At 38.2% G+C, this 72,089-nt stretch overlaps 2 protein-coding genes across 2 annotated transcripts; one reads left to right on the forward strand and one right to left on the reverse strand.

Annotated features, from left to right (window-relative positions):
- Window positions 1-37,768: 37,768 nt before the first annotated feature.
- LOC145823947 (uncharacterized) lies at window positions 37,769-38,248 on the reverse strand. Its single transcript, XM_082923522.1, has one exon. It carries the CDS (start codon window positions 38,246-38,248, stop codon window positions 37,769-37,771), a length of 480 nt encoding a protein of 159 aa, XP_082779648.1.
- Window positions 38,249-43,939: 5,691 nt separating this feature from the next.
- On the forward strand, window positions 43,940-59,974 carry LOC114282563 (early nodulin-like protein 9). The gene is made up of 4 exons (XM_082923523.1): window positions 43,940-44,057; window positions 48,121-48,158; window positions 48,350-48,422; window positions 59,436-59,974. Exons 1-4 carry the CDS (start codon window positions 43,940-43,942, stop codon window positions 59,792-59,794), a joined length of 588 nt encoding a protein of 195 aa, XP_082779649.1. The 3' UTR covers window positions 59,795-59,974.
- The last annotated feature ends 12,115 nt before the right edge of the window (window positions 59,975-72,089 follow it).

Raw genomic sequence — 72,089 nt, forward strand, 5'->3', positions numbered from 1 at the left:
AATCAATAGAGAACTTGATCTCTCGGTGAGGTGGCAAACTAGTAAGATTCTCGGGAAAAATATCTGAGTATTCACAAACTACTTTTGGCAACTCAACTCGAACTTCATCACACTCACTACTCAAGAAGTTGGCAAGAAGGTAACTAAGTTCACTCCATCCATGCGGATCATACACAGTTGATAAGACTCTATCAACCTGGTCTCCCAAGAAATAAAAGCAATCATCGCTCAAGATACATGCAGTAACCCTTTGACGGTAGCAATCTATAACAGCCCGATATGATGATAACCAGTCCATACCCAAAATAACATCAAAACTAGACATGTCAATCAACACAAATGCAAAAGGAAGTCGGTGACCTACAACCTCTATGTCACAAACCCGACACCCCTGCTTTAAAATAACCTCACCACCAATAGGTGGCTCTACACAGATAGGAGATGCTAACTGAGCCAACTCTAATCCCAAAACCGATACAAATGCAGATGAGATAAATGAATGGGATGCACCCATATCAATCAACACATTAGTAACTGAATTGCAAAACAAGAAGGTACCTTTCACTACTGAAGGTGTTGGTACAAGATCTGGCACGGTAACAACATACACACACCCTGTAGGTCTCTGCTCAACCTGCTCACCCCTCGGAGCACAAGCCTAATGCACTGACTGAGTCAAAAAGGCTCCCTAATTGGCCCTCGAGGCCTGTGTTGACTATGTAGGCTGGTGGCTTTGTGTCTGTCTCGAACCAGATGCACCGGGCGTACCACCCCATTGAGGGCAAAATTTCTTCATGTGCCCTGCCTGCCCACACTGATAACAAGTGAGCGGTTGGCCTCTCTTCTGACTTTGGCTCTGAGAACGAGCCTAAGACGATGCAGACCACTGCCCTCCTCCCCTCTGCGGGTAAGTTGGAGACTTGTGGCCCAACTGGTTACACTTGTAACATGTGAAATCTCCCTGACCACCTCTCCCAGAACCCAAACTTGACACTAGAAAGGTAGACCTCGACTGTGCTCCCTGGGACTGCTATGGGGTACGACCCCTCTGCCTCTTACTGTCCCTCTGAATATACTGACTTCTTCTTGAAGCCCTTCATCATCTCCTTCTCCATCTGTATTATGGTCTCAAGATGAGCCGCAGCCTCCATAAGATGTCCATAATCTCTAATCATCGACCCAGCCACCTTGAACATGAGTCCGATCCTCAACCTCTTCTCGAACTCTAGACAACAATGCTCCTTTGTCGCCACTAACTCTGGTGCAAACTTAGAGAGGCTAGTAAATATAGCCTCAAACTCAGCCACATGAGTGTTCAACTACACCAGCTTGGAGAACTGGTTTCTCAACTTTTTCCTAACCGTGGAAGCTAGAAACTTATCCTGGAAGGCACTAACAAAAGCCTCCCAAGTCATCCTAATGCGCTCATGCGCATACTTCCACCACTGACCTATATCTCTCTTTAACTGGAATGATGCCAAGGTCACTCTCAGCTGATTGTCCTCAATGTCGAGCATCTCGAACGTTTTCATTATTTGCTCCGGCCATTCATCTGCCTTCAGTAGTTCTTTGGCATCACCCACAAACTCATTCGGATTCAACTGGAAAAACTCTCTTTTCAAGAAAGACGATCCTGCCTCAGCTACTTACGCTTGGACTTGATTCTTAGCCCTGAGAATGTCCGTAGGCTCTCACAATGCTCCGATCATTTCATGGGTTAAGGCGTCCATGGCCTGTTGACCAGCTGGTTCAGCCACATTGGCTTGACCAACCCCTTTTTCTTGTGCCAAAATTCCATCCGATAAAGGCAATTCATGCCTCCTAGGCCTACCACGTCTACCACTACCACGTCCACGTCCACGTCCACGTCCACGTCCTGACATCCTAATGAAGGTAACAGAATAGATAAACACATTTACAAATGTGCCAAAGCTAACTCACTCATGTCCTAAAGCAGTGGACAAGAACAATTCACTCCACGTAAGCACGTTATCACATAAACACATACGAATTTCATTTCCAGATAATGCCTGTTCTACGGCGTTGCCAGAGTTCCAATTAGAAATAGTAGTGATCAAGTGCTCTTGTAATAGGAATTCTAGAAACCTGTAGACTCAATCAACATCCTAGAAATTAAATCCCATATCCATGTAATCACATAAGCATGTTATCACATAGGATACCATACATATTAGTGTCTCTAAAAAGTGAGGCAAACCCATTGTGGTAATAACCACTTCCCACATACCCAAAGTATTCAAATCTGGTATGCTTTGATACCAATTTGTCACGTCCCCAAAATAATTACAATAATTTAACTCCAATCATCAGTTCAAAGTGGTATAGATGCAATGAGAAGCTTTCATTAATCAGAGTTAATTACAAAAAGTGACGCCTGCGATATAAATTCATAAATCGTTCATCCTAAATCTACAGTATGTGTTACAAGATGGTAATCAGAAATGAAAGCTAAACAGATACGTATAGGCCCTAATGGCTTACATCTTTCCAAGACTGTGCTTGGTTATAGTGTGACAAGCCTCACCTCTGATTAGTGCTAATCTGTGATTGAGCATGATAAGCAATTGATAAGAACGAAATTCTGAACTGATTATATGAGTGTATTGTTTTGAATACATTTCTATCTGTTTGATTTCTGAATGAATCTGTTCATGTTCTAACTTTGAACTGCGGATTGAAAGTCTTATCGGCGATCGAACTAGAAATTGATTAGTGTTTTTATGCTAGTTAGAATTTATGTGATTTTATGGTAGGTTTAATTAAAATTCAATTTGAAATGATTAAATTAGACTAATTAAAGTTAAATTACATTAGTTTGCAATAACTACATCTTTGCCATTGAGTGGGCCACGCTTAGAGTCATAGTTTGGAGCTTGGTTTTATATTATTTCTTTAGCCACTTTGGAGACCATAATCGAGAGAGAGAAGGAGAGTAGGAGAATTTTGGTTTCATTGAGATTTTGGCTTGGAGAATTAGGAGAAATTGAAGAGGACTTGCAAAATTGGGCTTCCATACCTTGAAATTCAAGACCTAGGTAGGATATTCATCCTTTGGGTTATATATTTAAGTTGTTACTTGCATGGTCCATGGTAAAATTGGTGATTAGAGTCTAGAATTGGCTCAAAGTGTTGAATTATGAGGCATTGTGTGCATGCATGTCCATATCATAGTGTTTTGAAGTCATTTTCATGAAATTCTCACATGCATGTTTCTATTTTGGTTTTGATCCATGAATTGATCATATTCTTGAGCTCAATCTTGCATTTTATCATGCCTTAGAGCATTAGAGTTCATGGGAACTCATGTATGTATGATTTTGAATTGTTCTTTATATTTACATTTGAATTTGTGTTCAAATTGGCTTACCTTTGGGCTTGATTTTACAAATTTATCTTTGAAACATGTTGTACTATGAGTCTTCAAATGTTTTCCAGAAAATTAGCCCAAAAGAATCGAGTTTGAAGCTTTAAAAGTTGAATTTTGTGCTTGAGGATCAATCTGGAAATTTCAGATTTTGGATCCACACTTGAGCAAAGGACTGCACGCTCGAGCGTACACTCTGAGTACATGCACTTCCGCTCGAGCGTAGGAAGTCGCGCTTGAGCGTGAAATGCATATGCCCAGAAGTTCATGTGTTTTGTAGTCTGCTCGAGCGAGAGAATTCACACTCGAGCGAGGACTTGAGTCTCACGCTCGAGCGGCGGTTGAGCGTCCATCGAGCGTGAAAATCGTGCATCCAGTACTTTTTTCATGAGTTTACAGTCCGCTCGGGCGAGGGAAGTCACGCTCGAGCGGAGCTCCTTTGTCTGCGTGTCCGCTCGAGTGTAGAAAGCCACGCTCGAGCGAGACCCCTGTTTCCTGAAATTTTTTGAAAAGTATTTTAAAGTGCATTTTTGCATCCTCATTCCATCCTAGTCATTCCTAGGCCTAGTTTAAGGCATCTTAATGAGGATAATGTTATAGAACCACACCAAGTATAATTAGGGGCTAAGTTATTAATCCCGAGTGTGTGTTCGTTCTGCAACTATAGGGTTGGCATCCGAGGACGCTCGTTAGCTTGTCTCTAGCCCAGTGCTCTGTGAGTAACAATGTTGTAAAGATATGTTCAATTATGATTACTTTCTGAATGATCAACTGTACTGCTTACTGAAATGCTATTGTTCAATGAATGAATGTTTGTCCTATTTGTAAACTGTACTCGTGGCATCCATAGCAACCTACTGTTACTGTTACTGCTACTATTACAGAGATCTTTATCGGTTCCCATGTTTGGAACCACTACTGTTTACTGTTATGATGGCCATCAACTGACTGTTTGGTCTATTACGACCTACTGTACTGTTTTGCTAATGGATGTACCACATATGACTATTATGGTTCTAAATGACTGATTCACTGATGCAATTGACTGTTCTAATTACTGAAAGGACATTCATTCTTAACCCCCTTACGCATATGTTATTCACTGGGCTTTAGCTCAATGTTTACATATATATATGTTGGTGTCCAGGCACCGGACCGGAGCTAGAAGCGTCAGATTAGCTCTTGTTTTGTCAAGCCAACCACCGTGCCTCACCTCGAGGTTCCAAGTTCGTTCAAGCTCCAGCTATTTTGGGGTGTTCAGATTCACCCTTCTGTTTTTGTTTTGTAATAGATGTTATAGACTCCTACTGTACAGTTATAGTCAAGGATTCGATGCCTGACATGGATGTTTGTGCATATGTTGCATATATATATGTTTTGGTTGTCAATGTGGCATGTTTATAAAAAGTCTTTTTGCATTCAGACTGTCACAGCTCATTGGACATCTTTTATTTACTGTTTTGGCTTCTGCCAGTCCATTTACTCTGTATTGCTGGCATTACTGTTAAGCAGGCCTTCGGTAATCATGGATTACTGGCCGGTTACAGTGCTAAACCTATAGGGGCGGGTTTGGGTCGTGACAGAGTGGTATCAGAGCGATGCTAAACGACGAGTTATACCGCACACACGTGTCCAAATGAGCTATAGGATATCCTAGAAAAGTGATTAGGGCATTACATAAGCATTGATAAAAGTGTGTGTGGCTATGATATGAATATATGTGCTAATGTGCTAATATACTTAAGTTAACAACTTCCTATGTTTATTATTACCATATTGCCTATAGTAAAATGGACAACGCAAGAAATGCCGATGAATCTGAATCATCTGAGGCGAGAATGGCAAGGTTAGAAAGAACAGTTGAACTGTTGACTGAAGCCCTAAGGCAACAACAGAACCAACAGCCCCCACCTCCTCTAATACAGCCAGAACAAAATATTAATGATGATATAATTGCCCTGACACAGAAGTTCAGCAAAATGAAACCACCATCATTCCAAGGAGGCCTTGAACCATTAAAGGCCGAAGCATGGGTTCTTGAAACTGAGAAATTATTTGAAGTGTTTCCGTGTTCTGAAGCATATAAGGTATTACTAGCTACCTTTACTCTACAAGAAGAGGCTAGACGGTGGTGGATGCTCGTTCGTGACACCAACAATGCTACGACTTGGGCTCAGTTTAAGGAGTCCTTCTTTGAAAACTACTTTCCCCAGTGTGTTCGAGACCGCAAAGTGACTGAGTTTGAACAGTTGAAGTAAGGTACCGTGTCAGTAGCTGAATATGAATCAAAATTCACCGAACTCGCCAGGTATGCACCACACATGGTGGACACTGATTATAAAAAGGCCCGGAAGTTTGAAGGCGGGCTCAATGTCGAGATACTTGATCGAATTAATGTTCTGAAGTTACTGAAATATGTGGATGTTCTTGATCTAGCAATAATAGCTGAGTCGAACATCGAGGCATTGAAACAGACTAAAACACCAGCGTCTAAGTGGCGCGGTAGGAGACGGGGCTTCAAGTTTAAGAAAGGCCGAAATAACTCATCAAACAAGAAGCAAAATACAGTGTCAACGACCAGCTCTAGTCAAGGAAACAACTCCATACCACCCTGCTCCGAATGTGGAAAAAGGCATAAAGGAGTTTGTTATAAATTTTTGGTGCTTGTTACAGCTGTGGCAAGGTGGGCCACATGGTGAAAGATTGCCCTTCCACTTCTCAAGGCACTGGTAAAGCTGCAGCTAGCGTCGCAGCATCAATTGCTCCACCAAAACCCAACCCCAAAGCTACTGGAAAGGAGCCTATAAGGCAAGGCCGGGTGTTTGCACTCGTGCCGGGAGATGTACAGAATACCGAGATAGTTGTGTCAGGTATACTCTCAATTTGTACTCAAAATGCTTATGTTCTGATTGATTCGGGGTCTACGCATTCATATGTCTCGCATGGTTTCTCACGAAAATTGAATAGACCACTGGAACCCATGAACTATTTGTTAGTTGTATCTTCACCTGTTGGGGGATCCATGACTTGTGCTTATATGTATCCTGCATGTGAGATTGTTGTCGAGGATATGCATTTGTATATTGATTTACTGCCTTTGAACATTGATCATTTCAATATAATTTTGGGAATGGACTGGTTAACAAAATATCATGCTACCATAAACTGTGTAACGAAACAAGTTGTTTTCCGTTCACCTGGATTGCCTGAATTTGTGTTTAACGGAGTTGGTGTAATACCTCCCCCATATCTAAGTTCGTCCATGAAAGCTTTTAAATTGATTCAAAAGGGGTGTAAGGGGTATCTATGTTGCATATTGACTGTACCTATTGATACTAAAGCCAATGTGGACAGTATTCCTATAGTCAGAGAATTCTCAGATGTTTTTCCAGATGATTTGCCAGGGGATTTGATTGATAGGGAGATTGAGTTCACCATTGAAGTATTACCAGGTACACAGCTAGTTTCTAAAGCTCCTTACAGAATGGCACCTACTGAATTGAAGGAATTGAAAGTTCAACTGCAGGAATTGCTGGATAAGAAGTTCATCAGGCCCAGTACTTCACCGTGGGGCGCACCAGTTTTATTTGTGAACAAGAAAGATGGCTCACTGAGACTCTGCATTGACTACCGTGAACTGAACAAGGTAACAGTGAAAAACAGATACCCATTACCTTGTATTGATAATCTATTTGACCAGTTACAGGGTGCCCAGGTTTTCTCTAAAATTGATCTTAGATCTGGATATCACCAGCTGAAAGTCAAACCTGAGGACATTGAAAAGACTACCTTCCGAACGAGGTACGGACATTACGAATTCCTTGTTATGCGTTTCGGAGTTACTAATGCACCTGCTGCATTTATGGACCTTATGAACATAATTTTTAAACCATTCCTCGATGAATTTGTAGTTGTTTTCATTGATGACATTCTGGTTTATTCCAAGAGTAAGGAAGAACATGAACGTCTTTTGAATATTGCCTTACAGATCTTAAGGGAACAGAAACTGTATGCTAAACTGACAAAGTGTGAATTTTGGCTTGACAATGTTATGTTTTTGGGACATGTAATTAGTAAGGATGGTATCTCAGTTGACCCACAGAAGATTGAAGCAGTAGTGAATTGGCCTAGACCGACTAATGTTACTGAAGTCCGAAGTTTCTTAGGCTTAGCCAGGTATTACAGAAGATTTGTGAAAGATTTCTCCAAAATAGCTCTACCATTGACTCAGTTGACTCAAAAGGGTATATCATTTGACTGGACCGATCAAAGGGAATCAGCTTTTCAAGAATTAAAGACTCAACTTGTGACTGAACTGATTCTTACCCTACCCTCAGGTACGGATGGATTTACTATTTTTAGTGATGCTTCTTATAAGGGTTTGGGATGTGTATTAATGCAGCATGGAAAAGTTATCGCGTATGCTTCCCGACAACTGAGGCCACATGAAAAGAACTACCTTACTCATGATTTGGAACTTGCCGTAGTGGTATTTGCATTGAAAATTTGGCGCCACTACCTATATAGGGCAACATGTGAAGTGTACACCGACCACAAGAGTTTAAAATATTTCTTTACATAGAAAGAGTTGAAGATGAGATAGCGGAGATGGTTAGAACTGATAAAAGACTATGACTTGCAAATTTTGTACCATCCAGGGAAAGCTAACACCGTTGCCGATGCACTGAGTCGGAAATCAATTGCAAATTTAGCCTGTTTACTCATCGGACAGAAAGAACTGTTATATGATCTTGAAAAGTTTGGAGTTGAAATTGTTTTACGTGAACAAGGTAGAACATTGGCTGCTATTTCTGCTCAATCGGCACTTATTGAGGAGATTAAAGAGAAACAACAGCAGGATGACCTTTTAAAGAAAATCATTGATGAACAGGAATCCAAACCGAGGTCGGACTTTAAATTTGAGAACAATGTGTTGAAATTCCAAGGAAGGTTGTGTGTACCGAATGATTTCGAACTGAAAAGATGAATTTTGCAAGAAGGCCACAACTCAAAACTTTCCATCCATCCAGGAAATACAAAAATGTATCAAGACTTGAAACTGAATTTCTGGTGGCCGGGAATGAAGAAAGAAATTGTCGAGTTTGTATCGAAATGTCTACATTGCCAACAAGTCAAAGCCGAACATCAACGACCCGCAGGCTTACTTCAGCCCTTACCAGTACCGGAGTGGAAATGGGAACATATTACTATGGATTTCATTGTCGGTTTACCTCGCTCCAGTAAAGGTATGGACTCAATTTGGGTTATTGTTGATAGATTGACTAAATCTGCTCACTTCTTACCTGTCAAAATAATCTATAATGCAGACAAATTGGCTACAATTTATATTGACAAGATTGTTAGATTGCATGGAGTGCCTGTATCTATTATTTTTGACAGGGATTCAAAGTTCACATTGAGATTTTGGCAAAGTCTGCAAACTGCATTGGGTACTGAACTGAGACTGAGTAGTGCATACCATCCCCAGACAGATGGCCAGTTAGAAAGGACCATCCAGACTCTGGAAGATCTACTGCGTATGTGTGCTCTTGATTTCCAAGGAAATTGGGAAAGCCATTTACCTTTAGCTGAATTTGCTTACAACAACAGCTTTCACACGAGCATTGGTATGGCGCCTTTCGAGGCTTTATATGGCAGAAAATGTCGATCTCCTATCTACTGGGCAGAAGTTGGAGATGGGCCGTTACTTGGGCCCGAGATTGTACAAGAAACCACTGAAAAAGTGAAACTGATTCAACAAAGATTGAAAACCGCACAAAGCCGACAGAAAAGTTATGTCGATGTCCGAAGGCGGGACAGGGAATATGAAGTGGGTGAGCACGTTTTTGTTAAAGTGACACCAATGAATGGTCAGACTCGTTTTAGAGTCAAGGGTAAACTAGCACCGAGGTATGTTGTACCGTATGAAATCATTGAAAAGATTAATCCGTTGGCGTATCAAGTAGCGCTTCCTCCTGAAATGGGGCATATGCATAATGTCTTCCATATTTCAATGTTGAGGGATTATCTTCGGGATCCCTTCCATGTTATTGAGCCTACCCGTGTAGTGCTAAGTGATGACTACACTAATAAAGAACGGCCTATTCAGATTGTGAACCGACGATCAAGAAGTTGAGAAACAAAGAAATCCCGCTAGTGAAAGTTGATTGGCAAAACCATGGTGGCATTTATGCCACTTGGGAAAGGGAAGATGATATGTTGAAGAGATATCCTGAACTGTTCCCTCTGGATCCAGTGTTCTTCCAGAATGAAGGTAATCCGAGTTTGGAGGACCAAACTCTTTTAAGGAGGGAAGACTGTGACAACCCTCACCTCTGATTAGTGCTAATCTGTGATTGAGCATGATAAGTAACTGATAAGAAAGAAATTCTGAACTGATTATATAAGCGTATTGTTTTGAATGCATTTCTATCTGTTTGATTTCTGAATGAATCTGTTCATGTTTTAACTTTGAACTGCGGATTGAAGGTCTTATCGGCAACCGAACCAGAAATTGATTAGTGTTTTTATGCTAATTAGAATTTATGTGATTTTATGGTAGGTTTAATTAAAATTCAATTTGAAATGATTAAATTAGACTAATTAAAGTTAAATTACATTAGTTTGCAATAACTACATCTTTGCCATTGAGTGGGCCACTCTTAGAGTCATTGTTTGGAGCTTGGTTTTATATCATTTCTTTAGCCACTTTGGAGACCATAACCGAGAAAGAGAGGGAGAGTAGAAGAATTTTGGTTTCATTGAGATTTTGGCTTGGAGAATTAGGAGAAATTGAAGAGGGCTTGCAAAATTGGGCTTCTATACCTTGAAATTCAAGACCTAGGTAGGATACTCATCCTTTGGGTTACATATTTAAGTTGTTACTTGCATGGTCCATGGTAAAATTGGTGATTAGAGTCTAGAATTGGCTCAAAGTGTTGAATTATGAGGCATTGTGTGCATGCATGTCCATATCATAGTGTTTTGAAGTCATTTTCATGAAATTCTCACATGCATGTTTCAATTTTGGTTTTGATCCATGAATTGATCATATTCTTGAGCTCAATCTTGCATTTTACCATGCCTTAGAGCATTAGAGTTCATGGGAACTCATGCATGTATGATTTTGAATTGTTCTTTATATTAACATTTGAATTTGTGTTCAAATTGGCTTACCTTTGGGCTTGATTTTACAAATTTATCTTTGAAACATGTTGTACTATGAGTCTTCAAATGTTTTCCAAAAAATTAGCCCAAAAGAATCGAGTTTGAAGCTTTAAAAGTTGAATTTTGTGCTTAAGGATCAATCTGGAAATTTCAGATTTTGGATCCACGCTTGAGCGTAGGACTGCACGCTCGAGCGTACACTCTGAGTACATGCACTTTCACTTGAGCGTAGGAAGTCGCACTCGAGCATGAAATGCATATGCCCAGAAGTTCATGTGTTTTGCAGTCCGCTCGAGCAAGAGAATTCACGCTGGAGCGAGAACCTGAGTCTCACGCTCGAGTGGCGGTCGAGCGTCCATCGAGTGTGAAAATCGTGCATCCAGTACTTTTTTCATGAGTTTACGGTCCGCTCGAGCAAGGGAAGTCACGCTCGAGCGGAGCTCCTTTGTCTGCATGTCCACTCGAGCGTAGAAAGCCACGCTCGAGCGAGACCCCTATTTTCTAAAAAATTCTGAAATGTATTTTAAAGTGCATCTTTGTATCCTCATTCCATCCTAGGCATTCATAGGCCTAGTTTAAGGCATCTTAATGAGGATAATGTTATAGAACCACACCAAGTATAATTAGGGGCTAAGTTATTAATCCCGAGTGTGTGTTCGTTCTGCAATTATAGGGTTGGCATCCGAGGACGCTCGTTAGCTTGTCTCTAGCCCAGTGCTCTATGAGTAACAATGTTGTAAAGATACATTCAATTATGATTACTTTCTGAATGATCAACTGTACTGCTTATTGAAATGCTATTGTTCAATGAATGCATGTTTGTCCTATTTGTAAACTGTACTCGTGGCATCTATGGCAACCTACTATTACTGTTACTGCTACTGTTACAGAGATCTCTGTCGGTTCCCATGTTTGGAACCACTACTGTTTACTGTTATGATGGCCATCAACTGACTGTTTGGTCTATTAAGACTTACTGTACTGTTTTGCTAATGGATGTACTACATATGACTATTATGGTTCTAAATGACTAATTCACTGATGCAATTGACTGTTCTAATTACTGAAAGGACATTCATTCTTAACCCCCTTACGCATATGTTATTCACTGGGCTTTAGCTCACTGTTTATATATATATATATATATATATATGTTGGTGTCCAGGCACCGGACCGGAGCTAGGAGCGTCGAATTAGCTCTTGTTTTGTCAAGCCAACCACCGTGCCTCACCTCGAGGTTCCAAGTCCATTCAAGCTACGACTGTTTTGGAGTGTTCGAATTCACCCTTTTGTTTATGTTTTGTAATAGATGTTATAGACTCCTACTGTACAGTTATAGTCAAGGATTCGATCCCTGACATGGATGTTTGTGTATATGTTGCATATATATATGTTTTTGTTGTCAATGTGGCATGTTTATAAAAAGTCTTTTTGCATTCAGACTGTCACAGCTCATTGGACATCTTTTATTTACTGTTTTGGCTTCCGCCAACCCCTTTACTCTGTATTACTGGCATTACTGTTAAGCAGGCCTTCGGTAATCATGGATTACTGGCCGGTTACGATGCTAAATCCATAGGGGCGGGTTTAGGTCGTGACATATAGCAAAATGAGGCATAAGCTCCATACAATTAAAGCCACGGGCTTGTGAAAAGTAAATACAAAAAAATAAGCAGGAATTGAGCCTTCAGCTCCATATGTCCTCTCATGCTAAGTCTTTGGCAGAGGCATATCATCAGCACCTGAAAATATTTTTCCCAAGTAGGGTGTGCTAAAGCCCAGTAAAGACAATCTAGCACAATATATGAATATTAACAAAGATATAAGTATAATGCACATACACATTGCCTGTAATAAAATCGTTCTTATTCTACAAGATCATAATATGCCAAGTTGTATATCTCAATTGATTTTATCTCAATTCATTTCAAGTCAATTCATTTCACCTCAACTCATGAGTCAAATTCATTGTTATCCAGACAACCCAATTGAGGCTTCAACTCAATTGTTCTCTAATCAATATGATTATTATGCAAACACTTTGAATTTTCCATTTTACAAAAATTTCATCCACGGGAATCGACACCCATTTATACGCACGATTTTTGGGACTTTAACCCTGGACACACAAGCCAACTTAATTTACTGGAGTCCATCCCCTTTCTCCTCCAAAACACAATCATGTTCAATGATGACCGATAAGAGATTAGTTTTAATTCACCTAATCCTCATGCAATATCTACAACAATCATAGCTATTCTCTACCGATAGCCCAAAACAGATATTTCTAAATAGATATACAATCTCTAAAACAGATAAACTATCCAAATTTCAATAGGTGAGAGATATTTCATATTTTCAATACCAATTTCATTATTTATACAAAATAATTATTTGAAAAGATTAGGGAAAAACCCCATCCTCTTCCAAATCCAACCTATGTGTCAAAATCAACAAATTTAACACAACACAACCTCATATCTAGACCCATAACCATTTTCAATACCTTCATTTGAAAACCCCTCTTTTGATTTTAAACCAAAACCCTAGGTTTGTTTAAAATCACCTTAAGTTCCAATATTTCTTACACATCGATAAATAACTAACTTTAAACTCATAGAAGAGTGTAGAAAGTCCTTACCTCAAAGTTAGAAGACGATTGAAGCAAGGAGGAAACTTCAGAGATGCTCAAACACAACTCTACTCGAATAGAAATGTAGCCCTTGAGATGATCTACCTTTTCCCCAAAGACACTAGGGTGGAGAAATCAACGGACCTAGGTGAAAAAGTAGAGAGAAGGTGAGTTTTAGAGAGAGAAGATCAAGATCTAGGATTTTGAAATGTTTTAGAGAGAGAAAGAGATGAAAAAGTGATGTAAAATATGGCTGTTATGAACTGATATATGCACAGTTCGCTCGAGCACAAGAAGTGACTCTCGAGCATCAGACACAATGAGTTGTTCCGCTCGAGCATTGGAAATGACGCTCGAGCGCAGAATACATATTCCTAGTAGTTTTACAGACAACATACTAACGCTCGTGCTGAGCTCGCTTGAGCGTAGAATACACTATCCTAGTAGTTTTGCAGACCTGCAAAAATACTGAGAGTTCCCAAAGCCCGCTCGAGCACAAGAAGTGCCATTTGAGTGGAGGAGCAGAATTCTGGGCAACAAGAGTTTGGAAACTAAGCAATCAATCTGTCCCAAACGCAACCACAACAATCTAAAAGCCAAATTTAAGGAGATACAAGGAAAGCAAGATGTGAACAACAATATAAAACGATGAAACCCGAGTCTGAGATATAATAAGGGTCGGATCAAAACTGGAATCACTATAGGAATCCTTTGGAGAGTGCATGAATTAGTTGACTACACTTACGGCATAGGCAATGTCGAGTCTTGTATGGGACAAGTAAATGAGTTTCCCAACTAACCTTTGATATCTCTCTATGTCTACCATCACGTCACCTACAGCTTCTCCTAGTTTGTGATTCTACTCAATAGGAGTGTTTGAGGGCTTGCAATCGAGCATACCTATCTCCTTAAGGAGATCAAGCATATATTTCTGTTGGGAAATAAATATGTCATTTCTAGAGTATGATACTTCAATTCCCAAGAAATATTTTAGTTTTCCCAATTCTTTTATTTCAAATTCTTTGGCGAACTGCTTCCTTAATTTCTCAATTTCTTCAAGGTCATCTCCAATTACAATAATGTCATCAACATAAACAATCAAGACAGTAACTTTTCCAATTTTAGATCGTTTGATGAAGAGTGTGCTGTCGCCTTAGCTTTGCTTGAAACCCATGTTCTTTATTGCACTGGTAAACCTCCCAAACCATGCTCTAGGGGACTGTTTTAATCGATATAGTCCTTTTTTCAACATGCACACACTATTTTCTCTAAAGTTTTCAGTGAAACTCGGAGGTGCCTGCATATAGACTTCTTCATCAAAATCGCCTTGCAAAAATGCATTCTTAACATAAAATTGCTGCAAGGACTATCCAAGATTAGTTGCTAAAGATAATAGTACTCTAATAGCGTTCATTTGTGCAACTGGGGCAAATGTATCTTGATAGTCTACTTCATATGTCTAAGTGTAGCCTTTGGCCACAAGCCTAGCTTTATATCTCTCCAAGATTCCATCAGCTCTATACTTTACAGTAAACACCCATTTACACCCTACCAATTTCTTCCCTTTTGGCAACTCAACTATTTCTCGTGTATCATTTTTTTCTAGTGCTCTCATTTCCTCACTCATGGCTTTTTTCTATTTCTCATCCCTAAATGCCTCTTGACTGTTTGTGGAATTTTAATGGTGTGCAAATCTGTGAGAAATGCTCTATGCAGTGGAGAGAGTCTGTCAAAGGAGATAAAGTTTGCTATGGAGTGTTAAGTACATTTCTGTGGTTTTTTCCTAAGGGCAATTGATATGTCAAGGTCTGTGAATTCAAGTTGTGACATGTTTGGATTCTTGGACTTGCATCAGTTTAGTTTCGGACTTTTTCTTTCTTGAATATACTTGTAATGGCAAGGAAGTACCATCATTATCTGTTTTCTCATTAGGAGTTTTTCAGTTTTGTCTGGAAGGATGATGTTTCTGCTCGAGAAAGAGAATCGGTAAGAGGAGAACCGGAAGGAGAAGCGAGTGTTTTAAGAGGTTAAATATTGAGATTATCAAAACCAAGACTGAAATTAAATTTATCTCCCAATAAATGCTCCCCCTGAAGAGAAGTTTCACCAAAAAAGGACTTATTCTCAACAAAGGTAACATCTTTAGAGATAAAGAATTTTTGTGAATTGGGATGATAGCATTTATAACCCATTTTAGTGGAGGAATAACCAAAGAAGACACACTTAAGGGCTCTAGGATCCAATTTACCCTGATTGTGGGCATGACTGTGAACGTAGGAAACACAACCAAATATTCTTGGTGGTAATTGGGTAAACTTATTGAATTCAGGATTGAATTGTGAAAGGGCACTGATTGGAGTTTTATTGCCCAATATTCTTGAAGGAAGTCCGTTGATGAGATGAGTTGCATTCAACACAGCTTCCCCCCAATAGGATTTAGGCACTTATTTCGTAAATAAAAGGGCTCGGGTTGTTTCAAGAAGATGACGGTTTTTTCGTTCTGCAACCCCATTCTGTTGTGGAGTATCTATACGTGAAGGTTGGTGTATTATCCCTTCCTGTTGGAAAAAAGGTGAAAGAATATGGTTAAAGTATTCTTTCCCGTTGTTTGATCTAATATTTTTAATATGAACACCAAACTGATTTTGAATCATTTTAAAAAACATAGGGAAAACAAAACTAATGTCAGATTTATTTTTCATGAAAAACGACCAAGTAACACGACTACAATCATCAATGAAGGAAATAAACCAACGAGTGCCAATAATATTTGGAATCCTAGATGGCCCCCACGCATTAGTATGAATCAAAGAGAAAGGATATAAAGATTTATTATGACTTAATGGAAATGAGACACGATGATGTTTGGCAAACTGACATACTTCACAATGAAAAAATTTATCATCCAAATTATAAAATAAATCAGGAAACATAGTCTTTAATATAGAGAAAGAAGGGTTCCCTAAACGAAAGTGATGAAGCCAAATTTGTGCTTTATTTGGTGATAATTTTTCTGAGAAATGAGATAAAGGTAGACAGCTATTGTCATTGCCACCACATGTATCTAGAAAATAGAGTCCTTCATTCTCTTTAGCAAGCCCAATCATCTTCCTCATAACCGGTTCCTGAAAGACACAATGATTGGGAAAAAATGCCACTGTACAGTTTAGATCTTTTGTAATCTGATGTATAGACAAAAGATCTACAGAAAGTTTAAGCACATGAAGAATGGATTTCAAAGTAAGAGAAGGTGTACGACTTACGGTTTCTTTTCCTGCCATGGATGCAAGGGTTCCATTAGCAACTTAGATTTTTTGGTTTCTAGGGCATGGGGTGTATGTTGTGAAATGGCGTGAAGAGTTGGTCATGTGGTCAGTGGCACCTGAGTCTATGACCCAGGTTCCATGCAAATTACAGTCCTTTGAGACATTAAGGGCTTGAGATGAGGAATACTTACCTGAGTGTGCTAATGAGCATGAGCCAACCGATTTGTCAATTGAAGTAAGGAAGCTCTGAAGTTTCTTAATTTTCTCCTTCTGTAATATACCGGTTTCGGGGCTGTTGCTAGTTGAGTCTTGGTCAGGTTTATCATCAACAAGGGCAATATTTGCTGGCTGCCTCGTAGAGTATACCGTTGTTGAGTATTGTTGTTTTTACCAAGAGGTGTTTTTCCCTTCAATTTCTAGCACATCTCCTTATTATGCCTTGGTTTCTTGCAATGGCTGCACCAAAGGTCCTCTTTATTGATTGGTGGTCTGTATATCTCTTCTTTGTTTGAGCTTAGGCCACTGATTTTGTTTGGAGATGGTGCTTTAACCATGTCCAGGGTAGATGCTTCATTAGTAGAAGAATCTAACATCAAAGTCCTCCTTCCCTCTTCAGTGCATATAACTAAAAATACCTCATTCAAATAAGGTAAAACTTCTTTTCCAAGCACTTACACCCGAATTTGATCAAGTTCCACATTAAGTCCATCCAAGAACTTATAAATTCTTTCACTTTCTACAAATTTTAATATCATAGCGGCATCATCACTACACTTCATCTTAATGTTTGGATAGTAATCGAGTTCAAGCCATAAACCTTTTAAAAGTGTTATAGTACTTAGTAACAGATTTTGTACCTTGTTTTGTCGAGTGAATCTTGGTTTCAGTTTCATAAACCAAGGCTGCATCCTTAATTTTGGAGTAGGTCTGCTTCATTGTGTCCCATATGTCTTTAGCAGTTGTCAAAAACATGAAGGTTCCACTTATCTCTTGTTGCATCTAATTCTATAGCCATGACATAATTGAGGAGTCTTCCGCATCCCAAGCTTCAAACTTTAGATCTTCTTCACTTGGCACAAGACCAATCAGGTGGCTGAGTTTTCCCTTACCCTTTAGAAATGTCCTTACCTATTGAGACCATACCAGATAATTTCTTCCATTGAGTCGATATGATGATTGTAGGTTGTGATATGCACCATATGAGGTGTGTACTGGTTGGTTTAACTCAGTGTTGGTTTGAGCAAAGGTTTTGGATGTAACAAACATTATGGGATTTTTCTAGGTAAAGTTTGAAGGGTATGAAGGCAGTAACATGCTAGGGATTAAAGGCAATGAAGGCCAAGAGATATTCTGCAATTAGCAATGAAGGCTGTGCAGAAAGATTCCAGGGCTAGAAGAAGAAACAGGAGCAAAAAAAAACCTAGAGCTCTGATACCATATAGATGAATAATTTTTTTTTTTTTTTTTAACTGAAGGAAAACATACAAAACATATAGAGTACAAAGGACACTAATTTAGGGAACTAATTCTACATGAAATCAGGAAATAATCGCTAAAAATTAGGGCCTAACTAACAGTAGTTAGAATAGGAAACAAATATAAACTATATAGGATGTACAATCTTAGTTTTAAACGGATGTAAATTCCCTGTTCAGCAAGTTAACTAAATCCATAAAGATTCGCTAACAAAATTGAACCCCATGCAACTAGTTGTCAACACATTTCGTATAATCAATGGTATAGCCGAGTTAAATCATCGACATAGGGCCCAACTGAACCTTAACGATGTCCAATACTGTTATGCAATGTGCGCCCTTCAGTCCAAGAACGGCATAACCTACTACCTGAAACTGAGATCAACAGCTTACAAGATGGTTGCTGACCTCCTTGATTCCAATAAGGATGCATGAGATGATTGTTTTATTGTCTCGGGCAACTTCCACCTCTTCCCACTCCCTTGAACCATCCTAGGAGACTAGAAAAGTAAGTCACCTTTAGAACACACACCAATTGTCCATTGTTCGCTTAAACATTCCGTATTTCATCATATTGTTAATCACATTTTTTTTTTCTTTTTTGTGTGTGTGTGTGCTGCAGAACTCCCTTAAGGTGACAAATTTTTTTGAAAGTATTATGTTCCTAGAGCTGATGTTCAGAGACTCCTAGACTTACCGATCAACAAACGCAAAGCTCTCCTCCTCCTGAACTATGTGGCCACTTACAAATCTCCACTACCCGACGTCCAATCAAGAAGTCGGACTCCTCTATCCGCCACAACTCCAACTGTATCATCTTGGCCAGACTAAGGGTCAACATCGAATCTAGCTGATCAGCTATTAGCGTCAGCTCTAACACTGCACGATCCACCCCTCAAGCGCTAATGTTGTCGACATCGGGCAAACGTCCTCGCAAACAGAACCAAAAGTAGAAAACGTCGAGGTCTTGACTTGCCGACCTACGATCCTAAAAATCCACCCATCACACTTTGCACCTTTAAACTCCGGACTGGAGTCAACATCACTGCCACCTCAGAAGAGATGGGTCGCAAGCCTGCAATCATCGAAGACCTACTCTCCAGCATTCCTGATGTTGTCACCATCCAATCCTCATCTTCTTCCCAAACAGTTGAGAAACCAAAGAGGGTAAAGAAGGCTAAAGTCATTGTCACCCCTTAGAAAAGGACCCCAAAGACCCAATTCCAATCTTAGAAGTGGCCGAGAAGAGGAAGGCATCGGGATTTACTGATGCTCCTAATGCCAAGCGGTTCCGCGCTTTCGGCCCCGAGATTACTGACAACGACACATGGTCCCCCGAGATCATTATCAATGACAGTCCCCTCAAGGTCGGGGATAGCGCCCAGAAACATCCTGAGATCACTGTTGCACTCTCTACTGTTGTGCTCCTCCCAACTGACATGGACAACATCGACGAGCTTAACGAGTTCGAACACTTTGCGATGATGATGCGAAACTCCATCATGGTAAGCACCCTTCTTCCTTATTTCTAGTCCTCGATACTTAGAGAAATTTTTATGTGTTCAATACTTTGTTGTTCTTGTAAACGATCCAGCATGCCCATTTCTTCTTAACCCAGTATGACCTAATAAGGAAAAATCTCATCAAGAAGACCCAGGAGGCCGCCGACCTCCTTCACCAACTGAATCAAGCCAAGAATTTGGTAACAAAGCACATAGATAAGACTAAGATCGCAAAGCGAGCTGAGGCCTCAGCTCGATCAGTTGAGGAAAAAGCCACATTGGCCATATAACAGCTGGCCAAGAAGAACAAGGAAACCAAAGAGGCCAATGAGAAGACCTATGAACAAGGCCAGGCTGATGTCTGAGATCAGTATTGAAAGTAGGTGTGCTAAGCTTGCAACAAAGGCTATCAGCTTGGCTGGGCTATTATGCTCCAAAAGCTCAACCTTCTTGAGGATTCGCCACTCCAGGATCCTATCCAACTGAGTCTGCCCTTCCCTCATTCCCCTGCCTAATCTAAGGAGGGAGAGGAAGAAGAAGAAAACAAAGATGATACCGATATTGTGGGGTCCAAGTCCCCATCTTTGAATGACCAGGTCTTAGACCTGACTAAGGAAGATGAGGACAAGGTCTCTAAGGGTTCTTCTTCAAAGAAGACCGACACTGATGGGGCCGGCCAGATCCTCGAAGACACCTTGAAGGATTGACAAAGAAGTTACAACCAACTCTTAGGTTGAGAAGGCTGTCATCGAGGCTGACCCAACTACAACCACCGAGGTAGAGCAGTCCAAGAAGATTGTGGCCCCAAATCCAAAAGTTAGTGCTTAGGAAAACTTTCTTTTTCCTTTACTTTTCAATTTTACTTTCCTATTGCTTTGAACAATCTTGTGCTAATTTGAGGCCGACGCGTCCCTTTTGTAATTGAACGACTTTAGTTTCATGAATGCAAGCTTATTTTTGACTAAGTGTTGAATGTATGTTTTACTTTCAATGTCTTTCATACTTTGCTTCTCATAAATTCTTCTAAGTGCAACATCTTAGATCTCATCTCACCATGAATAACAAACTCTTTAAAATTTCACCGAGTGTTACTCTTTTCTAATCACAAACCAAGTTGCAACTCATCTCGGCATCATGCCCCCTAAGGTGAATGTAAGTTGTAACTTAGGTTCACATTAAGGACACAACATTTGAATCTTGCCTAAGTCTGACTTAGACATCCATGACCAGACTCATCGTGTTTAGCTAGTCTAAACAAAACACTTAAGGCTTAACCTTAGTGCACCGACGACACTAACTACCTTGGCTTTTCATACAAACTAGCCAAACCATGGCTAGTTTTGTCTTGTGTCTCGTTGAAACTTCCCTTTTAACTTAGTTTAGCTCTGCCATCCTGACAAGCCTAAGTTAAACGTTTTGTCCCTCTTTGGAACATCACATTGGCCTAACACCTTATGTCTTATCCAACTGTAGTTATTTAATAACAATTTGCAAAGAACAAAATCAGACTAGCATTTTATTAATCAATACTTCAGCTAAACATCTTCTAAATTACATCAAAAAGAAAAATAAACGAAACTAGTGATAGAAAAACTTCAAATTACTAGTGTTCCATGGTCTTGCCAATTCCTTGCCATCATTGTCTTGTAGCCGATATGCCCCATTGTCAGTGACCGAGATAATTTCTGTATGGTCCTACTCATTTTGGGCCACGCTTACCCTCCCTGGGATCTTTCCTGTTGCCAACGAATTTTGTTAAGACAAGATCCCCAACTTGGAATTCTCTGGGATTTACTTTCTTATTGATGCTCTAGCCAGTCTCTACTGGTATGGCCCTAGCCGAATTGTTGCTTTCTCTCTTCTCTTTTCGATTAGGTTTAGATCTCGGACTAAAAATGCCTCGTTTGTTCCATTTTCTACTGCCTAAGTTCTAACTCCAGGAATGCCTATCTCCAGAGGTATATCGACCTCAGTGCCATAGGCCATAGCAAAAGGCGATTCTCCAGTTGATCTTTTCGGCGTGGTACGATATGTCCATAGAACATTAGGCAACTCCTTAACTCACTTGCCCGTGGTAGCTTTTAGTCTCTTCTTTATGCCATCGAAGATGGTTTTAGTTGAGGCCTCGGCTTGGTCGTTGTTTTGTGGGAAGCTAGACATTGAGTAGTAGTTCTTAATCTTGTATTTTGCATAAAAATTCTTAATCATATTGCTATCGAACTGGGTGTCATTGTCTGCCACAATGGCTCTTGGGATTCCAAATCTAGTGATAATATTCTTCCAGATGAAGTTTTTCACGTCCACATCTCGGATTTTGGCCAGTGGTTTGGTCTCCACCCACTTTGTGAAGTAGTTTGTGGCCATTAAAAGAAACTTTCTCTGGCTAGTTGCCTTGGTAGTTGCCTAATCAAATCAATGCCCTACTGGGGAAATGGCTAAGGATTAGACACTGGATTTAGATCCCATTCTGGCTGATGTATCAGAGGTGCGAATCTTTGGCATTTATCACACTTTCGAATATAAGCTTCGACATATTTCTACATGTAAAGCCACTAGTATGCCTATGAGATGGCTTTGTGGGCAAGGGATCTGCCCTTTACATAGCTTCCACAGACCCTTTTGTGGATCTCGTATAAGAAATATTCAACATGGAAAGGGTGTACACATCACAATAATGGTGCAATGAATGACCTTCAGTAAAGATGTCCTTTGGTCGACAAGTAAAACCTTGCCAACCTTAGTTTGATCTTGTGCGCTTCCTTCTTATCTTCTGGTAGCTTGCCATCCCTATTAAATTTGACCAAGGAGTCCATCCAACTTGGACCTAACTCCACACACATTGCATCATACTTTGATATCAGGGGCTCGATGCTTGGGCTCGACAAGTAGTCCACCATGATGGTTCTTAGGGAATTCGACTTCATGGCTGAGGCCAAGATTATCAGTGCATCTGCATGGCTATTATCTTCTCGAAAAACCTACTAGAGCTGACAACTCATGAACTGTGCTAACAACTTGATGACTTCTTTCACATAAGCCATCATTCCCTCGTCTTGGGTGACATACTCACCCGTTGCCTAATTCACGATGAGTTGGGAGTCACAATAGACAACCACCTCCTTGGCTTCAACTGCTACTGCTAGTTTCAATCCGACAATCAGTGCCTCATACTCTACTTTATTATTTGAGGCCTTGAACCCTAGTCTAATTGGCTGTTCTAGCATCTGTCCAACTGGTCAGACTAGTACCACTCTTGCTCCCACTCATTTTCAATCTGAATTTCCATCGACGAAGAGGTGGAAGGACTCGTCAATGTAAATATCACAAGGCTTCAGCTTCTCGTGTTTTTTGTTTTGGGCCTTTTTATCTCCCGCTAGCTTGGTGTTCTGGATTGCCAGCTACGTTTCTTGTGGTTCCTTTGCACATCCAAGGCTAATATTCACTAGTTTAGGCTTTAGGCTTGCACTCAGTGTAAACTCAGCAACAAAGTCGGCCAGAACCTAACCTTTGATTGCTGTCCTTGGTCTGTATTTTATGTCATACTGACCTAGAACTACAACCCATCGTGCTATTCTTCCCAACAAGTCACCATGCTGCAACCAAGACTTCAATAGGTGCTCTGTAAGCACCACAATCTTGTGAACTTGAAAGTAGTGGTTCAACTTGTTTGATGCCATTACTAGAGTGAACATCAATTTCTCCAGAGGTAGGTATCTTGTATCCACGCTTGCCAAGGTCTTGCTCACATAGTATACTACTCCCTGCTCTCCATCTCCTTCTCGGACAACCATTGCGCTGACTGTGTGATCTAAGACTGCCAGGTATAAAAATAGCTTCTCTCTTGGAACTGGGTTTGACAATGTGGGCGGGGAAGTCAAATATCTCTTGAAGTCATGCTTTTGTCTACAAAAAATTTGTGGCATTCTTCAGTAGATAGAAGAATGATATGCACTTATCCGAACTCTAGGTACTGAATATGTTCAACGTCGCTGCTTTACCGGTCAAAACTTGGACCTCTTTTTCTATTGTTGGGCTCTTCAGATCAAGGATGGCCTTGATCTGATCAGGGCTTGCTTCAATCCCCCTTTTGGTTACCAGACATCACAAAAACTTACCATGTCCTACCCTGAAAGCACACTTGGAGGAATTCAGCCAAGGCCAATATGCCTTCAAGATGTCAAACACCTCCTTAAGGTCCGTTAGATGATCAAAAGGTTCTTTGTTTTTCATAACCATGTCATCGATGTAGGCTTCCATGGTTTTCCTAATCAGATGCTTGGATATATTGGTTACGAGTTTCTGGTATGTTGCTTATGCATTCTTCAATCTAAAGGGCATGACTCTATAGCAGCAGAGTCTCTTTGGAGTGATGAATGTCATCTTCTCTTCATCTGGTGCGAATATGGCTATTTGGTAATAACCTCTGTATGCATTAAGGAAGCTCATCCTCCCATGTCCTGAAGTGACATCTACCAACTAGTCTATCTTGGGTAAGGGAAAGCAATTCTTTGGGAAGGCATTGTTTAGGCTCGTGAAGTTCTCACAAACCCTCCACCTCCCATTCTTCTTCTTAATTACCACTATGTTGGACAGCTAGGTCAGGTAGTTCACTTCTCGGATTTCCTATGCCTTTAGCAATTTTTCTACTTCCTCTTCTACAGTTTCCACATGGACCAAAATTGGTCTCCTAGCTCTCTGGATCATAGGTTTAGTAGACCTATCCACATTGAGTTTGTGGCAGGTGACCTTGGAGCTGATCCCTGACATTTTGTACGGCGTCCAGGCAAATACCTCCATGTTTTCTCTTAAAAATGTCTCTAAATTCCTTTCTTCCTCTTCGGCTAAACCCAAGCTAAAGAGAAAGAATAGCTCCTTATCACCTTCCTTTACCAAGATCTTTTTTAGGGGTTCTTGGCTCTTATCAACAGGTTCTTTACCGACATCGTCCAAGACATTTTGGTCTTCGTCTTCCACTTCAACTATCTCTACTTCTCGGACATTGTTAGTGTACTTCATTGTTTCCATAGAGCAATTCTTTGCCCGCACTTGATCTCCTCTTACTTCTTCAATCCCAAACGCAATTGGGAACCGCAATAGTTGGTGTAAGATTGAGGGAACGACCCTCATTGCATGTAACTAGGGTGTCCCCAAGATGATGGTGTATAGCGACAGTGTATCGATCACGGTGAACTCTGTAGTTATAGTCTTTGTCCCCACCTAAATCTCCAAGTTCGTGGTTTCTAGCAGCCATGTCGGCATTCCATTGAATCTGACTATAGGGCTGTTGGATTGCTCCAAATCATCTTTGTGAAGGTTGAGCTCTTTGTAACATCTTACATACATGATGTCACAGGAGCTGCCTTGGTCAATTAGGATCCGTCTTACTTGGCACTCTCTAATCTTCAAGGTCACTACCAAAGCATCATTGTGTGGATGCACCTCTAGGTCTTCGTTTGTAAAGGCGATTGTCAATCCCCAACTTCTCTCCGTTTGGGGCTTTTTCTGTAGAACTTGGAAGACATGCTGCAGATGTCTCACTCTTTGTGTTTCTTCCCAGATCTCGTTCGCACTAACCTTGGAGTGGATCACGTTGATAACCCATGGCCTATTTTCCTGTGGCAGTAGGGGTGGTAATGGTGCTACTGTCAATGCCTAGGCTAGCTTCGCATGTTTCTCCCTCATCTTCTCCTCATCTACCAAGTGCCTCAGGTGTCCTTATCTAACAAGGTCTTCTAGATGTTGATTTAAAGCCCAACACCCTTGCGTCATATGCCCTTGCTCATTGTGGTAAGCATAATTCTTCATAGGGAATCTGCCCATGTACTGCCCTGGGATTTCTGCGATGGCCTGAAGTAAGATTGGTTTCTAATTCTTTCCAAGATCCTATAGATCGGGATCTTGAAAATTGTACTTACGACCTACATAGCCTTCAACCTTGGCTCTAGCCTATCAGTGTTGGCATCTCCTCAATTACGCTCTGGTGAGCCATTTCATTTCTCTTGCTTTACTATACTTCCTTTATTTTCCTTCTTGTCCTCCTCATACTTCTCAATCCTCGCCATCAGATCCTACATGTTTTTCGGTAGGGTCTTTACAAGAGATTGTCAAAGTGGGCAGTCATCCTCCAAACCATTCTTAAAAGAAACGACTACTAGCTCCTAATTACATGCTGAATATGGTTGTAAATCTTATAATACCTCTTGGCGTAAACCCTAAGGTTTTCGCCATCTTCAACCTTTAATACCAATAGGGAATCAACCTTCAAAAGCTGCAATCTATTTGTAACAAATATGGCCACAAACATCTCGACTAGGTTTTTCCAACTCTTACTGATCCATTCGGCAACTTTAGGAACCGGTCAGACACAATTTCACCAAATGTCAAGGGGAACACTTTGCACAATGGTTGCTTGTTCCAATCCCACAGAGCATAACATTCAAATATAAATTGAAGCTATGATCGGACTTACCATCGTATATTTGAAACCTCAGTATGGTGAGTCTCTTGGGTGCCTCGAACCCATCTAATTCTATCGAGAATAGTGACCTCAATTGCGCTATGGACATAACCTCGACACCGTTTTTCTTCCTTTGGAGGTAATCCCGCAAGTCCTCCTTCATCCATCCTGGGGCACAGTTATCGACCTACGTCAACCTCTTCGGTGTGCTACTTCTCGTAATGGGGTGCGTTCTCTTGGACTTCTAAACGTCTACTACTTCGTTGGGGCAAGGACATTGTCCGTTAATCTGCCGAGATCCCCTAATCTGTGTCTCTCTGGTTCTTTGAGAATCTGCTTGTCGTGATTTTGTTCGTCCGGTGTTCTACAATTGTCGATTTGAATTCACAGGTCGCTTTCCATGCTGCGGACAGTTGGCACTGTTGTCTGCCCTCACTTTTAGTCACCAATATTTACAACTGGTGTCGGTATTACCGGTAATGGCAACACTGGATTCATCACCTTGTTTTGAAACATGAAATTCACCATAGTTTACAGGTCCATCAGCTTGTTTGATAGATCCTTCACCTCATCATCCCTTCACAGGCATCGGTTCTTCCAAACTTGGAAGTCGCTCTCGTTGTAGTACTCTTCCTGGTTGCCCCCTTGCTCGGGCCATTATGGCCCTTGGCGGCATTTTTCGTCTCTTGGTCCACTTCTTGCACCTTATCATTGTCTTCTCCTTTGACGTTTAGATCAACGTACTCCTCATCCTTATTATGTATGTCATCTCCAATTTTCACTCCTTGTTTGGTGCTGGCCATCTATTCTTACTAAGTTTCCACAAACGACGTCAAATTGTGGGTGTTGATTTTCGATCTCACAACCAAACAAATCTCTCTATCTAGATCTAAGGAACTTAGTTGCTGAGCACTCGATAGAATAGATTAAGCCAAACACTTGTAGACATGAGAGTAAGACATACCATGATGACTCGACCATCTAGAGGCACTCTGATGATCAAGTCAATAACTTATCTCACAAGATATCAACTCAAGTACTCAACTCATAATAATAACCATCACTTAGACCCGCATGGGTGTCTTACTTTTATAGTCAATAGTGCCCTCGTTCCCTAGAAGTATCACTTCATAGGATTTGAGCATAACGTTTATCTCGGACTCTTAGTTAGAAAAGAATGATCCCACCTAAGAGCCTCATCTTTATCCAAACTGAGCGCCTCAACTTATTTAGGACTCTTGTCCGCTATCCGATAATCTCGAATTCTAATAGTACCACACCATATCTCGGCAATATCACAACAACCTTAGCAACATGACCTGTCCACATGGCACCTTGGCTAATCACCTCAGTCACGTGGGTAACCTTAAAAATATGTCCCCACAAAACAGACAAATTTGAATGCATGACCTATTTTTTTAAGGTACAGAGAACAATTGGATAGGAGTGGAGGGACTACTAAAGTATGAGGATGTAGTACATGTCTAATATGACTTGGCACATGTTGCTCTAATGGCATGTGAACGTAACAGAGAGATCAAATATGAAAGAATAAACTCACATAGAGACTTGACTGGGACATCAAACGAATCAAGTTGTTTGTGAGCTCGGCTTGGCTCGGATCGTTAAAGGTTCAACTGAACTCAACTCGGTCCATTAAGTAAATAAACGAGATTGAGCTTGACTCTTAAGTTCCTTTAGTAAATGAACAAAGTTCAAGCTCCAATATGCTCGGCTCATCAGGTTGGGCTTGTTTATCTTTATTTAAATTATAGAATAAATACATTATTTATGTATTAAATAATATAAAAATATGTATAAATAATAGTAAAAAATTCATTATCAAGTTTCGAGCTGAATTTCAACTTGATTAATATTAACGAGCCAAGCCAAGCTCGAACTTGATTAGTCATCGAGCCAAGCTCGAGTTAGATAATCGAGTTCAATAAACAAACAAGCCAAGTGTGAGCCTTGCAAACCTTGACTCGGCTTGGCTCAGCTCGGTTTGTTTGCAACCTTAGACTTGACCCACTGTAGAGTACTCAATGCTCAACTTTGATACCATATTAAATCATCCAATCAAAATTAATTGTCTATAAGTTGAAGGACTTCTAGAAAATATTGAGACTATTTGGCGCAATTTATCTAAACTACTTATAACTTCTTTTTTTTTTTTTTAATTATTGTGAAAGTCTGTGACAGATTATTTGATGTAATTTCTATTTATAACTTATTAAGTAGAAATAGTTTAAGTAAGCTGGAGAGAGAGAGAAAAAAAAAAACTAATTTTTAAAATATAGATGAGGAGTGCCTTTGTCTTTTGCTTTTGGATTATTAGCTTTTTATTTACAACAAGTTGGATTAAACATCACCATAAACTAACACTTTGTTTGGATGAGGTGCTTTGGTGAGAAATGATTAGAAAGAACATTTTTTTTTTTTGTTTTTCTTCCTTCTCATATTTGGTTTATAAGTTAATTAAGAAATGGTGAGAAGGATAACTCTTCTATTAAACATATTTCATTTCTTACCAAAAATGATAAGATTTGATGAGAAACAATTTGATTTTGAGTGTTGCTATTAGCACCCCATCAATTATTTTGGACCTTCCATTTTTTAGCTTCTTCTTTTTAATAATAATAATAATAATAATAATAATTATTATTATTATTATTATTATTATTATTATTATTATTACAATAACAATCTCAAATGAAATTACTAAAAAGGACATCAATAATTTTGGGACACCTCATCTTACAATTAAGTTCACACACCTACTATATCATGAGCTAGGGTTTATGAGAGCACTCACCTCCATCACCACTCATCCATCTTCTACAAATCCCACCTTCAAAACTTACTTATGCTCAAAACCTTTAAAACCCTTTGGTGTTAATATTTTGGCTGCAACGATGGTAACCATTTGATTACATACACTTCTTTGGCATTGACAATGAGTGGGAGTTTTTTTGGAAACCACAACTCCATGAGACGAGAGGAGTACAATAATAAAAACTCAGAAGAGGTTTATAGCTTTGATGGTGCTCAGAGGAGATTGGCCTTGTAAGGGTAAGTTTCTTGAAAAAAAATGACAAAAATAATAAAAACTGTTCATCACTTTTTTAGGACTGAACTCCCCAGCATATGACCAAAATTTGGGAACACAAACCCGAACATTCTTTATTTGTTTAGGAACAGGTAACTGAACAGATAATCGAAACAGCAACAGAAGCAGACAAACAAAGGAGGTCGAAACCGGTAAGTGAAATCCTGCCCAGTTTTGCTCACACAAAGAGCATATAACTACAGTGAGGCCATGGATAAATGACAGAAAACCAACCAGATAAGCATGAAAGTGGATTGTGTAATGTGTGTGAAAAGAGGTAATTGAAAATAAATAAATAAGATTGACAAATCTCGTAATGAAGCAAAAAAAAAAAAAAAAATTCTTAATCACCACAAATTTTTTCCACTGGTTTTAGGAGGTTTCACTGTCGTGAGTTTTGTTATGATTTTGAGAGAGAGACTTTTTGGGGTGTAGGGGGTGTGCATTTGAATGGATGAAATGTTTTTATAATGATAATTTTGATATTATTTAGGAGGAGAAAATAAATTTTAAGGGTTTTATAATTTATAAGTGGGAGTCCAAAGAAATGAGATATCCAAAATAATTGATGGAATTCTAATAACAGTACTATTTGATTTTTTTTAAAAATTATTTATAACACCAAGATTAGCCTTTAAAATATAAGAATAAATTATAAATACACCCTTGAAATTTTCTTAAAATACAAATTATCTCCTATAATTCTGAAAATTGCATAATAAACTATTATTTTTATTAATAAATTATCAAATCTATACGGGAAAGAAATAAACCTTCTCGTATAATCCTGTTGATCAAGTCTACGCTCTTCCGTACGACGTCGCTTTACTCCCTGAAAACACAAACGTGAGCTAGCCGGCAGGTGTGTGCCGGATACCTCTCCGATGCCTAAGTCAGCAAAATAGACAAATAGACAAAAGCTCTGTGTATTTGAGAATCAAAGTTGTGTTATCTCTCCATAGGTGATGTTGTGAGCTTTTATAGGTTCTGTATGGCACAATCCTAGTAGGACTCTTACTCCTCCATGTAGAGTCCTCCTAGGAATCACATTCTTGAAAGATAATGCTTATCCCTCAATACCCCCCTCACTGCTTAAACCAAGTGAGATGGTTTTACCATGGTTAGATTCCAATATGACCGCGGTAAGCAGGGCTATGCTAAGCCGCAGAGTAGACAAACTATGCCTAGTTTGGTTCTTCCTTCCACTGCTCTTACCTCGGTTTCCCTTGTACAATCCATGGTGTGTTTAGACCGAGCTAACTAATAGCAAGGTTCTGACCGAGCTAACAATAATACACCATGACTGGGCTAACTCTGAGCGTGGCGACCGAGCTAAGTGCAAAGCTCTCTTGGATCGGACTAAGTTGAAGGCCATCTTGGACCGGGCTAACTCCAAGGCTATCTTTGGCCGGGCTAACTCCATGGCCTTTATACTCAGCCCTTCTTACCATGGCGCACAACGACCCACTACTCAGCTCGGCCCAATTTAGATATAAATTTCCCTCTCAAAATCAATTAATATGCATTGATTAAAATTATTTACACAATTTGTATCATCGAATTTCCAAGCTCAATTGGAATGTTAAAATAAATAAATAAGATTGATGCGTGGCAAACAAATCATTATAAAAAACAGTTTAAAGGATGGACAAAATCTCGTTTGCCATTTACTTTTTACCAAATGAGTCCACACGTTATGCGTATTGACAATTGTTTAAACGAATTAAATTTGAAATAATTGAATAAAAAAAAGGGTTTTTTATTGATAAATCTCATTTAGAGGTGTTCTAACCCAATAAATTCACCAAGGAAAATTATAATCTAATTAGTCCCATATATTTATATTTTTATTCCATGAGGTCCTTTTTTCCTGATTTATATTATTTGTTGGACTATTATACCTTTGTGTCTATTGTTGATATGGATTACATAGAAAAATGATATGCACATTTTCTTTTTGTTGCCACCTCTATTTTCGTAGTTATCATTATTCATGTTTTTCTTTTTGATTAGTTTCATTCACATTTGTGGTATTGTTTCACTGTGCTATGGTTTGAAACTCTCTATTTGGTAGGGTTTAGAAACTCTAGTTTACACATGCCAGTGAAATAATATTATGTTCCTCTATTATTGCAGTGAAGCTTTGTGTTCCTCCATTGTCACTTTGTGTTCAAAGTTCTGTGTTTGTCCATTGTTACTCTTTGTTCGAAACTCTATTTTTCTCCATTGTTGTTAGTCTAAACTCTATTTATATCCAGTCAATTTTGTTACAAACATATTCTTCAAAGGTGGGTTTGGTTTGATTTGAATTAGTAGAATAGTGAAATTGCATAGATTGTTAATGATAGTGATAATGATAAAGATGATGATGAAGATGAGGATGTGAGTGATTGATATATATATATATATTTAGAGTGATTGAGTTTTTTTTTTTTTTGAATTTCTAATTCTATTGCTGCCATTATTTCTTTTTTTTTTTTTTTTTTGTCAATTAGTGTGAATGTTCACATTTCACATTATTTGAAAGTCTGAGAAATAAGTGTTAGAATGTAGATATAGATATAGTTATATATTTTGCAAGATGTGAATGTTCACATATCATTGGTAATTTGTTAATATAATTGTTGTTTAAACAATCATCTTTTGTTATCATTAAACAATTGAAAGTCATTTTTTTTCCTTTCAATTTTGTTTCATGTTACAGTGTGAATGTTCACATTGGTACGAATTTAGTTTTTCTACGGTTAGTTGTATATTAATTGTAAATTGTGAATATTCACATTGTATTTTGGTATGATTTTTTTTTTTTGAATTTTTTTCAAAAGTTAATTGTATTTTGTTATTTTTTTTACTATACTTGTTAGTTGAACAATAATTTTTGTTATAATTGAACAATCAAAATAGTCGATTTTCACTTTTTTCAATTTTATTTTATATTTTCACGTTGTAGTGTGAATGTTTACAGTGGTATAAGTTTATTTTTTAAAAAAACTAATAGTATATTAATTGTAAATTGTGAATATTCACATTGTATTTTGGTGTAAGTTTTTTTTTTTTGAAAGTTAATAGCGTGTTTGTTATTTTTGTTACTATGCTTGTTAGTTGAACAATTATTTTTGTTACCATTGAACAATTGAAATAGTCGATTTTCACTTTTTTTAATTTTATTTTATATTTTCACGTTACAGTGTAAATGTTTACATTGGCATGAGCTATTTTTTGTTAAGGTTAGTTGTATGTTAATTATAAATTGTGAGTTGTATGTTTGTTGTTGATTGTGAACATTCACATTGTACTTTAGTATGTGCTTTGTTTTTTCAAAAGTTAATTGTATGTTTGTTGTTTACTGCGAACATTCACATTGTATTTTGATTTTCATTCAGATTTTTTATTGCGTTATTTTTAAAATTTTCAATTATGAAAGTTCAAAATTCATAATTTAAGATTTTCTTCATGGAATGCGGGAGAGATTTTCTCGTTAGAATACGAGAAAGATTTTTCTCATGGAATAAGGGAAATATTTTCTTTTTAGAATGAGGGAGAGATTTTCTTCATAAAATGAGGAACTATTGTTAAGTATTAGTTTCAAAATAAAAACATGTGCAAAAAATTAGAAAGAATGATTTGGTCATATTACATTAAACATGACTTAGTGGAATACTCGAAAAGAATATGAGTTAGATGGAATAAAACACTTAGAAAGATGATTTATCAAAAAATGACCCATAAAAAAATACCAATTATTTGAAATAACTGGATAGCAGTTATACAATGAAGACTATTTTTTTTTTTGGGGGGGGGGGGGGATGGATTAGCTTCTCTCCAGTCTTAAATTGAATTGGAGAGGTGTTGTTGGACTCACTTTTGGGTTCCATTTTAATGATCCGAACCATTCACATTTTAGGATTTGTTGAGTACATCATTCCTAAAAAAAATTAAAGTCGATCGGATAACGGAAACCATGTGTTCAAATAAGTTTTGAATGAAAAAAATGAACGGTGAGAAAATAAACGGTTCATACAAAATTGATCCGAAAACATGGTTTCCGTTATCCGATCGATTTGATTTTTTGCAGGGCTGATATAGTTGACGAACCTTAAAATATGAATGATTCGAATTATCAAAGTAGGGTCCAAAATCAGCCCATTGGGCCGTACTACACTATCCGGTCCGATGAGGGACTAGAGAAAATCTAGACCTGAAAAAAAAAAAAAATGTGCCATCTATAAGTTGGCTTCATATATAGTACAAATAAATAGATTGATAGAAATCATTTTTGTCATTTTCCTCAACAAATGCTACATCAAAATAAGCCTAAGAGGTAACTCTCTTTAGTAGTAAGTTGTTTAAACTTGCAAATATTAGGATTGTTTTGAGAATGATTATTTTATTTAACTTTTAAAATTTTTACAAAAAACATACAAAAAAATAGAAGGAATAGTTAATTTTTTTATAGAAACTTTTTTGACTATTTTAAATTATTGCCGAACCAAGATTTAGAGAAGCAACCATCTTAGCTGTAGATGCAAGCATTAGTGCAACAGTCCCAGTCACAAGTGCAACCTCAGTACTTGTGTGTGACAACATGTGCATCATAGGCTTGTATAGTTAGTAGATCAAGTGGTTATAGCTGTACTAGTTGTAGTGGTCAGAATCTTGAGTCTGTTAGAGTAGTATTAGGAAATGTGCATATGTGATGTAACTGATTTTGTATAAGTATCTTGTAAACCATTGAATTGAAGTAATGAAAATATAGAATTCAGTCTTTCTTCATGGTATTAGAGCATTGAGATCACACGAGCAAGATCCTTCAATGGCATATCAATCTATATCATCGAATCTAAGTTTGCTTATCTCCAATTTCTTTTTTTTTTTTGGTGAATAACTCATCTTATCTCCAATTTCAGTTCACTAGTAATTGTAAAGTTTGATTCAACCAATTTCCTGATATGGAAGAACCAAATGCAAAATGTTCTTCATGCAATAGGTCTTCTTAGCTATGTACTGGATCTAATCCATGTCCTTAAACTGTGATTGTTGATTCTATTGGAAAATCAATTCATAATCCAGCTTATACCAAATGGGAGACAATTTATGCGCATCTTCTTAGTTGTTTAACAACAACTTTATCAACATCGATCTACTCTGCTATTCTTCATCTCCAACATAGTAATCAACTTTGGCAAGTTCTTGAAAAATGATTTACATCTGTTTCAAGATCACACATCCACCAGTTGAAGAACAAGCTTCAAACAATTAGCAAGAAATCTTCTTCAATTGAGACTTATCTCTCTCAAATCAAAGCGATCTCTTATCAGTTTTTTTTTTTTTTTGAACAACCGAATATATTAAGAAGACAAGGCTTAAGCCTTACAGAGACCTTCAGGATGGTTACACACCCAATTAGAAGGAAGAGCTCCTTTGAGATAGGCCCTAGCAGTCCAATGAGCTGCTTTGTTAGCCATACGCGGAGTCCACAAAAGAGAAAAATTACATTGGTTAGCTAAGCTGCGAATATCCTCAATGATGGGAGCATAACTCCAAGGTGGAGCATCCTCAGAGACGCATAAGCGAATAAGTTCTTTGTTGTCACTGACAATTTCCACTTGAGACAGGTTGAGATCTCGGGGTCAAAAGGCACGCCCATCTGATTGTCATAGCTTCGCCTTGCATGACTGACCCCATTTCCTCCATTCGGACTATCCCATCTATGAGAGAGCCTTCAGAATCTCAGACTAAAATAGCCATGTATGCTCTCGAAGAGCCGGGCTTAATTGCCACATCACAATTGGCTTTGAACTTTCCTGGCAGCGAGGGAGACCACGTCCTGGGAGCATCCCTTGCAGGGCTGGAGGAGCTGGGGGAACAAGGAGAATGTATAAAGTGACTGGCTAATTCACATAAGCTTTTCTCGGCTGCAAAAATGGTGGCCACCGGATCAATGGGGTGATGATTAAAAACAAAGTTGTTCTTGTTCTTCCAAATGTACCATGCCAACCAAAGCATCTTGCACACGTAATCCACCCTATCATGCTTGTTTTCGATTTCCTGATACACCTCACAAGTCCATTGTTGAATCGAGCCAATGGTTCCTTTGACAAGGGGAATGGATAAACTGCTGCCAAACTAGACTGCTCGTGTCCATTCACACCCACATAAAAGATGCTCCACAGATTCTGTATCCTTACGGCAGATGGGGCATAGTGCATCCGTTGCACATCTACGTCGATGGAGGTTAGCTTTAGAAGCTAAGAGATTGTTGCAAGCCCGCCATCAAAAATGCCGAAGTTTGGGAGGGATTGGGAGTGCCCATGTAAATTTCCAAACATTCTCTGCAACCTGGAAGGATGATGACGCCTTAATACCGGCTTGAGACTGTTGATGCTCGAATTCCGCTCAATACCCCGACTTGACTGAAAATTGCCTCTCAAATCATGGTGCCAAATTAAGCGATCAGCTTGGTTAACAATTGCGATGGGGGTCGCACAGATCCCAGCTGCCTCCTCCGAAGAAACCAATTTATGCAACAGTGCCTTGTTCCAGCTTTTGGTATTAGGATTGATAGCCTCTTTCACTTTGGATACAGAGCAACCAGCAGGAGGATGAGATTTTAAGCGAAAATCTAGAGAAGAAGTGACCCATTTATCAGTTTAGAAATCAATGGACTGCCCATTGCAAACCTGCCATCGAACCCCCCGATTTAACACCTCACGGCCCTCTAAAAGACTTGCCCAAGCCTACGATGCCTTAGCACCTTTTCGAGCATTCCAAAAATCGGAGTGTGGGTAGTACAAGCCCTTGAGAAATTGAGCACACAAGGAGTGAGGATACTTTCACAACCGCCATCCCTGACGAGCTAACAATGCTTTGTTAAATGAGTTGAAATTCCGGAAACCCATCCCTCCCTTAAGCTTTGACATGGACATTGAATCCCATGAGGCCCAATGGATGCCTCGACTATTCGGATCGCCTTTCTACCAAAAATTACTTAACAAGGAATTCAATTCAGCATAAAGTTTCTTGGGAAAAAGGAAGCAAGCCATCGCAAAGGTGGAGATAGATTGAGCAACCGATTTGATGAGAATTTCCCGGCCCACATGGGATAATAACTTAAGCTTCTATCCTTGAAGTTTCTCACGAACCCTTTCCATAATGAAGTTATAGGTCTCTGTTTTGGATCTCCCCCAACAAGTAGGCAGCCCGAGATATGTAGCTCCTTCTTTGACTTGGCCAATATTCATAACATCGCAGATTTGACGTTTAAGAGCCAATCCAATATTTTGAGAAAATTGGATGCCGGATTTTCCAAAATTAATACGTTGACCTGAGACAGTGTTGTAAACATCCAAGACTTTGAGGATTTTGTGGCATTGGTTAACATCCGCTTGAAGGAATAAGAGAGCATCATCTACAAAGAACAAGTGACAAGGTTGGGCATGTTTGTGTAGGTTGAATCCCCGAGAATTCCAAGGCCCTCAAGCTTCTGTGGAGAAGTTTAGACAACACCTCAATCGCCAAAATGAATAAATAAGGGGAAAGAGGATCCCCCTGCCGGAGTCCCTGAGAGGGTTTAAAAGATGTTCCTTCAGCTCCATTAACGAAAACCGCAAACGTAACCGTAGAAACACATTGCATGACCCAATTGACCCATTTCTCATGGAAGCCCATCCTTTGCATTAAGGCTTGAAGAAAATCCCATTGAACCCGATCATAGGCTTTGTTGAAATCAAGTTTAACGGCCATATTCGATTGTTTGCCCTTCTTTTGCAATTTTAGAGAGTGAAAAGCTTCATGAGCAACAAGAATGTTATCTTGGATCATTCGCCCGGGCACAAAGGCGGATTGATTGGGGGAGATAATCTGATTAAGCACACGCTTCAGGCGGTTGGCCAAAACTTTTGTGATGATCTTAAGAGTAAAATTACACAAGCTAATTGGTCTAAAGTGCGATAGTGATTCCGGAGCTTTAGTTTTCAGAATTAAGACCAAATTAGTGTGATTCCAATCTTGTGGCAGAAAACCACTCGTGAAGAAGCTGCAGACTGCCATATAAACTTCAGTCCCAATCTCAGCCCAATACTGATGGTAGAAAAAATCGGGATACCTATCAGGTCCAGGAGCCTTAACAGAGCCCAGCTGAAACACCACCACTCGGATCTCTTTGTTGGAAACTTCTCTGATTAACCGAAGGTTCATCTCATTTGTGATGACTTGATTTACCACACCCAAAGCCTCTGTTAAATCCCGGTGACCATCAGAAGAAAATAAATCTACAAAGTAATTGTGTAGATGGGCATTAATGTCCTCTTCCAATTCTAACCATAACCCATTGTCAGATTTGAGGCGTACCAACTGGTTCCTTTGTCGGCGTTGGGTGAGAGTTGCGTGAAAAAACACAGTATTTTGATCCCCGAAAGAAAGCCAGTTAACCCGAGACCGTTGATGAACGAACATTTCCTCCCTGAGCAATAGATCTTCAAGCTGAGATTGAATAGAAGCCTGGTCTTGAGAATTCTGAGGTGTGGGAGGAAGACTTTGAAGGTGGGCTAACTGGCATTTACATGCCGCAACTAACTTCTTGTTATTACCAAACTGAGTCTTGCTCCAAGCCAACAAATCTCTTTTGCAAGCATCCAACCGCTGGGTCAGTTGGATCATAGGGTGTCTAGTTGTTGAAAAGGCCCAGGCACGCTTAATAACTTCTCCACACTCTAGACTCGTGGACCACATAGATTCGAATTTAAAAATCCGAGGAATCCACTTTGGGGGACGGCATCAGCTAAAGATCAATGGGCAGTGGTCTGATCCAATGATACTTTCATGATGAACCTGAGCAAAAGGAAAGCAATTACGCCACTTCACCATAGCATAAGCTTTGTCCAGTTTTTCTCGGACATTAGCGTCTCCAACTTGGTTGTTTGTCCAGGTATAGGCATTGCCTTTGAATTCTAGATCCATTAGAGCACATTCCGAAATCATGAATTGAAAACCTTCAATTTGGGATCTATTACATACCAAACCACCTTGTTTTTCCCACATTGAGCCTACTTGATTGAAATCACCAACGCACAGCCATGGATAAGAATTCCTGCGTGCTTGGTTTATTAAAAGTTTCCAAAATTCCTTACGATCTGATCTAAATGGATGAGCATAAAGAAAGGAAACAGCCCACACACTGTCTACAGCCACAGTACCTACCATACACCGAATAAGATTCTTGGAGCTAAATCTAATAGCCAGGCTTACTGAATCCATCCACCAAAGAGCTAAGCCACCAGACGCTCCCACGGGATTCACATAGAAACTAGTTGCAAATTGAAGGCTTCTGCGAATTTTCTCTAACTTCAACGGTTTATTTTTCGTTTCCAACAAAAACACCACTGAGGGACGATGGGTTGAGCACAACCCTCAGAGGATCTGGACTATCAGAGGTCGCCCCAAGCCCTGACAGTTCCAGCTGAGGATCAACATGGAGCATGTGGCTGTTGAGAGCCAGCAACTAGTGCCCGTTCAGTGGTCTCAATGCCTTCCGTTGGATAAGTGCTGAGGACTTGAGAGCAACAGTCGCCCACTCCTTCTTGATCCCAAGCAATGGGAACATGAACTAGTGTTCCATCATCCTCGACAGTTAAATCTTGTGGTAAGCTAGTATGAGACTGGTTGTGTTTGGGAGACTTCTTTCTTCTCACGTTGCGAACTTGCCTCCTTTTCAACTCTGAAGGCTGTACATAAGAGGAAATAATTGCACCAGCAGAGTTGACTCTACTCCTTTTGGACTGAGGTGTGTTTACTAAGTCTTCAGAAGCCTTCCGTTTAATGGATAAGTCTTTGAAGAAAGATGCTATACACTTATCAATAGTCTGGCCTACAAAGGAGACTTTAGTTGGGCTGGAGTTGGGACTGATTTCCTCAATACCAACTTCATTGAAAGGCCCAACTCTACTTTCATTGCTGTGGGTTGCCTTTATTAACAGATCGTGGTCCACAGGTTCGGCAACAAAGTATTGAGGCCCAAGCCCAAGTCCAACAGAAGACTGGGCCGAAGGCATCAAGAACTTAGACGGTGTAATACCCTCCCTAAAATGATCTCTCTGAGTCACTTGGGGAACTGTACTCTCCAAGAATACCTCATTGGCTTGCACTGGTTGACCACCTCGACCACATCTCTTACCACTAGTTGACAGCATATCCGATCTCAGAGGAGGAGCATGCCTTGGAGGATCAGCTTTGGCAGAGTCTGTGGCTACCTCAGGGTCTGCACTGCTTGCAGTAGCAATAGGATCTGTTATGTCACTTTGGCGTGTATGGGTCGTCTTGCACACATCATTCGTACTTGTCGCCTCCGGCCGTTGGCTAACCAGGTTTCTTACTCGTTCCTCTGCCGCATCGACCCAGTGGCGAATCTGTTTCGCGGGAGTATTGAGTCTAAGTGCTTTGCTAGTTCGAAGCTCCAGTCCATAGCCAGAATTCTTACCCTCCTCACAAGAGACAAATGTGCAAGAAGAGTTGTCATGCCCCAACCTACCATAATCATAGCAAAAATCCGATAATTTCTCATATTTGTAGGAGACCCAAGATTCTTTGTCCTTAGATCCATGGTGCTGTAGGATAAACCCCCGAGAAAGAGGTTTGGACACATCTACTTCCATCCTGAGCCGAAGAAAACTCCTCTCCAAAAGGAGACCGTCATGCAAAGCTTCGACCCCGATAAGATTCCCAATTCTCTGACTAATAATCTCGCCATTCTGCCTTGTTAGTTTAGCCACAGGGATACCATGAACCTGAATCCAGAAAGGGCTCCATTTGAAATCCATCTCTTCAACTGATCTCCCTAGTGCTAAAGGTTGTAGAACCAGCAAGTATCCCATTGCCGACTAGGGAGCCTCCATGAGAACTCTCCGTCGGTCTTCGGGATCAATAAATTGGAACAAAAAGATATTATTCGACCAAGAGGAGATTAGCAGTTTGGCTCGTGTTTTCCACGCTCCTTGAATGATATTCAAAACTGCAGTCTTATTAAGGTTTTTGGGGGCCAAAATCTTCCCTACCAAACAGAGGTTGGAGACATCAACGTTTTCATCCGACCCCTCTTGAAGGTCTAAGCAATCTAGACTATCCGATGTAGGTGAAAAGGTTTCCATGTGAAGACGCTAGGGTTGAGTAGAAGAAAAGACAGTGCGGCAAGCCAAAACCCTCGAGAGCTAACCCCTTCACACAGAAGTTAACAGGGACTCAGGGGAAGGGGAAGAGGAAGACCTATGGGAAGAAAGACCCCAGCAAAGCTCCCAAGAGGTAGAGAGAGCTCTCACAGAGGAGAGAGTTAGTACCGAGAGTATGGCCTTGGCCTCTGGTAAAATCGAAGATGAAGAAATAATGCTCCTCACTTTGAATAGATTACCGAAAGAATATGATTCCTTTAAGACTTCTATTTGTGCTAGATCTGAAGCAGTTTATATGAAAGATTTATGTTCATTATTGTGTTCGAAATCCATTCATATTGAGAGTAAACTCAAAACTCAAGTGGACATGTGTTGGCACCATAAATAAATAATTTTTATTAGTTATTATTTATATAATTGCACGACATGTGGCACTCTCTTACTCATTTGGAGGTTATGAGAAGTTATAAAGTATTAAACACACATAGAAAAATAATGAAGGACAAAGTGGAGAACACGGAGCATTAATTGGAGGTTAAGGGAAGTTATGGAGACATGGAGATGAAGTGGAAGATCATGGAGTGTGAAGTGCAGGAGATGGAAGAATATGGTAGCTATAAAGTAGTTTTTTTCTTGCAAATGTTTGCGTATAAATAGCCATCATGGCTACATTGTAAGGGATCTAGAACTTAAATTAAAGACAATTGATTTATATTTTTCTTGTCATTTATATTTCCTGCACTTTATTTTAGGCACTTCATTTTCGAAGCATAGGAGTAAAGGTAAATTAATGGTTAGTTTGTTTGTTTACTCAATCATCCCGATTGTTCACTCAATCATCTTTCTCCATCTCCCTCCTCCTTCTTTTAATTTTTCTTGTCTTTACACTTGGCAATTTTGAAGTCCTCTTCATTGAGGCAAAAGAACTGTTAACACAATCACTTGATAATTGGCTTGAATTTAATCTATAAGGATTTTTCAATCCCTGTTGGCAAGCTCGTATTTATGGTATTTTCCTTCGTAGGAAAAATAAGCCAACAATTTTTGGCACGCCCAGTGGGAGGTCAAATGTAAGAAATAAAAAATGAATTGGATTAATCTATTCCAAATAGCCTAGGTGAAATCTTTTGGCATAAACAAAAAATTTTGGATCTTCAAGAAGAAATCTATTTTCTTGATGAAACAAACTTCCATCCATTACAATATTATTTGGTGGAAGAAAAAAGACACGATTTAATTGGAGAAATTCATGAACTTGATATAGAAGTTCATCAATAGAATGATGAGTTGTCAACTCTCACTACCAACTCTTTAACCGAGACTTTAATGGCGGAATTGGTGAATTTTTTCAAAATTCTTTCAGTGTTAAAAATGGCAAAAGAAAAGAATTGATTTCATCAATGGCTCGAGGGGTCAAAAAACTCATTTATAAAGAGCCAATTTATGAAAATAACATGGCTAAAAAGTATGTTATTGTGCTAAGCATGGTTAAAAATGATGTTCCATATGAAGCTTGGAGGGTTGAAAAACCTATTCTTGGAGAGTCAAACCATGGAAATAACATGTATATGAAAAAGCCTTTCATAAGCCATTAATGGCTAAAATGGAACAACTCCTTAAGCCAAAAAATGATAAAACTTGTATGGAGGATTTTCATAAGCCATTGATGGCTAAAATGGAACTACCCATTAGACCAAGAAATGATTAAACTCACATGGAGGATTTTCATAATCCATTTATAGATAAAATAGAAAAACAACCCCATTTGTCAATGAATGATGAATGTTATTTGGCAACATGTTCTCAAGCCAAACATGGCTAAGAATGATGAAAAATTTAATGTTCATGAATCTGAATTTTGTTCATGAATCTGAATTTTTTGAAATTATTCAAAATGTCAAGTTGTTTGAATTTTTAAGGCCATCTTGTACTATGGTTCTTGGTGTTCAAAGTCTTTTTGGATTTGGGGTTCAAATCAAAATTTAATTTTGATGATATGGATAATAAAACAATAATCTTTAAGCATTGTTTTGATGAGTTTGATGCACTAAAGAACAACTTAGCTGTTTGAAATGTTGAACTTGGCTAAGAATGGGCAATTTATTCTAAGTAATGGCAATTTAACTTTATTTTATTTTAATTTATGAAATTTTCAAGCTTTGTGGACAACCACATAACACCATAATCAACTTTGTGGAGTGGTTTAATTTTGGATTTCATCTATAAATCCATTCTTAAATTTGTTTTGCCTTTGGAAAACATTGGTTAATTTCCTTTAAGGTAAGACCAAAGTTTGGTCTTTGCATGTATTAAAGATGGCTCCAGATGTCTTCAAAGTAGTTCTATTAATTATTATTATTATTTTTTGATATGAATCAAAACATGTGCTTCGAAAGTCCTTTTTGTTGAGACTTTGAAAGCTTCAAAGGACTGTCTGTTGCATCAATAACAGTTTTGGGTTTCAAACAATCGATGGTTGGATGCGATTGTACGCCTTCGAAGCTTAGGGAATTGTTTTAAAAGTTAGCTACTCACATTCGAAGCTTCGAGAATTGTTTCAAAGGTAGGTTACTCACCTTCAAAACTTTGGGAATTGTTTTGAAAGTTGGCTACTCACTTTTGAAGCTTCAAGAATTGTCTCGAAGGTTGGTTACTCGCCTTTGAAGCTTTCAAGAATTATTTTGAAGGTTGGCTACTCGCCTTTAAAACTTCGATAATTGTCTTGAAGGTTGGTTACTCACCTTTGAAGCCTCGAGAAGTGTTTCAAAGGGTTGGCTATTTAACGATTTTAAAGTATACCATGAAGCAAGAGAAGTTTCCGGTATGCTATATTCTCGAAGTCGAACATAATATTGGAACAATGTCAAAGCATTTCGAAGGTCCACAGATTTGGCTCGAAGGTGGGTCAAAGCTCCCTCAAAAACACTTCGAAGGTCTACATATTTGGTTCGAAGGTAATTCGAAACTGGAAAACACTTCAAAGTTCCATATATTTAGTTCGAAGATGGCTCACAGCTCCCTCAAAAGCACTTTGAATGTCCATATATTTGGTTAGAAGGTAATGCAAAACACTTTAAAGTAGTGCAATTTGAAGAGTTTGTACGTTAATTGTCACTTCGAAGCAATTCGAAGTAGTGCAATTGGAAGTGAAAATATATTGTTAAGGTCTGAAGAATCATGCTTCGAAGGTCTTGAAATTTCCGTAGTCTCATGATGCATCGAAGGTCTCAAAGTAAAGCATAGAAAGGCCAACTATTACTAATGGTTCGAAGAAAATAATGTTGGCATGCATTGCGACTAAATCAAATTGGTGATATTTTGTTAAGAATTCACCATTTTAAACACATGCAAAGTAATCCAATTTCAAAACACACATCAAAATTCAAAGCATGTGAAATTATTTTAATTATGTCTGAAACTTTAAAAACTCTCCAAGTAGGTAGCTATTATGCATTCAAAGCTTTTAAAGCTTGTAAAATATGCTGTAAGCACCTTCGGAGCAAGGTTTAGGTTCTTTTTTAACAAAATTGAATCATGTTGCATGATAAAAGAACCTTTGAACACGTGTCTCCCTTCGAATACATTAATTGCCAAATGTGGTCTAAATTGACGTACAACTCTTCATGAATTCGAGGTTTTTCATTCTGAAAGAGTTGCGGGGGTTAATGTTGGCACCATAAATAAATAATTTTTATAGTTATTATTTATATAATTGTAGGACATTTAGCACTCTTTTACTCATTTGGAGGTTATGAGAAGTTATAAAATATTAAACACGTGTAGAAAGATGATGAATGACAAAGTGGAGAACATGGAGCATGAATTGGAGATTAAGGGAAGTTATGGAGACATGGAGATGAAGTGGAAGATCATGGAGTGTGATGTGTGGGAGATGGGAGAATATGGTAGTTATTAAGTAGTTTTTTCCTACAAATGTTTGCCTATAAATAGTCATTCATGGCTACATTGTAAAGGATCCAAACCTTAAATAAAAAACAATTGATTTCCATTTTTCTTGTCATTTATATTTCCTGCACTTAATGTTTTACACTTTATTTTGTGCACTTCATTTTTGAAGCATAGGATTGAAGCATAGGAGTAAAGTTAAATTTTCTACACTTCATTTTCAAAGCATAGGAGTAGAGGTAAATTAATGGTTAGTTTGATTGTTTACTCAATCATCTTTCTTCGTATCCCTTCTTCTTTTTTTAATTTTTCTTTTCTCTACACTTGGCAATTTTGAAGCCCTCTTCATTGAGTCAAAAGAACTGTCAACACAATCGTTTGATAATTGGCTTGAATGTAATCTGTAAGGATTTTTCAATCCTTGTTGGCACGCTCGCATTTATGGTATTGTCCTTCGTAGGTAAATATATGTGTGGTTTTTTTGGCTTTCAAAGGTTAAAAATGTAATTTGAGCATGCTAGCATGAATCAATGAGTCCTTACAGAAATAATAAATGTCAACCAATTAATTAGACGATTGCTTCGAAGTTTTTTTTAGCCTCAATGAAGAAGACTTTTACTCGTGGCTTGTTTTAGGAGAAAATTCAGAAGACTAATCACAAAAGTAAAAAAAAGAGAGAGAAACAATGTCAGAAATCAAATTTCATTAAGTAAACAAGAGTTTACAATTGTACCTTTGCACTTTTACAGTTTCGAAGGGGGTTACAGCAATAGACTAACCTAAAACTACTCCTAGGAATTTGAAATGTAGTGGAAGAAAGTAAAGGACTAGAAAGCAAAATTGTAAAGTAAATAAATTGGTTTCGAGATCTGGTTCTGGTGGCCTTGTAAATGTAGCCATCAATGGCTATTTATAGGAAAAAACTTCCAGCAATAACTACTCAATAACCACCTAAAACTACGCACTCTTCCACCTTCATTCCCACAATGTCACATATCCCTCCATATCTTCCACTAAGTCACTTTGTCCATAATATTCTTCACCCATGCTTTAACTTCTTCCACCTTGTCTTTCATGTTCCACCATGCAAGACCACTAACTTTTTAACTTTTGTTAGCTTCTGATTGATCAAGAAAGTGGTACGTGTCCTGTAATAATAATAATAATAATAATAATAGTAAAAATAATAATAATATTACCATTTATGGTGTCAACATTACCTATTTAAATACCATAACAGCACCAACGAAGTGCTTCGAAGGGACACTATACTAAAGGCATATGCTTCAAATTCAATATGAGTGCTTCAAAGTGATCAATTTGAATCAAGAAGCATCAATTTGATTTGGACACAATACATACCAATCATGTTTGGTATGAGTCATTAGTGGAAGCTTTGTACTTTCTTAGGTGACAAGTTCAAAATTTCAACATGAGACACCAGTTTGTAATCAATGAATGCATGCATTCACTGTGTATGGTGTCCAAAAATCATGGCTAATACTTCAATGACATGGCAATACTATTATGTTCATTATAAAAAACCTCTTCGAAACTCTTTCGAAATCCTTCAAAGTTTCTCTGGCACCCTTCGAAGATTACTAGAAGGTTCATTATAAAGAAGGACATATTAAAGCCTCCTTGGAGCTACTTCGAAGCTAATTCAGAATGCTTAGAAGCCACTCTGAAATGATTCGAAGTTTACCGCCATGTAAAGGTAACAAATGTCTCACTTGACAGTAGCCAATATCAAGGCAAAAAATTATGAGACGTCTCGAATTCTTGAAGAGTTGTAATTCAAAGGATGAAAGCCATCCTCTAAAGGTATTACTAGAGGCCAAAATCATCCTTCAAAGGTTGAAGATGTCAACAAAGTACTAATTACATCCTTGGAAATACTCGGCAAAGTTTCAAAGGTTCACAACCACCATTATTATTTTTTCTTTCTTTGCAACTATTGTTGATGCAAGATAGAGTGCTTCGAAGCTAAAAAATTATGGCAAAAAGGGTTTTCAAAGCACACATGTTGACAAACAACAAAGCTAAAATGATAGTTGTTTACATATCCACTTCGAAGACAATCTGGAGTATAAAGACGTCATGTCTAATACATAGTAAAGACTAGCTTTTGGTCAAGAATGATGGTTTTCACATTGCATGGTAGAAAACAACAAACATGTGATCTAATTGTGTTTTCTACAGAGCTTCTTCTTCCTTGGCCAACTGTAAATTTGTATTGGCCACTATTTCACATATAACCATGAAAATAGCCAGGACCATTATTATCGGTCATTTCCATGCTTCTCATTGTCAAAATGTAGGAGAAAACTCAACAAATATATTTTCTAGATTTTGATATTTTGTTAACCATTTCATCAAAATTAAATTTTGATGTGAACCACAAATCCAAAATGGATTTTGAACAACGAAGAGAGTGGTATATGGTGGTTTTGGAAATTCAAATATTTTGAGATTTTCCACATCATCAAAAATTTTAAATCTACTAACCGTAGGTTGCTCATCATTTTTAACCAAATTTCATTAAAAACATGCTCCCTAACAAGCTTTTCATGACTTGGCTCTCTACAAATGGATATATGAACCCCCCGAGCCATATATAGAATATCATTCTTAGCCATGTTTGACTCAAGAACATGCTCTTTCGTTATGTTAATTTCATAATTCAGCTCTTTAAAAATGGGCTCTTGAACTCCCTGAGCCATTAGCTATTTTTTCACTAATTTCAATCATAAAAAACTTGAATACATTTTGTAAAACCTCACAAATTCAGTCATTAAAGACTTGACATGAAAGGTTGATAACTCACGTCTCCATTGGCAAATTTTCATATCAAGTTGATAAATTATTCCAATTAAATGGTATATTTTTTCTTCTACCAAATAATATGATAATGAAATAACTTAAAATTTTCCTTCATCAAGAAAATTGATCTCTTCTTGAAGATCCAAATTTTTTCTTTCACGCTAATATATTTCATATTGATAAATTTGAATGGCAAAATCTAATTCGTTTGTCATTTCTTCTTCTTGACGTCCCACTGGGCGCGCCAAAAATTGTTGTTGGCTTTTTTGACTTTCGAAGGTGAAAAATGTAATTTGAACATACCAGAAAGGATCAATAAGTCCTTACAGAAATAATAAATGCAACCAATTAATCAGACGATTGCTTCGAAGTTCTTGTTAGTTTCAATGAAGAAGACTTTAATTAGTAGCTTGTTTTAGGAGAAAATTTAAAAGACTAATCACAAAAGTAAAAGAAAGAGAGAAACAATGTCAGAAATCAAATTTCATTAAGTAAACAAGAGTTTACAATTGTACCTTTGCACTTTTACAGCTTTGAAGGGGGTTACAGCAATAGACTAACTTAGAACTACTCCTAAGAATTTGAAATGCAGTGCAGGAAAGTAAATGATTGGAAATAAAGAACTGGAAAGACAAATATAAAATAAATAAACTGCTTTGTGAATCTGGTTCTGGGGACCCTATAAATGTAGCCATCAATGGCTATTTATAAGAAAAAACTTCCAGTAATAACTACGCAATAATCACCTAAAATTACCCACTTTTCCACCTTCATTCTCACAATGCTACATATCACTATGTTTTCCACTAAGTTACTTTGTCCGTCATATTCTTCATATGTGCTTTAACTTCTTCCACTTTATCTTCTATGTTCCACCGTATGTAAGGCCACTAACTTTTTAATTTCTCTTAACTCTGGATTGATCAAAAAAAGGTGTTACATGTACTGCAATAATAATAATAATAATAATAATAATAATAATAATAATAATAATAATAATAATTATTATTATTATTATTATTATTATTATTATTATTATTATTATTATTATTATTTATGGGGTGAACAAATGATTCTTCACATTTTGGAACAAATTGTGGTTTTCATTCAAATTCAAGAGGAAGAAATCAATATTGCGGTTCTAGAGGTGGTAGGTACACAAATTTTCGAGGAGGTAGATACAACAATCGTAATAAAGGCAGACATTCTTCATCTAGATCATCTAGCTCTGGCTGTCAGATTTGTGGAGGACTATATCATATTACCTTCGATTGCTGGTATTGCATGGACCCTAATTTTTAGTCTTCATCTTCCTCCTCTCATCAGCAGTATTCTCAGGCCAATACTAGGGCATATGCTGCATCTGTTTCTCAAGTTCCTCAGGTGTTTTCAGATTCCTCTATTACTCCATGGTATATTGACTCAGTAGCTACTAATCACTTTGACTCGTGATTTTTCTAATATTCAGCAGTACCAACCCCATCAAGGCCAAGAGCAGGTTCAAGTAGGTAATAGTTCTTCATTGCCCATCCATCACATTGGTAATTGTCTCTTGCCTACTCCACATTTTGCTTTTCATCTCAAAATCTTCTTCATGTTCCTTCCATTTCTTCTAACCTGCTATCTTTTCATCAGTTAACCAAAGACCATAATCGTGTTGTTATTTTTTTTATGCCGATACATTCTTGATTCAGGACAGACACATGAGCAAGGTCCTGCATAAAAGGACTAATGTCAATATTCTTTACCAATTTTTTGCATCACTACCTAGGCTGTCTTCACTGCCTCTTTAGTCTTGCACTACTATTCTAGTCTTTGATCTGTTTTGGCATCAAAGATAGGGCATCCCTCACCACAGAAACTTCAACATTTTGCTTTTCATTTACCAAGTAAACCTAGTATAAATAAAATTTTGTCTTGTACTGATTGTAAGTTGTCTAAAATTTATAGATTACCTTTCCAGTTGATTGTCCTTTTTCACTGGTTTACAGTGATGTATGGGGTCCCTTCAATTCAGAAAATGCTACTTTCAGATTTTATGTGTTGTTTATTGATGATTTTACTCATTTTACTTAAATTTACCCTTTGCACTACAAGAGTGAGGTCCATGATAAGTTTCTTGAATTTAAGTCCTATGCTGAAATTCAATTTCACACCCGTCTCAAAATAGTTAGAACTGATGGTCGGATTGAGTTTGTGAATAAAAAATTAGACTCTCTCTTGTCTTCTCAAGGAACCATTCATCAAACTAGTTTTCGTTATACTCAGGCTCAAAATGGTATTTCTGGAACAAAAAAAAAAAAGTAGTCACATTATTGAAACTGCTATAGCTCTCGTTCATCATTCTTCTATTCCTCTACTTTATTGGTTTGATGCTATAGTTGTGGTTGTGTTTCTTATCAATAGAATGCCTAGTGTTTTTCTTTTCATCACAAGTCCCCTTTTGATGTTTTCTCCATTCAATCCTAGATCGTTCCTTCTTCAAAGTGTTTGGCTGCCAATGCTTTCCTTGGCTCAACCCATATGCTACTCATAAGCTTCAACCAAAGTCTGTGCCTTGTGTCTTTTCAGGATATTATCCAACTATTAAAGGTTATAGGTTCCTTAATCCATTCACTGGTAGGGTTTATATTTCTAAGCATGTGCTGTTCAATGAGACTTGTTTTCCTTTTTTAACAAATCATTTAGTTGCACCTCCTTCTTCAACACCTGGTTGTTATGAAATGAATTGTAATTACATTATGGGCGTCTTCTTCACCTATTGTCTCTTCTTCTTCAGCTCATATTTCTTCTCCTTCACCTTCAGGTCATATTCCTAATCATTCAAGTCCTATTTCTTCTAATCCTTCGAATTTTGTATCTCCAACTATTTCTAGTTCTTCTAATCAGTCTATGCCTCTTTGCTCTACACCTACCTCTGCTGCAATTCCTATATATTCTATTTCAATTGATATATCTCTTCCTTCACATCCGCCATCTTCTTTTCCTTCTTCACCTGCTCCTATTTCTAATGCTCATCCAATGCTTACCAGGTCTAAGGCTAAGCATCCTCTTTGTCTCACTGTTTCATCCTCTATTCTTCAAACTAAGCCTCTTACTGTCAAAGAAGCTCTTGAATCTCCTGTTTGGGTTGCTGATATGCAAGAAGAATATCAAGCTCTTCAACGTCAAGGCACTTGGGATCTGGTTCCTTTTTCTTCTAACCAGGTTACCATTAGCTGCAAATGGGTTTTTATGATTAAAAGGAACTCTAATAGCATGATAGCTAGATATAAAGCAAGGTTGGTGGCCAAAGGCTATTTGCAACAAGAGGGTATTGACTTTCAAGAGATCTTTAGCCCAGTGGCTAAGCAACCTACAATTAGAATTATCTTGTGTTTAGCTCTCCATTTTCAATGGCCCATCAAGCAATTGGACATCTCTAATGATTTTCTTTATGGCAAATTGGAGGAAGAGGTATACATGTTGCAGCCACTTGGTTTTGTTTAGAATTCCACACAAGTTTGTAACCTCAATAAGGCACTTCATGGGCTTAAACAGGCCCGATAGGGTCTGGTACTCTACTTTTTCCTCCCTTTTGCTCAATTAGGGGTTTCACAACAGTCGATCTGACACCTCTCGCTTTATCAAACACACAGCTATTATTCTCACAGTCCTTATGCTTTATGTTGATGATATATTGTTGAATGGTAGTGCTCCTGCCTTGATTACTTACCTTCTCTTACAGATGTATCACACTTTTTCAATGAAAGAGCTTGGTCATGTGTCTTATTTTTTGGGCATCTCAGTGCATACTCAGGCCCGTGGTTATTTTTTGCCTCAAGAGAAGTATGCAGCTAAGCTCTTGATCAAAGCAAGTCTAGTGGATTGCAGGCCCTGCTCCACACTCTTAGTTGTCAAACCATCTACTTCTCTAACTGATTCGCTTCCTTTTTCCCAACCTCCTTTGTATAGAAGTGTGGTTGGAGGCCTACAATATCTTACCATCATTAGGCCTGATCTGGCTTTGGCAGTTAACCAGGTCTGTCAACACATGCACTCTCCCACCAATGCTCACTTTCAAGCTGTGAAGAGGTTGCTGAGGTATGTCCAAGGCACCATTTCTCATGGCTTAAGCTTTACTTCTGGCTCATTTTCTCTCCATGCCTTTTTATTTTTTTTTATTCCAATTAGGTTGGAGATAGCTTGGATAGAAGATCTACATTTGGCTACTGTATGTTTGTTGGTCCGAATTTGATCTATTGGTCAGCAAAGAAACAAGACACATGTCTCTAGGTCTTCTACTTAAGCTGAATATAGGGCCTTGGTTCATGCAGCTGCAGGGCTTACTTGGCTACAGTAGTTGCTTAAGGATATGTTTCTTCCCCGTTCCTCTGTTCTAGTTCTTTGGTGGGACAACCTGTCAGCCATGGCTCTGGCTTCCAATCCAGTATTTCATTGCAGATCCAATCATATATTGAAATAGATTGTCATTTTATTAAAGAGAAAGTAGTGGCCAAGCAAATTGATCTCAGATATGTTGCAACTGCAGATCAAATTGTTGATGTGTTTATTAAGCCCTTAACCACCTCCAGGTTTCATTATCTCAAAGACAAGCTCTTGAGGGGGGAATGATGAGATAACAAACCAAGATTCAGAGAAGCAGCCATCTCAGCTGCAGATGCAAGCATTAGTGCAGCAATCCAAGTCACAAGCGCAGTGTCACGACCCCAAACCGCCCCTAGTAGTTTGGTGCCGTGATGGCCAGTAATCCGAGATTACCGAAGGCCAACTTTCAAAAATTAAACTCAATCAGAATATATTATACGGGGCTCACAAATGCGGAAGCAACAAATCAAAGTTCAAGTGGTCCATAAGTGCATTGCATAAGTCAAATGAAATGGCATACATCTTCACATAACTTACAACTTGAATACAACAAAGTAAAATACGTATTACATCTTGATCAAAAGGCTTCTCGAGCACAAGTCAAGAAGCATGATTTTCAAGATTCGCCGACATAATAAAAAAAAATGACATCGCCGACGTGAATACAAAACAAAGCCGACAAAATCATGGATCCAAAACAAGCTTTCAAAACACATTCTAGGCGTCGCCGACGTCCTGCTCATCACCTACATATATATAGAGAGGGTGAGCTTGGATACTTAGTGAATGGCACAAATAATAAAGGTTTTGCATGAATATAGCCGAAGTCTTTCAAAACAAAACATGCCAAAAACCATACTGATATTAGCCGAGATCCTTTCAGAGCAAAATCCATCAAAACTTTATCAAAAGAAGAGGTGAACCGTATTCATCTATCAAGTCTTACAAGTCTCAAGGGATGCATGCTGGCATCGGCAAAACACAAATCAAGCTTTCCGAACAAACAAATCCACGCGGTAAACCATCAGTGGCAAAACAAGGGAATAACCGATCCGTAATCGATTAGGCAAGGGTGCTGCGAAAATTTAGAGTCCTCCAGCACGAGGGACTTGTATTACTCAGGCCTGTAGCCCTTTTTAACACGATGGGACTTGTGTTACTTAGGCCCGTAGCCCGCTTTAACATGATGGAACTTGTGTTACTTAGGCCCGTAGCCCGCTTTAACACAGTAGTCTTTCCAAGAAAGGACCGTATCCTTTTATACTTAGTGCTGCGAAAGTTTAGAGTCCTCCAGCACAAGGGACTTTTCAAGGATGACATCAAAACAAAGCTTATACTTGATACATCAAAACAGAGCTATTCATTCATGCTTAACAAATACTTTCGTCAAAACAAAGCAAAGCAAGATTTATCAAAACAGTATAACATAACTTTATTAAAAATACCACTCACGTAGATCTCCTCGGGTGTAGGCTCAAAGCAAAGATCAAGAACCTACAATCACATGGCAATCACATTCTCAAAACAAGCTTTATATGCATGCAAATGATCTCGGCATTCTCACCAGATCCCAGTCAATAACAAAGCAAAACATGCTGGGAGTTTAAACACTACTTCTGTCCCATGAAAACACACTGGGTACCAACCAGGTCTTTGCCGAGGTCCCATACCTCCTTGCCGAGGTGTGGTCCCGTTGGCCTCATTCAAAAGCAAAGACGGGAAAACCTGGGTTTCCCTTTGAAGAACATGATGAACATGATCATGAGGAAGATGAATGCAAGATCATATCTTGTTACAAAAATCTGAGATTTCATGCCATGAGTTCAGAACATGGACCTGGGTACCCATACAAGAAGGTCATGTAAGAACAACACAAAACATGGTTTTTGTTCCAAACTTTCAGATCAAAACGAGACTTTTCTTCAAGAACACATGAATACTATCTTTCTCTTTCGAAACCAACTTCAAATCGATGAATGACATGCAAAACAAATTCGATCATGCAATGCAGCTAGATGATCAATAACAACAACCAGAGTAGATTAAGATTCTTACCCCAAAGCTTGAATCTAACGACTCAAACTCCAAAGGTCAACTCGAAAATGTACTCTCTCACTCTAAAACTCCTTCTCCTTCTTCTAGAGCTTCTCTCTCTTCAAGAACAAAACTTGCAACAAAATGATACAAAAGAATGATATGTTCACAGGCCTGCCGGCTGACTTAACCTTCAGCTCGGACACGTGGCGCTATTGGGTTGGTTCAACTCAAAAGGTGACTGATTGATAAGACAAGTCTTATGACAAAGCGTATGCAGCAAGCTAAGGCAAGACACATCGGCATGTAATGACATCGGCTAAAGTCAAAGCTTCGGCAACAGGGTAACAAAGACATTGGCTAGGGAGGACGACACTTGACTAAGCTGTGCCACGCCTTGGCCTGGGCGCGCCACACCTCGGTCTAGGCCATACCTGCCCAAGGACAAGGATCACTAAGTGCAGAACATCTCGGCAAACATGCCGGGGTGAAGATGGGGGTCGACCAAGTGGTTCCAAAACAGTTCTAAGTACAAAGGTTCAGAGGTGAACTAAGCTCAAGATGACCTCGGCTACACACCAAGCAAGGAACAAAATCATCCAAGCAACACTTAAACAAAACAAGGCAAGGCAAGGCAAGGCAAAACTTGCAAAACAACATAACAAGACAAGATCATGCATGAATGTATGCACGTACGACAAGAGTAAGGTGAGGGTTGCTACACGCAGCCTTACCTCATGACATAAGTGCAGCCTCAGCACTTGTCTGTGACACCATGTGCATCACAGGCTTGTATAGTCAAGAGGTCAAGTGGTTATAGCTGGACTAGTTGTGGTGGTTAGAATCTTGAGTTTGTTATGTAACTGATTTTGTATGAGTATCTTGTAAACCATTGAATTGATGTACGTTATGTTTGGTTGGAGAATTTGGGAAATGATTTGGAAAAGAAAAGGGAAAAGGTATGTGAAATGTGAATAAAATATACCTATATTTCACTTAGTTTCATACACCTTTTCTTTTTCCCCTTTTAAATCCATTCTCAAATCTCCTAATCAAACACAGCGGTAATGAAAATATAGAATTCAGTATTTCTTCTATATAGTGTAAATAGAGTGTTCATGATTTTAGATTTTGTGTGGTTGACTTCTTGTAGCTTCTCCTAATAGTTCTTATGATACGTGGCGCTATTGGGTTGGTTCAACTCAAAAGGTGACTGATTGATAAGACAAGTCTTATGACAAAGCGTATGCAGCAAGCTAAGGCAAGACACATCGGCATGTAATGACATCGGCTAAAGTCAAAGCTTCGGCAACAGGGTAACAAAGACATTGGCTAGGGAGGACGACACTTGACTAAGCTGTGCCACGCCTTGGCCTGGGCGCGCCACACCTCGGTCTAGGCCATACCTGCCCAAGGACAAGGATCACTAAGTGCAGAACATCTCGGCAAACATGCCGGGGTGAAGATGGGGGTCGACCAAGTGGTTCCAAAACAGTTCTAAGTACAAAGGTTCAGAGGTGAACTAAGCTCAAGATGACCTCGGCTACACACCAAGCAAGGAACAAAATCATCCAAGCAACACTTAAACAAAACAAGGCAAGGCAAGGCAAGGCAAAACTTGCAAAACAACATAACAAGACAAGATCATGCATGAATGTATGCACGTACGACAAGAGTAAGGTGAGGGTTGCTACACGCAGCCTTACCTCATGACATAAGTGCAGCCTCAGCACTTGTCTGTGACACCATGTGCATCACAGGCTTGTATAGTCAAGAGGTCAAGTGGTTATAGCTGGACTAGTTGTGGTGGTTAGAATCTTGAGTTTGTTATGTAACTGATTTTGTATGAGTATCTTGTAAACCATTGAATTGATGTACGTTATGTTTGGTTGGAGAATTTGGGAAATGATTTGGAAAAGAAAAGGGAAAAGGTATGTGAAATGTGAATAAAATATACCTATATTTCACTTAGTTTCATACACCTTTTCTTTTTCCCCTTTTAAATCCATTCTCAAATCTCCTAATCAAACACAGCGGTAATGAAAATATAGAATTCAGTATTTCTTCTATATAGTGTAAATAGAGTGTTCATGATTTTAGATTTTGTGTGGTTGACTTCTTGTAGCTTCTCCTAATAGTTCTTATGATACGTGGCGCTATTGGGTTGGTTCAACTCAAAAGGTGACTGATTGATAAGACAAGTCTTATGACAAAGCGTATGCAGCAAGCTAAGGCAAGACACATCGGCATGTAATGACATCGGCTAAAGTCAAAGCTTCGGCAACAGGGTAACAAAGACATTGGCTAGGGAGGACGACACTTGACTAAGCTGTGCCACGCCTTGGCCTGGGCGCGCCACACCTCGGTCTAGGCCATACCTGCCCAAGGACAAGGATCACTAAGTGCAGAACATCTCGGCAAACATGCCGGGGTGAAGATGGGGGTCGACCAAGTGGTTCCAAAACAGTTCTAAGTACAAAGGTTCAGAGGTGAACTAAGCTCAAGATGACCTCGGCTACACACCAAGCAAGGAACAAAATCATCCAAGCAACACTTAAACAAAACAAGGCAAGGCAAGGCAAGGCAAAACTTGCAAAACAACATAACAAGACAAGATCATGCATGAATGTATGCACGTACGACAAGAGTAAGGTGAGGGTTGCTACACGCAGCCTTACCTCATGACATAAGTGCAGCCTCAGCACTTGTCTGTGACACCATGTGCATCACAGGCTTGTATAGTCAAGAGGTCAAGTGGTTATAGCTGGACTAGTTGTGGTGGTTAGAATCTTGAGTTTGTTATGTAACTGATTTTGTATGAGTATCTTGTAAACCATTGAATTGATGTACGTTATGTTTGGTTGGAGAATTTGGGAAATGATTTGGAAAAGAAAAGGGAAAAGGTATGTGAAATGTGAATAAAATATACCTATATTTCACTTAGTTTTATACACCTTTTCTTTTTCCCCTTTTAAATCCATTCTCAAATCTCCTAATCAAACACAGCGGTAATGAAAATATAGAATTCAGTATTTCTTCTATATAGTGTAAATAGAGTGTTCATGATTTTAGATTTTGTGTGGTTGACTTCTTGTAGCTTCTCCTAATAGTTCTTATGATAAAAATAATTTGAATAATGGAGTGCAATTTGTAAGAAATTACAAATTTTTTGTAATGAAAGTTACAAATATTTGTTATATCTATTGCACATTGAGGTAAGAATTTATGGTGTGTATGGCATGTGAAAGTTGTACTTTTTTTGTGGTGAACAAAATTATATCATTATATGATTTATGTTATAAATAAATAAATAAATAAATTATGATCCTACAAAGATGATATCATATGTACTTTTTAAAGGTACACATAATAACATCTTTAATTAAAATTTTTTTAAAAAATTATTATTCTAAATAATGTTTTTAAATTTTTTATAAATTATAAAATTATAACTTAAAATAAGTTAAAGCCCGTCGGTGCCTAATTAGGGTGCAATTATGGTGGGCTTAACTTGAGCCTAACCTGAAATTTTTTAAGATTTGGATAAGATATTTTCTAATTCGGTACAAGTTTGGATAAACATTTAGAAGCCTAGATTAAATTTAGTCAGGCTTGGACAAAGACATCAAACAACCGGAAACCTAAATTATATATATATATATTCATATATATAAAAAAATATATATATATATATATATATTCAGATGTATAAAAATATTAAATATACAAATAAATTATTAGACATTACATGATATTAAAGTAATTTAGATTATTAAATTATACTAAATATATATTATATACACAAGTAATACAAAATCTTACATTTTTTATTGTCACTCATAAATTGTAAAGACTATCATAGCGACATCTCTCTTATATTATATAAATTATTTATTTTGATATTATTAATGATTTTTCTTTTAAAAAAATATGAATAGTCTAATTTTAATAAATTAATAATTTAGTTGCAAAAAAAAAAAAAAGAAATTCATGTGCAATTTAGGTTAACTCGAGTCGTAAATGGGCAGACAATTTTAGATTACAATTAAGGCCTGAGTGGGCCTGGACAGGTTTTAGTATAACTTCACTTGGACTTGAATAACCTCTTAACCTATCTGAACTCGCTCGATTTGCACTCTTAAATCCCAATGCCCATCCGCAAAGTAATTTGTTATCATTACAAATTAGAGAGATTTACCAATTAGCGTATTTGTCGAGAAAAAATTTCAAATCAATGTTAAAGTTTATGATCATTAATAATTAAACATATTGCATAAACTTTTTCACTAATTTATAAATATTTTGTCAAAAAGTTACTGTTAATTTGATATGATAGTTGGTAAAATAATTCGCTTAGTTATGAGTTTTTAAATATGTATTTTTTTGGGTGTATGTTTGTTATTTTGTTGATTTTTGTTTTTTTTTTCTTTTCTTTGGGAACTATAATTTTATAAATAAATTATTGATATAAATATGATTTAATCAAGCTGTTAACGATCTAAACAACACCTTCAATCCGATTAAAGACTATTCAAAATACCAATCATCTAAAAAAACAGAGTTCATTGCTATTCAAAACTAAAAAATAGACTTAATTTTTAAGTCTAATAATGTGACAATCAATTAAGATATTAAAGAGAATATTTTTTTATATCTTTTTTAATTATCAATTAATTATATGACTTGCCCAACATCAAGTCTGAAAAATGGGTTTAAAAAGTAAAATTATATATCATTTTTTCTAAAACAAATCCTTTGAAAATTCAAACGGAAAGCCACTATCCCGATCGTAGCCGCAAGTGCCTCGCAATTCCGTTCCGCATTAGTTAACTCGTAACTGCCTATAACTGCCCACGTCCCCCACGTTCTCTCTCTGTTCATACCCGATATCTCAAAATCCCTCTTTTGTTTCGTTTTTTTAACTCTTTTCCGCTCTTAATTAACACACTCGCATATGATATATGATCATACGATTCAAATTTGAAATTACATTACCAGAATTTCCATAGAGCCTCCTCCTCCTACCAGTAGTACTACTAGTACAGCAAAACCACTCACTCACTCACTCACTCACTCACTCACTCTGTTATTAACAAGAACACAAACATGGCTTCTCTCTTTGGTCTCTTTTCCACCTTTCTCTTCATACTATTAACCGCCGCCATCAACACCCCCTCTGTTGGAGCTTTTAAGGAATTCAAAGTTGGTGATTCTGAAGGTTGGCGACAGCCCGGTGACAACCACACCGCGTTCTACGACCAGTGGGCTGCAACCAACAGATTTCTTGTTGGAGATTCACTCCGTGAGCTTTTTTTCTTTTCTTTTCTTAATCAAATTTGGTTTTACTTTCTGTTAAGAAGGAAAAAATATATATATGGTATTAATTTTTAAAAAAAGAAAAGACAAGGAAGAGAGTTTATTGATGAAACGTTTTGTGTTTCGGTTTCTTTAGAAATCGATAGCAAGTCTTTGGAGAAGTATATTTGCTATAGTTTATTAGATTTCACCTTTTTTTTATTTCATTTGTAATTGTATGTATTACAAATTTAGACGTAGAGAAATAGAGATTTTCATTACATGATTAATGATTGTATAAGAACTATGTCCAGACTCCAAAACAACAAAGAGAGGTTTTAAAACTCATAGTGAGATGACAACTTACATGTCCTGAATTTTGATGGTGTGTTGCGGCCTCATTGTAATGCAGATATCTTAATCGGTCAATGACAACATAAATTTTTCTTTTTTTTTTTTACCAAGTTGTTTTTTTTCATTAAGCACATGATTTTTCAATTATGTTGCAATTTTATTTTGTTCTGCAAATCTATTGCATCTTTGTTTTGTGATAGAGCAATTCTTCACCTCCAGTTTTTATTCACCATTTTACCACCAAAGAATATGTCAAGATATTTTTCACCTCAATTGTATTCTTCATGATTATTTTCAAACAAAGAAACAAGTTAACCATAAAAATTCACATAAGCAGTGAGTGATATAAAAGGGTAATAAAAATTGATGATATATAACACTTTTCTTTGTAGCAAATCCAATTTAAAAGTCTTTACATATTCATGTGAATATTTTGTGCACTTGTTTTTTATACTTGGTTTTGTTCACCTAGGTGTTTTGGTTTTATTTCCAACATTGAACAGGTTTCGAATACAAGAATGACTCTGTTCTTGTTGTAGACAAATGGGGTTACTTCCACTGCAACATGAGCAATCCAATCTCTACCTTCAACAATGGCAACAACACTGTAGTTAGCCTTGACAACCCTGGATCTATGTACTTCATCAGCGGAGACCCTGATCACTGCAAGAACGGTCAGCGATTGGTTATCCAAGTCATGACTCTGCACTCAATCTCCAATTCTCCTCCTTCCATTGCCACTCCACCAGAATCATATTTGGCAGAGTCTCCATCGCCTCTTTCAAGCTCTGGCGCGTCAGTATCAGTTTCAGTGACATTCATGATTTCAGTTGTTGTAACTTGTTTGTGGTGTGCACCATAGGCTTTTGTTTGTTTATGTTATGTTATGTTATGTTATTATGTGAATGACTGATATACTTTTCATGTAGGTTATGCTTTTTATGTTAGATTGTGGCTGACTCGGAATCATTTGGATTTGAGTAGTTATGATTCCCTGTTAAACTTTGGTTGGATTATTGTGTTTGTCACTCCTTTTTCTTGACCTTAGTGATTCACTTTGAATTTCCTTGTATTTTATTGGAAATGCATGGTCGATTGTGAGGAAAGTAATGAGTTTTTTATTTGAACCTACAATTTAAGCGTGTTACTAGTGGAGGGTTCAAAGTCCTTGGATCTGTCACTATTACTAATGCATGGTATTAAGAACTGTCGAACAAGGGTAATGCCTTCTCCGCGGCCTTTGTTTTGTCACCAAAATCACAACCATCACAACTAAAATTGTCACAAATACCCAATATTTATTTTGGCAATAAGGGTAAAGCGACTAAAAACCCATTTACTATTAAATGACTTCGTTTTATTTACACTATATTAAGTCCAAGTGATACTCCATATTAATATCTATTAGAGTAAATCATTGGATTCATAACTTTTGTGTTGGAGTTTTAAGAGACGGACAATATGTAAAATGTTAAACTATAGGATCCAGTCAGCTTTTAGCCTGTGGTCTCGGCTTTTTCAATTGCAATGCGCAATAGATCTGTTAACACAACTGAAGAAATAGAAAAGTGTATTCAATAATATTGTGTATGTTAAAATAAAATACAATGAAGGGTTGTATATATAGGTAAGGAAGAGAAGTGAATAAGAAAGGAAATCCTAATGCGGAAACAATACATATTACTATATATTATATATAAAAAATATATTTACTAACAACCCCCCTCAAACTGAAGATGGTTTCAAGGAGACCAATTGGAGTTTGGAAAGTAACTCATTAAAACGACCAGAACAATGGGTTTTAGTAAACAAATTAGCAACTTGAGCAGCAAAAGAAATGGACTAGAGCTGGATAATATCACTAATGACATGCTGACAAATGAAATGACGGTCAATCTCGATGTGTTTGGTGCGATCATAAAAAAACATCATTGTGAGCAATCTGAATGGCACTACAATTGTTACAATGAAGAGGAGTAGCAATGGAATAAAGTACACCCATGCCCTCAAGTAACCAACGAAGCCATAAAAATTCTTGAGTGGTGTCAGCAAGAGCATGATATTTTGCCTTAGTACTGGACCTAAAGACAACAATTTGCTTCTTACTTCGCCAAGAAATCAATAAACGTCCAAGAAAGAAACAATAACAGGTAGTAGAGCGACGATCTGTGGGATCACTGGCCTAGTTAGCATCAGAATATGCACATAACTCAAGGGAAGTGTGAGCAGAGTAATGAAATCCATGAAACAAACTACCCTTCACACATTGAAGAATACGAAGAACGGCAACATAATGAGGAGATTGTGGAGCAGACAAATATTGACGGACAATGTGAATTGCATAAGAGATATTAGGCCAAGTAATAGTCAAATAGACCAGACTACTAGCTAATTGGCAATACAGAGTCGTATCAGAAAAGAGAGTGCCCTTTAAAAGGGTTAGGCGAGTATTGTACTCAAGCAGTGTAGGAGCAGTCTTGCTATGTGTGAGACCAACACGAGATAAGAGATCAGAGGCATATTTGGCTTGAGTGAGATACAGGCCACTTGGAGCGGAAGAGATCGCAAGACCAAGAAAGTAACTAAGAGAACTCAAATCCTTCATCTCAAAATGAGAGCTGAGAAAAAGCTTCTGCTCATGAATGCCATCCAGATCATCACCAGTAATAATCACATCATCAACATAAAGCAATAGAAGAGTAATACCACATGTTGTCCTTCGAATAAGAAAAGCAGAATGATAAGAGCTGGAAGAAAACTCAAATTGAGCAATGGTAGCACTAAACTTAGAAAACCAACCACGAGAAGCCTTCTTGAGACCATAAAGAGCACGACGAAGGTGACAAACAGTAACTAGAGAATGCTTATAGCCTAGAGGAGGTTGCATGTAAACTTCCTCAGTAAAATCACCATTGAGAAATGCATTCTTAACATCCATCTGAGATAAACCTCACTGACATGAGGCAACAACAATAAGTAAACTGCAAACAGATGTAAGACGGACAACATGAGCAAAGGACTCCTCATAATCAATACCATACTCTTGAGTGAAGCCTTTGCAACAAGACGGGCTTTGTAACGTTCAATTGTACCATCAGAATGAGTTTTGATTTTATAGACTCATTTATAACCAATAGGAGTTTTGCCAGAAGGAAGAGCAACCATATCCCATGTATGTGTCTCGTGTAAAGCTTGTAACTCATCTGCCATTGCTTGTTGCCAAAGAGGATTAGTACAAGCTTCATGATAGGTATGAGGTTCATGTTAACTTAGAATGGTAGAAAAACAGTGATAATCTTGTAAATAACCTGGCTGTTTAGACACCTGTTTTGAAAGAGGGACAACAACGGGAGCATCAGGAGAGTCACTTTTAGAGGAAGGAGGAGACTCTAAAGAATTGGAAATATCAGCACTCTCAGAGGATGGTAATAGAATAAGATTACCAAGTAAAACAAGATCATCAGGAATAGCCAGAGAATTACTAGATGAAGAGGTATCTGTAGAAGCATCATAAGTGAAAAGATCAATGGAAACATTAATGAAATATGAAATGGTGGAAGTGGAAGAGAGAATTTGGAAATGGAGGATAACATATTGTGTTCCCAAAAAAGACATGGTGCGAGATATGACGACAGCAAGAGAAGGGATTCTAACATCGAAACCCTTTATGTTCTATGCCATAGCCTAAGACGCAATACAGTCATGATCGCAATTGTAACTTGTTGCGTTCATGGGGATGAAGGAGAATAAAACAAGCACAACCAAAGGCTCAGAGTTCAGTGTAGGAAGGAGATGTACCATGGAGATGTTCATATGGGGTTTGATTTTCAATGATAGGAGATGTTATAAAGTTAATAGTGTAAACAACCGTAAGGGCAGCTTCACCCCAAAAGCGCTTAGGACAAGAAGAAGAGATGAGAAGAGCTCTGAGTGTATCAAGAATGTGCCTATGTTTGCATTCAACACGGCCATTTTGTTAGGAGGTGTGAGGAAAAGAGAGATAGGGAGGTGTACCATACTCACGGAGAAGTTTTAAAAAACTAGTTTCTTTATATTCTTGAGCATTGTTAGATCGGAAAAACTTTGATAGAATAACCAAATTGAGTTTTAATCATTTTAGCAAAATAAAAATAAGTTTGAGGCAACTCAGAACGTTGTTTTAAAATATAAATCGAAGTGAATCGGGAATAATCATCTACAAAAATAACAAAAGTATCTGGAGCCCCCTATAGTGGTATTGGGATAAGGACTCCAAACATCAGAGTGAACTAGAGCAAATGGAAATTTTGAAAAATAATCACTTGTATTAAAAGACAAAGTTGGCTGTTTAGCAAGTTGACAAGATGGACAATCATTATTATAATTAGAATAAACATAGTCTAAATGGCCACTAGACCCTAAAGTACGCAACCGACCAAAAGAAATATGCCCTAATCTAGAATGCCAAAGATCAAGAAAAGGAGTGGATGTGACGTGCTAAGTAGTAGGTGCATAAAATGGTAGATAGAGATTGATGAGCTCAAGCAAACGTCTAGTTTTATGCCTGTAGCTCGACTTTTCGTGCTCCTTTCGGAAGACGATAAGCCCTACAGTTTGGACTCCCGTGGTTCTGAATTTGATCTCACAAGTGCAATGTGAAATAGATAAACACAAAAGAGTCCAAATCCGGCAAATCTTTTGAAAAATCGATTTTGAATCAAAATGCCAAAAATGGACTGCTTTTCCAGATATAGAGTTGCTACTTAAATATTTTATTTTGAGAAATTTAGGAAACCCATGACTCGTGCCAAAGGCCACTTGTCCATCACCACCAAGATTGTCTCAGCTCAGGAACTTAAGTACGAGAAGGGAAGGTCATGAATTGAGCACCCCCGCTAGCCCGATCAAATATTGGTCTTTACTAATCAAGATGTGATTCTTATATATATTATATGCTCTTGTTCTAGTTATTAGGCTAACTTACTATGTGATGCACACACAAGTATATAGACTATTTTTCAAAAATTGGAACATTTAATTTCATGTTTGTTTTTGAAAATAGTTTGTGAATGTGCCATTTGAAAAAGTGGGCTCAAGTGTACATTAATCAAACTTTTCCAATTCAAGCAACTAGCCTTCATCTACATACATTCAAATAGTTTATACTCAAGCACTTAGCTTCATGGTGAACATACTTTGACATGGTAATAACCACACTCATGCGATATGCTAAAACAAATAAAAATTCACCTAGTACTCCAAGCCAAAAAAGATGACACAGTTAAAAAAATGCATGATCTTAACTATGCAATGTGACTAATGCAACGCATGCGATATGTAATTTACTAGTCTCGGCTTCTAATATGGCATATGAATCACTTTGATAGCATGCAGTCTAAGCATGTATTTAAAGAAGTGTTAACTAACAATTCAAGTTAGATGATGCGCCGAGCTCAATGCATGCAAGACAATGGATGCAAAGCATGATAGATGCTAAACGAAACATGATGGCCAAAGCTAACAATCATAAGTGTCATGACCCAAACTTGCTCCTAAAAGTTTGGACATGACTGGCTTATACTTAGGCCTCAAATCCCAATTTCTTAAAGTTTTATACAACTTTGAGGGCCTGAATGGAAGCAAATATAATATCAAAATATAATATCCATTGAGCTGTATTTAAATGCTAGGATCTTAATACAATATAACATACATACGTATGTATATATAACACTTTCATATACAGTTCATATCCCATCAAGTCCACACATGTAAGTCTATACAAAGCTTAGCAACCCAAAAGTTAAATATTGATAATGTATCTAAGACAAGTCATTTAAAATGTAACAAAATATGACATCACTTGGAACTTCCCAAAATAAAACAAAAAGGCCACTTCTAGTGACCCGACAAACAAGTCCATCAAAAAGGCTCCTGAAGCTGACCTAGGGTTGCCTTATGAGCTGATCACCTACATAAACACACATAAACACGGAGTGAGCAAGGGTCAGTGAATAATAGCAATGTAAGGAGGTTTATGTGTGTGAGCATAAATCTTGTAGTGCATGATCATAAGTCATAAGTTGGTCTTATTCATATTTTCATTTTTAAACGGCCTCGGGCCCACATAAGATAGAACGACCTTAGGCCCAACGTAATACAGAACGGCCTTGGGCCCATTATAATAGCAAAACGGCCTTAGGCCCAACAGAATAGCAAAACAGCCTTGGGCTCAACATATCAACAGTTGTTTGAAACAATATAGGGTCGATGGAACATCGACGTGTCTTCATGTCCCTCGGCCTCTGGCCCTGAATCATAAGTAATCCATATCATAACAGCCTCAGGCCCATTCTTCACAATTAAAGCGGAACGACCTTGGGTCCATGTCATATATCAGTGTTCAATCATTTCCGTTATTCCAATTGAAACACAATTGATATAGTGTGCGCCATTCGCAAGTAACGTTATAAGATTTGTAACCACAATACATAATGAAACTTATCGTTACATTACTACTACTCACAATGATTTGGATGTGCAACAGTCCCTTCCTGTCCGTGACCTATACATAGCATACAACTCACAAGTAAGTCACTTTCCTTTAACTTTCTCTTTCTATTCAATGTCCGATTCGTTAATTCGTGTTAAATTGTAAGCATTTAGAAGGATCAAATGTACACATTAATAATTTTAGAGGGTCAAACAGAGGAAAAGAAGCTGACATAAATCTTTCCCATGGGCCGCACGTGCGAAAGTCTCCCACTGCACGTTGCAGAATGCCCCAGTTTGTCTCCCCTGTTTTTTGCACGTGTGGTTGTGAGCCCTGTACGTGCAGCTATTCATTCCGCACGTGTGGCCATGGGCCTCTATGTACGACTCTAGTAGTCCGAAATTCATCAAAAATCCAACTTTTCAAAGGCATCTCAAGGCTCAATTACAAGCAAAATTCCTTTCAATAACACAACATAGAATCATAATAAACATGATTCTCAAAGTTAAATAAATCATAACTTCTTTTTAGTAAAACATATACAACTCAAACAATCATATTTCTTCAAATTCCTCATTTTCTCATGGGTAAGCAAAATAGATACAAACATGTATATATATACGAGTTCAAAATATGTAAGGATTAAAGATTATAAGATAAGTCCTCTAAAGCTAACTCATAATAATCTTAGAATACAAGAATCAACTCTCAATTAGATCAAAATAATGAATCTTGATGATTTTTATGTATACTTCCCCAAACAAGTGATTATTTCCATAACCCTAAGTTAGATGAGTAGAAAACTCTATTTCAAAACTTGATACTAAACAATTGGAGTGAGATTTAGAGTATTTTAGTTGATTCACACATACCTTAAACCCTACTCTTTGAATCTCGTTCTAATCTCCTCAATTTTCAAGCCATGGTTGATCTTCTCTCCTCTCTCTTTTCATTTCTTTTCTTTCTCTAGAACTCTCCTAGGAGATATGTTTTGTGTGACTAAGTCTCCTAGGGCTCATATATGAGTCTAAATAAGTCTAATTAGATTTGAGCTTAAATAATTCCAATCAATTAGTTACGAATCAATTTTTTACAAAAATTTATATTATGTCCTCAGAATCATGTTGATCATAACTGTAAAGTCAATTTCAGGTTATCACGTTCCTACGGCTTTCAAATTTCTAGTCCAAGTGTCTTAATTTCAACAGATTTTTCTCACAACCGACAGATATGATTTCATAATCATAGAATTCACATAATTAAACACAATTTCACATGCAATTTCACATCAAGCATATAATTACACATATAATTAAAGACTTAAAGTATATAAGAAGGTCGAGTTGTTACACTCCCGCCTCCCTTAAATAAGTTTGGTCTCTCAAACTTGTTTTACCTTAAATTAGAAATAATATCGGATACCATTGTTTCACTTCCTCTTCTCTTTTCCAAGTAGCTTCCTTTCCGTAGTGTTCTTGCCATTCTACTTTCACCATTGGAATTACTTTGTTCCGCAGTTGCTTCACTTGTCGATCCAAGATTTGAATCAGTCTTTCTGCATAAATCAAGTTGTCATCCAAAGCAATCTGATGGTAGTCAATGACTTGTGACGGATCTTGTAGGTAACTTTGTAACATAGACACATGAAACACATCATGCACTTGTTCCATACTTGGTGGGAGAGAAACACGATAGGCTACCGGACCCACCCTTTCTAGAATTTGAAATTGACGAACATATCGGGGTGCTAACTTACCCTTTTTGCCAAATCTTGGGTGCCCCTTCATCGGTGTGACTTTCACAAAAACATGATTACCCATTTCGAATTCCAAATCCCTTTGCCAATGATCTCCATAACTTTTTTGTCTACTTTGAGTGGTTTTTAACCTTTCTTGAATAATTTTAATTTTCTCTATTGTCAATTGAACAATCTTCGGCCCAAATAATGATCTACCACCGTTTTCGGGCCAGCACACGGGAGAGCGGCATTTTCTTCCATATAAGGCTTCGTAGGTGTAGACACCCCATTTTTGACCGTCCTCAAGACTTGGATGTCATCGTCTGAACACTCGATGATCATCCATGTTCGTGTTCGTTTCGAGTTCCAGAGGGTCTCGGCTGAGTGCCTTGCCTTGGAGCCTCTCAACTTGTCTGTTTTGTGCTTGGTTGTGGACCAAGGGCTTGTAGCTTTGCTTCTAGGGGAAGAGGATGGCCTCTCGGCCAGCCCTACAACCCATCGGCCAGGGCTTGTGTCCATCGACTATCAATGGTGGCCAGTCGGCTACATTGATGGCCAGTCGGCCTCGTTAATGGCCGGTCGGCCACTAATAATGGCCGGTCGGCCACTAATAATGGCCAGCGGCCATTTTTTTTCTTTTTCAGATATTTTATGTGCCAGCTATTGAACATTGAAGCCATCCTCCATACACGTGTATGGAGGGATGGAAACAAGCTTTTAGCTTGTCAAGGAAGCTTTGGCTTGCATTTTGTATATAAGGGGAGGTCCCTCCCCCTTTAGAGAGGTTCAGAATTTTGAAGAAGAAAATCTTATTCTGTCTCTAGAATTCTCTCTCTCTCTCTCTCTCTCTCTCTCTATAAATATATATATATATATATATATATTGTGCTTGAAAGTGTATTTTCTTCACATATTTGCACTAGAACACCTAGTCAAACACCACTACCTTGTTGCTGAGGTGCTTGGGGGTCTTATTTGGGCTGTTGAAGGTTGGTTTTTGGCTCAGAAGTTGCTGTTTTGCTGCTGTTCTTCAAGGGTAAGCTTCTTCCCCTTTTAAGCTTGTTTTTGTACACTAGAGTAGGCCACCTTTGCATGTTGCTTTGACCTAGTTGTCAACTATAGAAACCTCTATTTTTAAGTGTTAAAAATGTTGGTTTGAGTCCTTGTTGGAGTTAGGGGTGTTCTACCCTCTTTTGTGGCTTATTTCCTAAGTTCTTTGCCATCTTTTAAAGCCTTTAAAACAATCTTTTCTTGGCCTTTAAACCACTGAATTCTAGAGGAATTTCAGTGGTGGAAAGGTGGTTTTGAGATCCAAAATAGGAGGGGGTGGTCCCCCATTTTCATATCTTGTTTGCATGTGTTGTTGGCCTACCAAGTGAGCATGTGTTTCTCCTTTTTTGAAGCTTAGTTCAAACATGTTTTTGGCTATATTTTAACATGTTTAAACTTTGTTTTTGGCTGGTTTAGTCATTGGTTACTTGCTTCTTGCACTTGTAGTGTAATCTTGCTTACTAGCCTAACATGTGCGATGATTTAGCCTATCATTCTACCATGAGTTAGCATGATTCTAGCATGCTTTTGGCTCTAATTTTGCATGCTTGAGGACTGTTTTGAGTGGTCTTGATCCTTTGAGGCTTGCCTTGTATGGCCATGGTATAGTTGGCTTTGCTAGCTTTGTGTTTTGGGGCCCCTAGCATGCTTTGTTTGAGTTATTTGCATGATATGGCATCATTTAGAATGTAATTTCAGAGCTTATATCACTGTCATACCCTCACATATTCTACTTGTTCAATGCTTTTGAGGGCTATGCTTTGTGTTTTATTTGTGAGCCAACATGCGAGCATATTTTTCTTGCTTTTTGTGCTTAAGTTTTAGCACGATTAGGCCACTATTTTGGCATGATGTAGCTCTGTCTTGAGCTGGTTTGATCATTTGAGCATTGTATTGCATGTCTCTAGTGTTGTGTCCTTCACTAATTTCATTGTATTTGGCCCTTAGCATGTTATACATGAAGTGTTTACATGTTATTTGCATTGCTTGTGTTTGAATCAGATGTTAATCCAAACACAAGAAATGTGAGACGTTTCATACTCAAGTGATGAAACGTGTCACATTTCTTAGTCGTCGTCCCTCTTGATTATGCATGATAGGGTGGAGGCCTTTCGAGTCTTATGTGCGCATTCATTGAGCTTGTACAAGCTTGGTTCTTTGGCCACCATGCATTGAAAATGCTTGGTTGGTGGCTTGAGAGCCAAGTGTCACACTCTTTTGAGCTTGAGACATGATAAGGAGGGTGACAATACACACATTTCCTTGCAAATACATTGCCATGCCTCTGTTTGCTCTCTGTTGCAACAAAAGGAGAAAATGCAGGGAAGCAATGGCCGACCAGCCACATGTACTGGCCGACTGGCCATCAAATATGCCGACCGGCCATCAGTTTTGGCTGATGATCACCAACCATGGCCGATCGGCCATCAGTTTGTTCTTGAGACCAAACAGAAACAATCTGGAGGTTGGCACAATTTTTAGAGGTTCAAAGATGTGCAAACAGAGGCATCTAGAGGTAAGGCAATGGATTTTCAAGAGGAAGCAATCGAGCATACATACCTCCTTCGCCCGCGAGGCCATCCTTATCGCTTTATTAGCTAGATGTAGTTAATTACATGTGCTGTAATTAATTTAGCTTAGTTCATGTTGTAACATTCTAATTAGCTTAGCATAGCTAGTTCCAATTCGGTTTGTAATAATTAATTAGCTTAGCATAGTTAATTAGTTGGTTTGTAATAAGTAGCTTAGCTTAGCGTAGCTAGTTAGCTTATTTATTCGAACCCTCCGTCGAGAGGGCACAATGTTGTAATAAGGGTGTGTGTGTATGTGCATGTATTCCAACCCCACTTCTTTCTCCTTTTTACTTAACCGTTTTTGATGGTTAGTTTTAGGGATCACTTTCAATTAGCATACCTTATGCTTTGCATGTTTGCATCATTCATTTGTATTGCATGCACTGGACTCGGTGCATCATTCAAACTACATCGTATTTCAATACTTCTTTGAATACATGTATCAAGTTGTTGCATTCATATGCCATCTTAGATAGCCGAGCCTATTTAGTTGCATTGTTGCATGTGTTGCATTAGGCATTCTATATAGTTAGGATCATGCATGATCTCTAACTAGCTTTTGTTTTGGCTTGGAGTACACCTTAATTATTTACGCTTTAGCATACTTGCATGAGTGTGAGTGTTGCCATGATAGCATGCTTGCCATGAGGCTATTTGCTTAAGTGCTAAACTGCTTGAATGCCTGTGGGTGGAGGCTTTGTTGCCTAAATTGGGACAACTCGATGATTATGAGTTTTCAGCCCACTTTGCGGAGTGGCAAAATCATGTTTTAAAGCCCACTTAAGCGTGGCAAATTCGCGCTTTAGCCTACTTGCCAGTAGCTCTTTCAAACTATTTTCGAAAATAAACATGAGTTGTTTTGTTCCAATTCTCATGATCGAGTCTATACTTGTATGCTGTGCGTATGACATAGTAAGATTAGCTAATAACCGGAATAAGAACACATGTGTCTGTAAAACAATATATCATGATAGTAGATGCCGATCTTTGATCGGGCGAGTGGGGGTGCTTATGTCATGACCTTCCCCATTTGTACCCAAGTTCCCGAGCCGAAGCAACTTTGGTGATGACGGACACGTGGCCTTAGGCACGAGTCAGGGTTTCCTAAATTTTCCAAAATAAAATATTTAGGTGACGACTCTGTAATCTGGCAAAGTAATCCATGTTTGGCATTTTTTTTACTCAAAATCGATTTTCCAAAACGATTTGCCGGATTTGGACTCTTTGGTGATTATCAGTCTCACATTGCACTTTATGAGATTAGATTCAGAACCGTGATAGGAGTCCGAACTGTAGTAGCTGGGACCTAATTCGCGCCCTCTCCGAAAGGAGGGCGCGCGGAGGAAGTTCGGGCGGGTCTACAGTAGGGTGCCATTCCTTTGCTTGAGTGGTAACTATTGTTGTATGCAAACTCTGTGTAGACACCCCATTTTTTACCGCCCTTAAGACTTGGGCACTACTAATTGCTTACTCGATGGTGCAGGCTATGCTATGCAAAGGTTCGATTTCTTCGGCAAGGACAGTGTCAAATCCAAACCCCACACCCCATTTTTGGACCAAAAAAGATTTTAGACCTTAAAACCCTCTCTTTCAAAATATTTTGGAAAAAAAAGTTTCTACGATGTTCCGAGGCTCACATTTCGTTAAATGTTGCGCTTTTTGGTAAACCGAGCAAGGACAAAGTGGAAATGAATGAAAGAGAGGTGAGATCATGGAAAAAAATCTTTAAAACATCTTGTTTGGAGGTTTGGAGTTGAAAAAAATGGGAGAGGAGAGAAGAAAACTAGTTGAGGAGCAATTTGGCATGAATTCGGGCAGGATAGAAACTGAGCAGTCTTCACTCAAACAAACATAAATTTTTTCATAGTTAGAATTTTTATGTGAGGCTTCCACCATTGGAAATATGACTTCAAGGACTTCAATTTAGGCTCAAGAATGACCTGAAAAGGAGTCCAGATGAAGGAGTTATGTCCGGTTGAAGTCGGGCCCAAAAAGCAGATTTTTCTGGCCAACCAGAGGTGCAGAATGCTGGCCATAAATGGGATTGTTTAGCCATGTGCCGGCCATGAATGGCCTATGCCGCCCCCCTGCCATCCAAGAGTGTCCCATGCCGGCCAACAATGATGTAGTGCCGGCCATCAGTGATCCAGTGCCGGCCATTGATGCAGAAAGGTAGTTTTTGGCAGATTTTTATCTTCCAGCAGTTACAGTTGTCCCTTTTGGGATATTTTCAACCTAGAGCTGCATTTTTCTCTATATAGAGAGGCTTTTCTATTTTTTTTTTGAGGGTTAGAACAATTTAGCAAAGGTTTGGGAGCCTCTC

This window comes from Camellia sinensis, chromosome 4 (assembly GCF_055761805.1).
Source record: "Camellia sinensis isolate YWXY chromosome 4, ASM5576180v1, whole genome shotgun sequence".
Lineage (NCBI taxonomy): Eukaryota > Viridiplantae > Streptophyta > Magnoliopsida > Ericales > Theaceae > Camellia > Camellia sinensis.

Excerpts from the sequence above, each read along its gene's own strand:
- LOC114282563 (XM_082923523.1), top strand. The coding sequence starts at position 43,940 with ATGATGAATGACAAAGTGGAGAACATGGAGCATGAATTGGAGATTAAG. Across the intron at positions 44,058-48,120 it reads GTGGGAGATGGGAGAATATG|ATTTGTGGAGGACTATATCA; the intron begins GTAGTTATTAAG and ends TCTGGCTGTCAG. Across the intron at positions 48,159-48,349 it reads CATATTACCTTCGATTGCTG|CAGTACCAACCCCATCAAGG; the intron begins GTATTGCATGGA and ends TCTAATATTCAG.
- LOC145823947 (XM_082923522.1), bottom strand. The coding sequence starts at position 38,248 with ATGGATTCAGTAAGCCTGGCTATTAGATTTAGCTCCAAGAATCTTATT.